The 72089-nt window shown below is 44.4% G+C and overlaps 1 protein-coding gene and 2 pseudogenes across 1 annotated transcript; all 3 read right to left on the minus strand.

Annotated features, from left to right (window-relative positions):
* Nucleotides 1-15352: 15352 nt before the first annotated feature.
* On the minus strand, nucleotides 15353-16336 carry LOC136505777 (NDR1/HIN1-like protein 10). The gene has a single exon (XM_066500924.1). It carries the CDS (start codon nucleotides 16187-16189, stop codon nucleotides 15557-15559), a length of 633 nt encoding a protein of 210 aa, XP_066357021.1. The 5' UTR covers nucleotides 16190-16336; the 3' UTR covers nucleotides 15353-15556.
* A 3348-nt stretch (nucleotides 16337-19684) lies between these two features.
* LOC136505808 (uncharacterized) lies at nucleotides 19685-46576 on the minus strand (annotated as a pseudogene).
* Nucleotides 46577-49493: 2917 nt separating this feature from the next.
* On the minus strand, nucleotides 49494-50799 carry LOC136504987 (uncharacterized; annotated as a pseudogene).
* Between the last annotated feature and the right edge of the window lie 21290 nt (nucleotides 50800-72089).

Genomic DNA, 72089 nt, shown 5'->3' on the forward strand with positions numbered 1-72089 from the left:
TAGAGGAGATATGGGAACTAGACTATGCATCTCATTTTAAGGTACCTTTGTTCAAGTGCCAATGGGTAAAGACGACTGGAGGCGGCGTAGCAGTCGACAACCAGTATGGAATGACAATAGTGGACCTCAACAATATTGGGTACAAAGGCGAACCGTTTGTCCTTGCGAAGGATGTGACTCAGGTGTTCTATGTCAAGGACATGTCTACAAAACCGAAGAGAGGGAAAAACGACAACCACCCAATCAATGATGAGCCAAAGCGCCACATAGTTCTTTTAGGAAAAAGAAACATCGTTGGAATCGAAGACAAGTCAGACATGTTAGAAGATTATGAAAAGGATGACCGAATTTCACCCTTCATAGTGAACAAAGACCCTAGCATCCAGCTAAACGATGAGGACACTCTATGGTTACGGCGCGATCATAACCAAGGGACATACATCAAGAAGTTCATTACTATGCCCGCTTGATATATATATTGATGTTCAATAGTGTGTATTAGAGATATTATGTAATAATTGTGAATTTATGTTTGATGTTGAATTATGTCACATTGAAATGATGTGAAAATAAATTTATGTTTGATGCTGGGATTATGTCATGTTGAAATGATGTGAAAACAAATTTATGTTTGATGGTGGGATTATGTCACGTTCAAATGATATGAAAACAAATTTCCAGTTGAAACACAAGAGTTTTTCTGAATTTAATTAAACACTATATTTTTGCATTATCAAAATAGTAATTTAAACACTATATTGTGTTTTAAAACTTGTTAAAAAATTAAAACTTTAGGTCACATAATTTTCCTGTGTGCAATAAAGCAAAATAGAATCTATATTTTTTAAAAATATTTTTATGTCTTTTATTTAATTTTCTGTGCAATTAACTATCCTTTTATCATTTGTGTAAAAAGAAATATATTAAAATCCTAATGAATTGACGGGCAGCGAAACTGCAGTTTGGCTGCCCACCAAAAACCTTTAGTCTCGGGCGCCACCACCAACCGGGACTAAAGGTTACCTTTAGTCCCAGGCGCCACCACCAGCTGGGACTAAAGGTGTGACCTTTAGTCCCGGGCATTAACAGGGCACGGCACTAAAGGTCCTCTCCCTTATATAGCCTCTGCGCCTGCCTCGGCCCCTCTTCTTCCTCCTCCCCACTGCCGAGCAAAGCCCTAACAGACTCACCGCCGCTCGTCCTATCCGCCGCCGACACCACACCTCGCGAGCGCCCGCACGCACACCGGTGCCCCACTGCCCTGACGTCGCACACCCTGAGTAAGCGCGCTCGCCAACGCGCTGCCCCCCGACCACCCCGGCCCAGCGCCCCGACGCCCCACCGCCCTGACGCTCGGCCCCGATGCCACACTATGGCCCGGCCTGACGCCACGCCGCCCCTGACGACGTGCCATGCCGCTGACGCCGCCCCTGACGCCCGACGCCATGCCACCCCTGATGCCACGCCACCCCTAGCGCCCGACGCCACACCGCCACTGACGCCGCACGCGCGGCCCTGACGACTCCACCCCGGCCCAGCAGGCCACGACGCTCGCACCGCCACCGACGCCACTCGGCCCAACCACCAACACCGCCCTCGTCATCCCCGCCTCTGGACGCCCATCACCGCCGACCCCTACGTATGTCGATCGTCACCGCTGACCCCTACGTACGACAATATGTGTTTGTTTGTGATATATGCAGAGGAATGCCTCGTTGTGTTGTATGCGAAGCAACGCCGTCGTTGTGTTGTATGCGGAGCAACGCTGCTTCATTGTGTTGTATGCGGAGCAACGCCGCCTCGTTGTGTTGTATGCGGAGCAACGCCGCCTCATTGTGTTGTATGCAGAGCAACGTCGCCCCGTTGTTGTATATGCGGAGCAACGCCGCCCCGTTGTTGTATATGCGGAGCAACACCGCCCTGTTGTTGTATACCCTAGCGAGAATGACGATTCGCCCTAGCGAGAATGACGAATTCGCCCTAGCGAGAACGACGATTCGCCCTAGAGAGAACCATGATTCGCCCTAGCGAGAACGATGAATTCGCCCTAGCGAGAATGATGAATTCGCCCTGTCGTTCTCCCTATCGTTCTCGCTAGAGCGAATCGTCGTTCTCGCTAGGGCGAATTCGTCGTTCTCGCTAGGGCAAATTCGTCGTTTATATGACTTGTTTACATATATGACTTGTCTATATATGACTTGTTTATATGACTTGTTTACATATATGACTTGTTTACATATATGACTTGTTGACATATATGATTGTTGACATATATGAATTGTTTATATATATGACTTGTTTATATGACTTGTTTATATATGTGACTTAGATTTATTTTGTATATGACTTATTGTACATATATGACTTGTTTACATATATGAATTATTTATATATATGACTTGTTTATATGACTTGTTTATATATGTGACTTAGATTTATTTTGTTTATGACTTATTGTACATATATGACTTGTTTACATATATGACTTGTTTATATATATGTGACTTAGATAAATTTGTATATGACTTATTGTATATATATGACTTGTTTATATATGTGACTTAAATTTTGTTAAATTTGTTAGATATGGCTGCCCCGGGAGACAACATGGAGGAAGAAATGATGAATATTATTGCCAATGCTGGTGAGCATGATGTTGATGACGGAAGTCAATACCTAGCTCTTGAAAATGAGCAAGAAAATGTTTTGAAAGAAAATACAGGCGAGGTATATATACTAAATATATATTATATGTGAATATTGTATATATTTTTGTGTACAAAAGATATTTATTTATTATTTTTTTTATATGCAGCCCTCTGGATCGGCGACCACAACGGCGAAGAGCAAAAATGTTCGAGGACCGAAGAAACCACTGGAGGGCCAGTACATAATATCGGAATCAACATCGAGACAAGCGAACCACTTAGTCCACATAAAAGGAAATTTGTGGAACACTGTGGGTACCTTGTAAGGGACAGAATTCCGATCATTATTCATGAATGGAAGAAAAAGATCAACGAGCCTGATGTTAGTTGTCTCTGATGTTGACAATAATTTGCTCTAGAATGATATCCTTGCCCATTTCACGTTGCAAGCGGATGATTATGATTATATCAATGATGATGAATTGAAGGAGCTAGTTCGATCGTGGGCTATGAAGAAGATGGCCACACAATTCTAGACTTGGAAGAAACACCTATACAACACATACGTCAAGAAGAACGAAACGTTGAATTTCAATACTGCTACGGGCACGATCTCAAAACAGAGGCCCTATTGGAATGATTTCATAGAGTACAAGACATCAATAGAGGGTGAGGCACGGGTGAGAAGGAACCAAGAGAATGCCCAAAAAAAGGTATACCACAATGACATGGGATCAGGTGGCTACGATACTGCCATTCCAAAGTGGCAAAAAATGGAAGCGGATATTATTGCCAAGGGGATAGAACCAGAATTAGCCAAGTGGCCCCCACGCTCGAAGAATTGGTTTTTCGGTCATGGGGGAAGACTCGACCCACAGACCGGTCTGGCAGTGTATGGGCAAAAACTTGAAATAGCTGCATGCCGATTGGCTTTTTCTATAGAAGCTAAAGAGATTGGTGTGTTCAAGCCCAATAGAGAGAAGGATGAGCTAATGTATGCCATCGGGACTGCTGAACACACTGGCCGAACTAGAGGCTTAGGACGCAACACTCCATGGGTTCATGGTTTCCCTAATGACAAGGAAACCTATCGAAGCCACTAGAGAAGCAAGGAGGAGCAAGCAGCGCGGGTGACAATGTTGGAGGAAACGGTGCTTGAAGCAAAGGAGCGAGAAAAAGCAATGGAAGCAAGAATGCAGGAAGAAATCAGAAAGCAAGTGCAGATAGCAATGAGTGCCTAGAGGCAGGCATCAGAGCCAGGAATGAATGTTAATATTAGCCCTCCTGGTCAGTTGAAAAATAGTTGCACTTCCACTGAGCTGCCAAAGCAAGATGACGCAGCGCTGCGCTTCCCCGTGGATGATGTCACTACTCCAATAACATCAATTGAGCTACATGTTCCAAGGGGGAATGACACAATCAAGGTCGCTGTTAGTGTTTTTACTCCTCCAGACCCTACCAAGACACCAAGAATCCATAGGGCACCAATACAACCTGGATATGCTAGGATCACAGTGGATAAAGTGAGCAAAGGTTATGAGGATCTAACTCTTGACATTCCTGGAGATGATGGAGAGAAGACTCTAGGAGAAGCAGAGAAGGCATATATACTATGGCGCAAGCGCTACATCATTATCCCTGGGGCGTCTGCTCCACCACCAGCAGACATTAGGTGCGGACAAAAGTTAACAAAACAATTTTTTGATAATTTTCTATGGGCATGACTAATAATAAGCATTTACTTATATCTCATTTTTTTTGTACTCACAAAGCAGGGCCTCCGCCAACCAAAGTCCAGTTGTTGCTTCTCCCGACCATCATAGTGCTCAGGGCAATGATGACGCCTTCGAAGGCACTGCTGCATCCCCATCATCTCCAACTCCTCCGACGCCTCCAAGGAAGTCCACAACTCCTCCGCCGTGGTCTCTAACGCCTCTGTCGCCTCCAAAGTCTACACTGCCTCCAAGGCGGTCTCCAATGCCTCCCCCGCCTCCAAGGAAGCCAGACTCTAAGAGGCCCGCACCGCAAACGAAGCCGTTGCCCTGCCCACCGACAAAGAAGTAGAAAGCAAATACTCATCCAGTTATTCCCCAAAAACTATCTTATGAGAAAAGTGAATAGAAATTAAAGGATGCAGTACAAAAAGAAGTGACAGATTTCTTTGAAGGTGCAAAATAGGCATGATGAGCGAGGGAGAACCCAAAGCCATCATACTTCTTCCTACCTCCAGATGAGCTAAGAAAGAAGTTGGAACAAAAAAACGGGTTTCTCTTAAGTGCCGTGAAACAACCGATATCGAACTATGACCGCTCTCTCACCAAGTCATATGAGGCGACACAAAAAAAGAAGAGAGTAGGGAAAGGTGTTGCACAACTCGGACAACAATCGCAACAATCAATCCCCCTTGTTGTTCCTAACGAATATGGTTTAAACTTAAACTTAGTGGAGGAGGTAGGCGGCTATAAGTCGTTTCTTCGGTTTTATGAGGACACTGGTTTGAACCTTGCCGAAGTGCTCGCTGAAGGACCATCTGCTCCGGAAGTGGATCCTTACAAGAAATTTGTACCAGACCAGAGTCTATACAACCCAGAGAAATTAGGTGAACTGGGTACGCAAATGTACCTGCTAAACGGGTGGTACATGTCGGCATCTGATGCGGGACAAATCTATCTTTCTGTCAGAATTAGAAACCACCATTACTTCCATGGCAATGACATTATCTATGTCGAGCTTCCAGAATTACACCAACTATGCCACTTGGACTCTCTCGACAAAAGTCTCATTAGCTGCTATTGTCTATAAGTGTGATTATTTTCTACTATATTCATAATTTCTTTATTATATATTCACAATATATATATTCACAATTTTCATGTATGCAGATATGAGATGACAAAACTTAGAAAGAGAAAGGATAATGATGTTGGGTTCGTTGATCCGTATGTCGTATACAAACACCCTAACCCCCCGAAGGATTATAAGCCTCAACCTAAGAGAAATCTCATGAATTTCTTCATGAACCAACGCGACAAGAAGGAGATACTCTTCCCCTACAACTTCAAGTGAGTGTTATTATAAATAATTAATGTCGATCATATATATGGGGCATCAATATTTCCTTACTAGCTAGTTACCTCACACAGACACACACACACACACACACACACACACACACACACATATATATATATATATATATATATATATATATATATATATATATATATATATATATATATATATATATATATATATATATGTTTATGCAGCAATCACTGGATATTGATGGTCATCGATATGGCCAATAGTAGATTGAAAATCTTAGACTCGTTGAGAAAACCGCAAACGGAGTATTAGGACATAATAGATATTATACAAGGGTAATTAATTTAGTTTCTCTATAACAACATATATATATATATAATGGCGCCGATCTCTCAACAATTATTAAAGGTTAAATTATTTTTTTATTTTATTGGGAGCAGGGTTTGGAAAAGATTCATTGAGGAACAAAAAATAAAATATTGCAAAGCGCCACTGGGTGTAATCGCACACAAAGTAAGTACTATAACTACACATTTATATTCAATTAACACCATATGATGATTTCAATTCACCCTAATTGATTTTTTTGTCGTAAAAGTGGGTTCTAAGGCAGGAGCAGGGTAACAACTACTACGGATACTATGTTTGTGAGTTCATCATGGCGTACTCAAAGAGAACTCCTGATGAGCAACTCAAAATACGTATATAAATACTTTTTCCTTTATATTATTTTGATCGTATATTTACAATTTCTTTATTGCTCTCATTTGTATAAGTAATTACATGAGCAATACACATACATATATATATATATATACATATATATATATATATTAATACTTTTTCCTTTAACTTTTATTGAAGACCGAATGGTTGAGGGAAAGAGTCATACGACTTGACCAACTTAAAGCAATTCAAGAGACTATAACAGGATTTCTAAATGACTAGGTCATCAACCCCAACGACGAGTTCTACAATGATGACCCGAACGAAACGTGGATGCCAAATCTGGAGGAGTGAATTGCTAAGGACATAAACAATTCATATATCAAACCTTTGTATATATATATATATCCACGAAAAAATAGCGCGCTATTTCGACGCTATAGCGGCCCACAGGAATTGGCGCGACGCAATTGCTCATTTTTGCGCTATGCGCGCTATTGCCGCTATTGCGCGCTAAAGCACCGCTAAGTGCGTTTAGCGCCATAGCACCACTAACCAGCCGTTATTGTTGTGGATGTGGAATGCAAAGTGTGTACTTCATGAGTTTACGGCTTTATGCATTTAAACTTTAAAGTTTAATCCCTTTATGATTGTTTGGCTTTCCATGTATTAACCTCATGTGGTTATGTAGCCTGTTTGGCTATCTGCTACTTTGCTCTTATGATTATTATGGTGGATGTTATCAGTTATCACTTATGACTTATAAGTTATGAGTTATTAGATTGAGATATTGAGTGATTGACATATTTTTATGTTTTCTAGAATTGTAAACAAATAGCGCGCTACAGCGTGCAAATAGCAGCGCTATAGCGTGAGCAGTCAGTTGACGCTACTGCATTTAGCTGTCGCTATAGCGGAGACATAGCGCCGCTATAGCATTCTCTATAGCGCCAATAGCGCCCAGGACAGCCTCACGCTAAAATTGATAGCTCGCGATTTAAAACGTAGATATATATGTATGCACATATTATATGCACATAAAATAACGTGTGTATATATATATGATCATCATATATATATGCATGTACGCGTATATTCGTTTATTATTTATGTACAAAGTTCGAACGAAAACTTACGCGTGCGAAGTACACATATATATTACTATTAGCAGCGTATTCGAAAATGTATTTTAATATCAAAACTAATCATTAAATGAAAAAAGAAACCAAAAATAAAAACCAGAAAAAGGAAAAAAAGAGGGACATTTAGTCCCGGTTGGTAACACCAACCGGGACTCAATGTCCTGCCCCGTGGCGGTCCCTGACCAGGCCTGGAGGCCCCCTTTACTCCTGGTTGGTGTTTCCAACCGGGACTAAAGGTCCCCCTTTAATCTCGAACGTCAAGCCAGTACTAAAGGAGGGTACCTTTAGTCCCAGATTGATGCTCCCGGTTGGGAAACCGGGACTAAAGGGGTTTCCTAACCAGGAGCAAAAAGCCTTGCTGCACCAGTGCATCATTGTTTTCCTAATAACCCTTAATGCAATTTAATTAATGTGCATGTGTCTTGATTATCACTAAGGATTTCCTAGCTTTGTACTCGTACCTTGACACCTATGGGATTATTGCATTGGGTAGTGATGCTAGTGCTCAATTAAAGACCATGATATTGTAACTTGGTTAGTTAATGGATTATGCACTAAACATTAAAAGATGATTTTTAGCAATAGAAAACTAAGGGGGCTAGGGCATAGTTTTTGTGATGCTCTAAATTTCTCTCCTTAAGGATTTATCTATAAGCGATCATCCTGGACTTACAGCACAACCGTGATGGCTACATGGCTCTGGCTTTAGTTCAGTATAAAGATCTTTTCTAGCTTTTTAGTGGTTACCTGAAAGGGCGCAAAAGGGGATTGCCAAGCTAAGTATAGTGTGGCCTCTATCCCTATGTGTATAGCCTACGCGAAATATGTCATTCGAAAGGGGGCTCTATATCCCCTTACCAATTGGAAACCTAGCGGCCCTAACTTGTCAGACAAACTTCTAAAAGACTTTATAGTGAACCCTGCCGACCTTCCTTGCTAGTGGGTCAAGAGGCTCGCGACCTCGGGCAAAAGGGTAAATCACGACTCACGGTGAAAGTGTACAACCTCTGTAGAGTGTAAAACTGGTATATCAGTCATGCTCACGGTCATGAGCGGCCTTGGACTCTTATAGAATAGATGATCATTAATGACAATTATGTTTATGCTATTCATTATTTATGTTTACGTGATCATGTGTTTATATGGGTTTATGATAAATTTGTTGCTACTTAATTGCTTAAAATTATGACTCACTAAAGCTAATCCAGTAAACCAGTGTCAACCTTTTAAGCCTCATGAACCCCATGTTATATTTGCTGAGTACGACATGTGCTCACCCTTGCTATTTCCTCCACACCCCAGTCTCTAGTAGAAGCTACTCGAAGATTTAAGAAGACATGGAGAAGTTCCTAGAAGATTAACGGAAGTGCTAGACGTATGTTACTTCAGTCAGCCGTCCCTGTGAAGAATGAAGAATAAAGAGAAGATTAATATTCGTTCCGCTATACTCCGATTAGATGTAAGTGTTGATATTTATATATGTACGTTACTAATAACATTGTTTCTGATACTTTTCACATGCTGTTGTTGTATATGTGGACTTCCTAGGCACACATATGACGAATCTAGTTTTGTCTTTAAAACTGTGTGTTACACATGGCAACAACTCATACAATAGCATATATAATAGGGATTCATAGTATAAAGTTTTAGCTTATGAGGTGATTATTTCACCTTCCTCTTTTTTACTTCACATCACAAAATCTTCTATTGCATTACATGAGACATGTAACAATTTATTTGCACTTATTTATATATCGTCAGTCCGGCACACGTGCATATATGCTGATGGATTCTACTCGATGTTCTATCAATAGATTAACGTTAACCTCTATCTGATTTTTTTATTAATAGATAACCAACTGCGAATGGCCACTGCGGATTTGATTTACTGTATCAAACAGTAAATGTGATGAGCAGGCCCGATCTGATATATATTTTATATATTAGTTAATAACTGTGAACGACGTCGGTACAATCTATCAAGACTTTTTTTTTCGTAGGGCTAAAATTGTTTTTTACCGGACATTGAGATTTCTTTTTTATCTATAACAGCAGAGTTAGATATTTATTTAGAAAACTAAATAGATGCAATGTTGGGTTGATATAACCTATTCGAAGATTTATTAATAGATAGATTAACCTCTATTTGATTTTTTTTAATAAATGGATAACCAACTGGGAATGGGCACTGTCGATCGGATTTTTTTAATATATTAACAAACCGTAAATGCGATGAGCAGCCCGGTCAGATATTTTATTAGTTATAAATAATTGTGAACGTCGTACAGCCTATCAAGTTTTTTTTTGCCCTAGGGAAATCTTGCCGTAGGGCCGAAGTTGGCTTTTTCGCCGGACATTGAGATTTTAAGATGTTTTTTATCCATAGAACTTTTTTACAATGGTCGGGGAGGCGTCAGGAAGTGTTAGTTGTATCAATGATTGATGGGTCCATATGAGGGAAGGCGTTGAGAGGCGTCAATGAGCAAGGCGTCGGGAGGCGTTGGATGTGTCTATGGTCGGTGGGCCCATATACGCCATAACGCCTCCAAAGTTGAGAGAATTAGGACTTAAATAAAAGAGTGACAATTTCTTTTTCGTAGTTATTTATTTTAATCAAGGATAAAACAGTAAATCCATAATTGTAAAAATAATGTTTCGAGTGGATGAATGGGTGCTGCCGCCCGGAAGCCAGACAAGAGTTCTGCCGAATGTCGATGGTGTAGCGTTGGTGCTTCTCGTCCAAGCTCGGGCTGAAAACGCTAGCACGCAGCAGCGTCACGCCCTAGCGCGTCGCCATGTCGCCACACTGTGGCCATCGTCGACTTGTACGCGCCGAGGACGCTCCGTTGTAGGGGATCTACGAGGGATGTGGCCGTCCGCCGGCACCCATTAGATACGGCTTCGATTTCCACTGTGTACAGACGAAAGGCATGTGAAGCTTAATCAATAGGGAGCCGGGAGAAATATATGGTTGCTGCTAGCTTGATCTCCATTGGTTGCACAGGAACAGGACGAACATAGGAGTTCTGCCGAATGCAAACGTAAGCGAACTCACCCTGGCAGGCGGGGCCACCGGCGCGACACCGTACGAGGGCAGCGGCACCGGCTTGAGCGAGGGAGAGAGTAGGGCGGTGGCAGCGGCCTAGGGTGAGTGAGAGAGCAAGGTGCGTGCGGTTTGGGGGAAGGGGATTCGCAATGACCGTATTGCCCTTGATGAATAAAAATCAACAAAAACAACTATTTTGGGTAGGCATCAGGAAGCGTTAGGAAGCATTTTCAACCATTGTAAAAGGGCTCTTATCTATATAACTGTGGGGTTGATATTTATTTAGAAATCAAAATAAGATCCAAGGGTTATGAATAGTTAGTCTTTCGATTAATGGCTAGATGTTTCTGATTAACATGAGAATTTCTAGCATTTATCTTTTTTTCTAGCGCATCTGGTGAGGATGAACGTGGAGGCTCCGTTGAGGCATCTAATTAGTAATAGCCCTCACCGAGTCGACGACGGCTGAATTCCTACAGCGCTACTGTAGTGTTTTGTTTTTATTTGGCAATAATTGTCCAATCGTTGACTAATTAGGCTCAAAACGTTCGTCTCGCAAAGTACAACCAAACTGTGCAATTGGTTTTTTATTTCGTTAACATTTAGTACTCCATGCATGTACCATAAGTTTAATGTGACGGGAAATCTTCTTTTTGCATAGTATCAAAGTTTGGAATTTGGGTGAACTAAACACCCCCATAGTAAGATAAGATAACAAATATACATCACATGTAATTTTATTTTCATGTATCAGTATCACAAACACAAATACTTATTTAATTATACGATCGTTATGGATCAAGTATACATCAAACAGAGCATTTATATACATCAAAAATTTCAACTCCTATGTTGTATAGTCTTGAAATTCAGTAATAATCATCTTCATTCAGATCTAGCCTTGCAAAATTAACAAGGTCTCTGTATTCTAAGAGCACGTATTCTAAATGTGCTAACTCCGGAGGCTCAGGTTCTGATCAATATAATTGAATTAAAGAACATTAATGCCTATGTTATGCAAAGATGATATCAATCAATTTTCTTTGGCGACGGCTACCAGGCACAACACGGCGATCTCGCAGTAGACCCTTCTTCGTTTCGTTTTCGTGTAGTCACGGTTTTCATGTTTTTCGGTGGTGCACGAGCCTGGATTTTCCTTTTCCCGACCTGTTGCAGTTCTGTCAATTGCCGGTCGTATTTTCTTCATTTTAGCTGTCACGCCAATCTAAATAGTGAGTTGTAATTGCTCGTTTTTTTTTCTTCGTCTAATAAAATTCGCTGTAAAGCTTTTGTCCTTTCGAAAAAATTAATCGCTAGTACTAGTACTCTGTAGTAATCAAGTTTAATGGCAAGTGAAGTAGGAGTTCAGAGAGGGAAACGAGGACGAGTTGGATCTCGCGTCTAGATGTGAGTCGGTGGGCACGGAGCAGGCCGCCCATTTGGACGAGTATGGTTCTTGTTGCAGCCGGCGGAGAAGGTGGGGATGATGGTGCGACGATGCGCCGGAGCTCGACAAACTCGTCGAGGCGCCGGACCTGGGCAGCGTCACGCGGTGAGCTCAGGCACGCAGGAAGCCGGATGGAGTCCATGGAGAGGCGCCTGTGCATATGTTCTTTTGACGACGACTGCCGAATCAATTTGGCCATCGATTTTGGGGCCTGGGGGCTCATTCTTCGATTTGGCATGTGAATCAAAACCAAAAGTGTCTGTATCTCCTCCTGTTTCCGTGGAGAGGAACTCATCGACATATATACCGGCATGATGCATGGAAAAACATTGTAATTAAGCTGCAGTGTCGCATTGTAGACTGCTGTGCGGCACCTGGGCTCGGCTCAGCGGAAAGTGCGGAGGCTTATCACGCGGGTACGGGGCTTCCGCGAGATGCTTATCCAGGCCGTGTCGCACGGCAGTCTACAATGCGACAGTGCCGCGTACAATATTTTTTCCATGATGCATGCCTGGGAACAGCGGCAGTTCGATCTCTTCTTCAAGGCCGCATATATAACGCTGCAATATAAAATGGGCCGGGCCAGCAGCTTGGTTCAAGGCTTCAAGCCCAATGCAAGCTGGGTCTCGTTGCGCTCTTCTCCAAAGTTGGCCTAGTCAGAGCCCGTGCAGCCGAAACAGAAACACCGACACACCCTGATCGATTGGCATCGCTTTCGGTCCTAGTCCTACGGTGGCAATGCGGGCTCAGGCCACCGAGGGCTTCGGCCTTTGGGCGCTATACCAGGGGCCTAGCTTCCACAAGGGCCAGCAAGCCCGCAAAGCCATCCTGTCTTGTGCCATCTCAAATGACAAATGGGACAGCAAGCAGCTATCAATCACGTGGAAAAGAAGGATACCACTGATCAACACCCTGATCGATTATCCCGAAATTTGACTTATGTTAATGCTTATGCTAAAATATTATAAGAGAAAAACACTGTTTTATGGCTAAAAAGTAGCTCAAGCGAACATGGTGCAAGCTTTGGCACAGTCATCAACAGCTAGCAGCAATGCAATGAGTAGCACACAACAAATGGCAAATGGAGGTTACCGAGGCTTTGCTGAAAAGCCATGGCTGAAAGTACTGTTCGCTGATTTGTTGTTAGAGAAAAAATATTATTCGTTCGCTGAAATAGTATGGCCCATCGCACGCTTCACAACGCCGTGCTCCCATCCGCCCATCCCACCCACATTCGCCGCAGCGGCCATCTCCCCCGCGCGCCCTCATCCTGCGCTGCTCGCTCCTGCTTGTCGCACACCTCACCCGCGCGCTCTCGCTCCTTGCTCCCGCGGTCCAACCCGCGTCGTCGGGCATGCCGCCCACCTCTACTAGTGCTAGTGGTGCTGTCGCGTGCCTCGGGTCGGTCCCCACCGAGCCAAGGGTACCCGCGAGCATGGGCCGTGCTGGTGGTGCTCGCGCGCGGCTGCTTGGCGTTGGCTCCCACTCTGAGGCTGGAATCAACTGGCCCTGACCTCTCTCTCCCCCTATGTTGTAAATGTATGTTTCAAGTGTTTCAGATGTTATCAGAGGTATGTTGCAAGTTTTCATATGGACGTTGCAAAGTATATCGGGATGTTGCATATGTTGCAAGCGTTTCAGAGGCATGTTACAAGCGTTTGTTCAAAATGTTTCATATGTTTCAGACGTATGTTGCAAGCATTTTTAATATAGACGTAGCACATGTTTCACACAATGTTGCAAGAGTATGTTCGAAATGTTTTACCTATTTTAGTCTTATGTTGCAATAAGTGTTTTCCTGTTGCAAGTGTTTTATCTGAATGTTGCATATGTTTTACACACATGTTGCAAGTGTATGTTCCACATATTTCATCTACTTTCAGATGTATGTTGCATTTAAGTGCTTTATGTTTCAAGAGGTATGTTCAGAGAGTCATAGGGGCATGGCCTGGGCGCCGAGAGCTGGCGAATGGGGTGTGCGGCGCGCTTGGGTTCTGCGGATGGGGCGTGCTCATCCTCATCCCGGCTCCGGGGTCCCGCCCACGCGGAGAGAGAGAGGAGGGGGTCAGGGGGAAGGAGCAGCGGCGTGGGGCGGGGCGAGGCATACGGGGCGGGACGAGGCGGACGGGGAAGGACGCGCGTGTGCAGCAGCGAACGGCGCATCGGCAGGCGCGGGCGGACGAGCTGGCGACCGAAGCCGAGGTTGCACGATGGCATTTTCTAATGGGCCGCCGTCCGACGGAATCCTATCCCATCGGGCGTCTGGGCGCCAGCAAATCCTATTGGTTTTGTGTAGACCTGATCATACGCCGAGTAGATCGGGTTTGGGTAGGTCCGAAAAAAATGTCATGCCAAATTCTTTATCTTTATCTTATCTTTACCACAAAAAGGCCATCAATATCAATATGTGATTTCCCGGATTCAAACTTGATATCTCAATTTTCATATTTGCCTCAAACGCGTGCACCTACCAACTGAGCTACATAACAGATTGGGCTATATATAGTTGACTCCATTCTTTTAACTATGTTAACTGCAAACTTATAAATCTTGTCGAGTACTACAACTTTGATGTTAACTTTGTCTCCATTTTACGTTGTTAATCATATCAAATCTGATCTGATAACTTATATTAAATATTTCAACTTGTAAACTCATATCTAATTTCATACTGAAAGAAAGAGGAAAAATGATAAAAAAAAAACTTAAGTACATAGCTCTTTAGAAACAGCTGAACTCTGCACACTTTCCTACTATTCATGTATCTACGCTCATATGTTTTTTTATGTTAACATGTTCAATTTCTCTGTTTCATTAGTAGCAACGGTGCGACGGTTCTTATATCCTGTTTGGTTGACGTTGGGTCCGTTTGGCACAAATTCACCTGGGGAGCTCCTCCAGAACAGCTACCGCGCCGCGCGCGTTCAAATCCAGAACAGCTCATCGCCGTCATTTGCAAGAAAGCACACGCGGGGACGCATATGCATATGTACGACCGGTCAGGCTGGCCCTGAAGTGCGCACTCGTGTCGTGTGTGGCCTTGCCAGCCTGGCATTGTCGTTGTCGACGTCTCGTGGCTTGGCAACAACAGGAACCGAGCACAGTCCGGCCCGTTGACTAGAGAAATTTCACGTCAACGGCCGCACAAACTGTGGCCTAGCCGAGGAAGAAACCGAGTGAGCTGCATTTGCTGGTCTGGATGAACCAACTACTAATACTAATCGCAAGGCTAAACGCCTGGCTGCTGAGACCTAAGCCTCCAATCAATGCAAATGCAAGAGGAGGCCCCAGTTGCGGGCTGTAAGAAGCTGACAGTAGAAGTAGCCATGTTCAGGCTGGAATTGCAGACCAGACACTTGTTGATGTGATTTTTATTTATAACCACTCACAAATGAATAATGCAATAGCACAATCAGCTTTCAACTACTCTTCTTACAATACACACCAACAATTAACCCAAAACAATACTGTATCAATCAATCTCTGAACAATAAATCAGACAAAAACCGGCCACTGAACAATCCACCATAACAATTAACAAGCGAACCCAACCCAATCATCACCGGTACTTGACCCAGCACCAGTCGCCGGAGCCAAGAATACCCATGCCGCCCGCCGTCGACGGCATCGCGATGCTGAGCGCGCACCAGACCGTCGGCTTCTGCCGTATCTTGATGCTCCCGAACACGTACCTCACCCGCGCGTCGACGTGGAGCTCCAGGTCCAGCTTCACGCCGGCCTTCACCTCGCGCTCCAGCTGCTTCCCGACGTCGTCGCCGGGGACGGCGACGCCCTTCCCGTCGAACACGAGGCTCACCACCTGCTCGGCCTTCCGGCGCTGGTAGAATTCGGCGGGGGACGCAGCCGAGGTCGCGGTCGCGGCCGGGCTCAGGACGGCGCCGCGGTACCGGAGCTCGGCGTCCAGGGTGTCGTAGTAGATGTTGACGCGCTTGCTGGGGTTGTACAGGCTCAGGTTCACGGCGACGTGGTAGGACACCGCGACAGCGGCGGCGGCGGAGGAGGAGTTGGAGACGGTGAGGTTGGAGAGCTCGGCGTAGTCCACCCTGGCGCGTATCTGGTGCGGCTGGAAGATGGCCCAGTAGATGAGCACGACGACGCCTAGGGAGACGAGCAGCGTGCAGCATCTGCCGCAGCAGGTCTTCTCGCGGCTGCGGCTGCCGCTGCCGGACATGGTGGCTGCAGCAGGAGGAGCCGGGGAGCCTGCGGCTGCCTCGGCGTCGCCGGCTGGTCTTGGTCAACGGTACGATGCCAAGGAGTGGGAGGGAGGGAGGTGAGCTCGTGTGAGACTGAGCTGTGATTTGGGTTTGGCCTGTTGAGATGGGAGTACTTTTATGCAGTACTCTGCCTAATGCTTTGGACATGGGCCTATATACGGTCGTTCGCTGGTTGATTTCTGGACTAATAAGCTCGATTGGTGTTGGTTTATTGTAAAAGGAAAACATGGTTGACTGACTGATAAGCTCTGGCTAAAACCAACAAACGAACAGGCTGATAATAGATTATTTCTTAATTATAGGTGTATGATTTTTTATGGTTTCATCAAACGATTCAGATGTAAAGCTAGCCAATTCAAAGTTTAGTAAAAGCGTGTCCACGTTGTCGACTGAGCCTATCTCAGTTGGTTAGGTTTCTTGTGGTGAAACCTACCCACTCGGATTCAAGTACTCGACTCGGCACGGGTGTTCGTATTTTTCTGGATTTATTCTAGGATTTAATGACGTTGTGCTTTCAGTGGTAGGCGACGTCCCCATCGACAGCGAGGCGCCTATGGTGACTTCGTCAACCTCGAGATACGCGGCACAGTCTTTCGAAGGTGCTCATAGGGGTTAGGTTTGCGTAAGTGTGTTTATATGAGTGAGTGTGCGTACGTGTTGAGTGTCTACGTCTGTACTTATGTAAATCGTAAAAGTGTGTCCATGTTTTAATGTCGAAAGGGGTAATTACTATAAATTTATATTTCTTTTAACAAAAGTTTTAAAGAAAAATACAATGAGTAGGCAAGCTCAGTGGGGGCCAAAGATCGTAGGGCACGTTTGGACTTTGCTCGGCACTGTTTGGCCTTGCCAATCAAGGTTCAAGGATTGGGTGAGTTCAGATGTTTGGTTCTTTGCCCGGCGTGCCTCGGAGCCTTAGCAAGCGAGATCTGGCTTGCTCGTGCGAGAGAGTGAAATTGGTTTGCTGGGCTGGGTGAGCACCTCGTTGTCTGTGTTAGCCAGGTGAGGCGAGGCGTTGCTAGAACCAAATGTGCCTTAAACTCAGGCGTTTAGTTCGTGAAATTTGCAAATTTGGCTACTGTAGCATTTTCATTTTTATTTGGCAATTAGTGTTCAATCATGGACTAATTAGGCTCAAAACGTTCGTCTCGCGATTTCCAACCAAACTGTGCAATTAGTTTTTTTTCGTCTACATTTAATGCTACATGCACGTATCGCAAGATTCAATGTGATGGCTACTGTAGCACTTTTTGGGAAACCTTTTGGGAACTAAACACAGCCTCATGGTAGATAGACATCTATTGAGTAATACTCCCTCCGTCCCACAAAGAATGTCATTCTCGCTTCCTGTGAAGTCAGACATTTTCGACTTTGACAGAATATATATAAGAAAATATTAATATTTATAGTGCATAATTAGTATCATTAGATAAATTATAAAATATATTTGAAGATACAAATGTTACTAGTATTTTCTATAAATTCAATCAAACTTAAGAAAGTTTGATAGGCACACACCCCGTAATGTCATTGTTTCCGGGACGGAGGAAGTAGTTAATAAGAAAATAAGTGTATCCACCTACTAGCAGTCTGCTATGTAATTGACGCTCCTCGCACTAACTCTATTTCTTTCCTTATTATTTTAAGCCAATGACAACTATCTTTCAAAAAAATGAGTGAGCAAGCTTACACATTCTTTGTTCTGAAATATAGTGCGTTATGACTTCTAAAATTTATACTAAAATATATTCTATGTGATGCCCATGTTGATTTTTGACAAAGTTTATTAAAAAGAAAACCATAATTTGAGGAGAAAACTACTTAGGGCCCATTCAGTTAGCTCGTCCCGGACCGTTTCAAGCCTGGAATCGTTCCGCTGCTATAAATCAACGAAGGAACGGAGCGTCTGGGAATTCCCACATAACCGAACAGGCCCTTAATTGGGTTTAATCCATGGATACGCACATTATTTGAGTGTTCACTTAAGTTGTTTTAAAATTTTTAGAATGCATTTGCCTCGCAGGACAACTTTGGTTGCAACGCTGGGGACGGAGGAGTTGTCTGAATGGGAAACTATTATATATATATACTTTTTTTGAGGTATATTATATATATACTTATGATGTGCATGGACCTTTAGTATAGATGGTAATGGAGACCAAATGAATAGTCATTGTTTGGGTTCAAGCGACTTGCCAAATCTATAGTCTTATCTAAAAGGTATTGTTCACTGATTTGTTATGAGAGAAAAACACTGTACCATGGTTAATAAGCCAGGCTGATAAGTTCAAGCGAACAGTCAAATAGTTTTCAAGAGTAACACATGACTATAGCAATTAATTTGAGTGTTGTCTATTGCTAGGACGGTCCAGCTACGGCTGTTTTAGGTCAATCTCTTCGGCGCTCGAAAAACGCGTTGTCTGTATGTTTAAACTCTGCTGATTAATACAATGCGTATCCAGGGAAAAAAAACTATAGCAATTAATAGAAGACTAATACTAATTCAACAGAAAAACGCATTTTCAAAGACGCAAAACCGTTGGAGGTTGGACTTGGGACTTCTAGGCTTCACTTTTTCGATAGACTAGCTTGTCCGCGGAGGAAAAGAAACATTTTTAGCATGAAAGCTGTGTTCATTTTAGCAACCAGAAAGAGGAGGGTGTGATTCAGATATGAATCTAGCTAGCACTGTTTTAGCTGAAACTCTGCTTACACAAATTTGGGTCCATGACAGAATTATCAATTGACCTTGACCTTGCTTGGCACATGATGACAAACAAACAACCGCGTCGCAGCAACCACCCAACCGCTTCCACCACTACACTGGTCGCTTTTGTCTCCGCTTTCGCATTAGAGAAGAGAACTGGGAAGGATCCACGCGACCACGTCAACCTGATGGTACCCTGCCGCCGTTCCGCGTGCGTAACCGCAGCCGCGGCCGATACGCGCTAGGCGCTACGCGGCAGAGGCGGAACCCAAACGCGTCGGACAAATGCTCCGAGTGAACTCAAGCTATGGTTTTAACCCACCCCAGCCATTGGAGTAGATGACCGAAAGCTGACCTAACTCAGAAAAAACCCAGCATACCACAGGAAGAAAAAGAAACCAACCCAACACCCCGGATAGGTTTGGGCCAAAATTTCAGGAGCCCATGGCAGATTTATACCAACAAAATTCGCTGTCTCGGCCATACTGGCCTATTTTTCACAAGGTTCAACGACAACTAGTTTGTCTATGTGCATGTTGAGTTAGAGTCTCTCAACGAAGCAAACCTTATCTCTAGTGTGTCCTCTTCTCTCTCTTGCTCAAAATTGATTGCTCAAATTAGATAAAGTGCAAGTGTATTTGTATTTATTAGGGAAGCCATATATGACACAAACATATAAAAATAGAAAACATTTGTCACTACATATATATATGCTCCTGCTTCCTTCTCCTGCCTTTAATCGATCCTAGTTATGCCTTCCATCGGTACTTGTATCAGACATGATGTCATCAAGAAGATATGAATCATGACAACATCCAAGTTCCAACATATCACTGGGAAGCACAATAAGATCATTGGTTGAGACACTGGCTGGCAAAGGTGTCGGGTCTTCTTCCATCATTACGTCTTTCCAAAACTCCATCATCATGGAATCGCTGGCCATTTCAATTTCATCCCAATTTATATTGTTGTCATCTGCCCCCACATTAGTAGTAGTAACAACTTCTGCATCTAGCTCTCCATGCGCAACATTCATATGATTGACAATAGTGGTTTCATCTCCCATATGTTTTTGTTCACCATCATCGACATTGAAAGTAGCTTCAGGATTAATGCCATGTGTGGAATTTCCGATATGTGTAACATCCAGTTTGGTATGATTCAATTCAGCGATATCAGTATATATAGGTCAAACAATACTATCCATTGTTGAAGAGGATGATAATTGAAAAGGCTTTAGAGGAACATGAGGGAAATGGAATGCCATGTCACCATCTTGAGCAACAAAATTACTAGTGCTAGCACTACCAACACAATATGTATCAGTAGAAGCAATGGTACTCATATAGCAGTTATTTGGAATATTGGGTAGTGGTTCTGTAGCACCCCTGATGTTACGAGTTTGCTTAGCACCGAGATTTAGGTCCGAGAAGGATTAGCCTATCAAGTTTCCGGGTGTTAAAAATTTATAACGCACGTGAGGCGAAAAACAATTTCTAGGAACAAGGATCAAACATAACTTATATTTAGTACTTAAATAAAAATTGAAGTACAAGTTTAGCAGATGAAAATGCAACTTTAACTTTTGGAAAAATAAATGTTGTTAACTAGTGTTTTGGGAGCTCAAAAATCAAATTTGACGTTAAGATAAGCTCTTTTCGTTAAGTCGGCAAACACTTGAACTATTGTTAAAATATCATTTTTGGCGAATTATATTGAGCAAAATAGTTAAATGGTGCTTAAATATTTTGCTCCTACGGGTTAGTATAAGGTATGGACTATTACATGAAGTATTTATTGGTTGAAGTTAACAAGGTTTAGATCTATTAAAAATTGCGACAAAAGAGTTAATGGTTACTTAGCCTCAATTGAAATCCTTAACTTTCCTACTTATGCAAAAGTAGTAAGACAATGCTATTTTGATATTTAATTTCTAACAAAAATGTTTAAACACTAGGTCCATGTTTTTGTATTGTTGATTGCATCAAAGTGAGTACTTGAGCATGGCATAGGTGGTTGTTGTGTTGGGTGTCACGTTGCTCTCGTAAAAATTCCCTAACTTCGTTGGAACGCACGGTAAACCATGTGTTGGCGCTCTGTCCGTGAACTGGCATTCAGCGTGACGAGCTCATATTGGCATCCATCTATCTCCTTCCCTGGGTGCTCTCCGGTCATGGCGATGGCGTTGCTAGGTTGTTGGCAATGTGGACCCTACGATAGGGGAGTAAGTTGAACCTCAACTGTGATAGTTAGTAACTTTTGCTTCGCTTTAAAATTCGTCCTCGACCACACCTCGGGCTGGCTGGTCCGGTGTGCGCGGTCACCGTGCTCGGGAGTGCGGCATCGCGCGGGGGTGCACGCGCTGTTGCACGCGCGCATCGCGCGTGACCTTGCCGGCGGTTGTCTCATCGTCGCCCGTGCTGTGCGTTGGGCCGAGCAGGTCGCGGCCACCTCGTGTCGGTCCGGTCGAGCCGTGCCTTGGTTCACGTGCTCACGAGTGCTGCGCCACACCACTGCGCTGTGCCGGTGTGCTGCCACTGCGCTACGCTGGTGTAGCCGCTGCACGGCCGCGCTATGAGGCGCCATCACGGTGCGGTTATCACGTGTGCCGCTGTCACCGCGTGCGTGCGCCACAGTGTCTGCTGAGCCACGCGCGGGGTCGAGCCAAGGTCATGGCCATTGTCGCCGTGTCGGCATGGAAGTCGCCCTGCCCTATGTCTCACCTACAACGAGCCTGTGCCATCGCTCGCCGCGTCTAGGTCAACCGACCCTAGTCACAGGGTGACGACGACACCTCTCTACTCGTCCTGCCTCACTAGCCCCCGCTAGCTAACGCCAGTGAGACCTACTCGGGTCTGGCCGCTCCAATTCATGCGTGTCGCTCCAAGCCGCCTGGTCTTGTCACCTGTGTGCACGAGCTCGCTCTGCCACCGTTGACCGGAGCCCTGTTTTAACACACCCTACCGCTCGAGCTCATCCGCACGCTTTTCTCCATGACATGTCCACAACGGGTGCACTGCGCGCTCTGCCTCTCGATTCGTTTAGAGTGGAGCATCGCAGTTCAATTCCTTGCACCAACAAGTGGCCTAGGGGGTCGACTAGCCAGGCGACCCCTATCGAGGCTTTGCTGCGCCTCGGCACGGACGAAATTGGTGTTTCCACGGCCGCTGGTCATCACACCTCTGAAATAGAGCATGACTTGGGGGTAAGGCCCTACCCCTTGGTAGGGGTTCAACTAGTTGTTCCTATGAGCTCACCTTGATCCCCTCGTCCTATTGCACACCTTCGTTTGATTAGGAATGACGCGAGTGAGGACCTGATGCATCGGTGTCAACCTTGGAGTGTCGCCGCCCTGCTTGGTCGCACGTCGCCAGACCGTTGCAGTGCTCCCCTGCTTCAACCGTCAGTGGGGCATGCACCATGGTGTGCTACTGATGCTCCTCAGTCATCTCTACCTTTTCATGAGGGCGTAGGGTCACCGGAACAGTCGCGCCACCACCGTGGATAGCCGCTCGCCACTGCAGCCCGCGACAGTGCGCCTCCGAGTCCCTAACCGCCACCCATCCTTGCACGTTTAGCTGTAGATGATGGTCGGCCCTTTACTTCCATTGTAGAATGCTTAGGTTGCCCACTGTAACCGTCTTATGCCGTCGGCCGCCGCGCCGGCACGCGTGGGGATTCCCAGGGACCTCCCCATGGTAAAGGCAACACATTCCAAGGTCTTTAATGCAAAGCGTGAGTCTGTAGTAATAGTGTTCCGTTGCTCTGCGTGATTATTCAAAAACCCGAGCCCTCTTTTGTAAAAACGCGAGCACGTGCGGGCACCGCCGGCCTTGGGCCATGCTAGGCCACTGCGACGCGCTCACAGTTGCACCGCTCTAGGCTGCTGGGCTGAATGGTCGCCACCGACCCTTTTCCTTTTCTATGCATTTTCTAATTTAGTTTCTAAGGTAAACTTATAAATTCAGTATAACATTGTGTAGTTAACCAAAAATTACAAAACCAATTTTATTAGGTTCCTAAAATCATGATCTATCTGGTAGTATATTTTATTCACATAGTTTTATAATATTCTTAGAAGTTATATAATTAAATTGAGATACTTAATATTGTCAAAATATAAACTTGTAGGAATTGTTGTGATAAATTGGTGATAATGTTGGCTCTAAAACTTTTACAATAAATTCCTAACATTATTAGGTGTTCACTGTAATTTTTGTAGCTCCATAATAATTAGTTTGCTAAGGTAACTAAATGAGCCCTAGTTCAAAAATATATGTTTAAGCAATAAAATGCCGAAACACCTTGAGAGTTTAGAACTAAAACACTTGTTTGGGAACAACATCTTATTTGACAACATGGATATATAGCCTAGCACGTTAGTTATTAGAGCTATCTCGTTAGTTTGTGAGGCGTAATCGTATTTCTAAGAGTTTCAGTTTCCATTGATTATTTACGTCTCTGCGTTGCATCAATGTATATCATAATAGGGACAACGATGGATCGTGGAAATGATCAGAGTAGTGGAAAAGATGGTGCCTTGATGATCGTGTCACCAATGGAATGCTAATCCTTGGTTATATCTTGCCCAGGCAAGCCCCGATGCATAACCCCTATTATTCTGCACTTTATCTTATGCTTGTGCATTAAGTTTTAAGGAGTTGAATGAAAACCACTTGCATATATATATCCTTATTCTATGAGTCCTACTAGTATGTCAGGATCGTGTAGATTACTATGCTATAGGATCCGATAGAAGTCGAGTGATTACTTGTCACTCACGAGAGATAGGAAATATATTATTGTTCCTATATTACTATCACATGGAATATATATGGATGATAATTGGAGACCGGGCAGAATGGTACTTTGGATCTGGTCTTGGTTAGGTATTCGAGTGAGGCTCAGATTGCACTTGTTCCGCCTGTGTCGATTGAGGACCGTTTGTTGCTGTGGATGGTAGTCAGGTCACAGACTTATTATCCTAAGCACATACTTGCTTATGGGAGCGGGAAGGCTCATTGCGCTCTTATCGTGGGTTCCGGCTCTTTTTAGACCGACTGATTGGAGGCGGAGAAAGGTGGAGGTCTAAGCACCATACTGAGACCGGGCTCAAGTGTGGGGGCTTGGAGTCCAAGTTTGGACGGGGACCTGGACCCTGTGATAGGAGTGGAATGGGTTGGTCTTGTTTGTGCCTGGGGTACAAGCGAGGCGTGTGTTTCGGGGTACCTAGCTGGGATACTTTGATTCGTGAATCGCCATTTCTGTGAGACGGTATGACTTGGCTATGGTCTAGCACCGTAGTAAGAACTAGAACTTGAAAGGTGATAAAATGGCTCTGATTGCTTACCACCTGCTTGAAAGTAGCATAGGTGCTTATATAGAATGGTTAGTTAATGAACTAATGATGACTGCTAATAAAATTGAATATAAGGATGCATGTTTAGTAATGCTTCCGCTGCAATAATCCACAAGCCAGATAGCCTTGCATATCCTTGGAATCTTTTATTTTCCTCCTATCGGGTAAGTCTTGCTGAGTACAATCGAGTACTTAGGGTTTTATTCCGCTATTGCAGGTGATCGGAGGATACTTAGAGCTAACTCTTGTGTGTGGAAACCTCCTGGTGGGCCCAGAGAGAATTTCTTTCATGCTACGATCATAGTGTTTATTTATAACCCTCAGGAAAGCTTTTTATAAGAAAAGATGTAAAATCTGCTAGCATCTCTTGTATAAAAATGTCCACTATGTTAATGCTCCACCATGTCATTAAATTAATCATGCTTCCTCTGTAACTCTGATAACATTGTTATATTCCGTTGTTATAATAAGTTGAGGTAATATTCTGGTACTGTAATAAAGTGATGTAAGAAATGACTTAAGAATGTTGTAAGCTTTATTCTCTCATTTTTAATCCTGATGGAAAAATGTGGATTTCTGAGTTCTCCCTTGGGGTGTGCTTGATGGAACTACGTAGTTTAGTGTCCTCTCTTGGGTACTTAGTGTCTAATGGAAGATAAGTACTCCTGGGAGGTATTAGATTAGGCGGTTCTGTCATAGGTTCAAGAAGTAACTGTTGAGGAGTCATAACATCTAAAGTAGCATCATTGTTGTTAATGCATTTCCTGAAGAACCGTAGATCCTTGGTTATGTATGTCATAGCTGGGAATGATCCACTCACAATTGGTGTAGGTGTTATTGGGGTCGCCATTATGGGGCATGCTCTTTATGGTGGAAATGGCAAGGGTAAATGCATTGGATTAGCATTAGTTGGTGGCAAATGTGGAGGAATGCAAAGAAAGGGATTATATCTAGTAGATTGAGAAATAATTTGTGTCATTTGGTACTGATCAGATGGAGGATGGAGGGATGTTGATGACTAATCTATAAACCTATTGTGATGAGGATTCTTAGTAGATTGTAGACAAGGATCAGACTTGTACTTTTCAAGATGTGTGCATAGAACACCATTTAGAAAATCATAGGACTCAATGGAGGCAATTGCCTCAGCAATATCTGAAAGGTACTAATGGCTAGAGGGGGGTGAATAGCCTATTAAAAATTTTTACAACAACACTTAGCAAACCGGTTTGACAAATATGAGGCGAAGCGAGTGTTGCGCTAGCCTACTAAAAATGCAAGCCACCTACCACAATTCTAGTTTATATAGTCTCTATCCACACAATGGCTATGTCACTATACTAAGCTAGTGTGCTCTCAAAAGCTAACTAAAGAGCCACACTAACCAAACTAACAAGTTCTCACAACTAGCTACACTAAAGAGCTTGACAACTAGTTTGCGGTAATGTAAAAAGAAAGTGAGCAAGATGGTTATACCGCTGAGTCGAGAAATGAACCAATCAATCACAAAAATGAATACCAATGTAGACCAACCACCTCAGAATCAAATGATGACACAATAATTTTTTTACTGAGGTTCACTTGCTTGCCGGCAAGCTAGTCTTCGTTGTGGCGATTCACTCACTTGGAGGTTCACGCGCTAATTGGCATCACACGCCAAACCCTTAATAATGTGCCGCACAACCAACACAAGATGAGGATCACACAAGCCACGAGCAATTTACTAGAGTACCTTTTGGCTCTCCGCCGGGGAAAGGTCAAGAACCCCTCATAATCACCATGATCAGAGCCGGAGACAATCACCAACCTCCACTCGATGATCCTCTCTGCTCCAAGCCATCTAGGTGGTGGCAACCACCAAGAGTAACAAGCGAATCCCATAGCGAAACACAAACACCAATTGCCTCTAGATGCAAACACTCAAGCAATGCACTTGGATTCTCTTCCAATCTCACAAAGATGTTGAATCAATGATGGAGATGAGTGGGAGGGCTTTGGCTAAGCTCACAAAGTTGCTTTGTCAATGCAAATGGCTAAGAGAGTAAGCTTGAACCGGCCATGGGGCTTAAATAGAGAGCCCCCATGAATAGAGCCATTGGCTCAATTATTGGGTTGACTGCGGGATGACCGGACGCACCGGTCATGTGCATCGGATGCGTCCAGCCGCTGCCTGACCGCCACGTGTCCCATTCAAACGAAGTAGCCATTGCTGCCATGAGTACCACACTCAACTGCAACCGGACGTGTCTGGTGTGGACGACCGGACGCAGGACGGGTAGCGTCCGGTCGAGTCTAGAGAGTTCTTAGAGCTGCTCTGGGCCAATCGGACGCGTCCGATCACATTGGACCGGACGCTCCCAGAGTCTGATCAATTATAGCGCTGAAACCCGAGAGTTGTTGGTTCACACCAGACATGTCCGGTGTGGCGACCGGACACGTCCGGTCGCTTCTCTGCAAACCTAAACTGAGCTAACTCACATTGACCGAATGCTGAACAGTAACTCCTTAGCGTCCGATCACTCCACTGTGCTAGAGTTTGGTCATTAATACCGGACGCGTCCAGTCGCCATACCGGACGTGTCTGGTCACTCTGTGACCAGCGTGACTAACTCCTTTTCAACTCTATCTTCTTCACCCTTGCTCAAATGTGCCAACCACCAAGTGTATCACCTTGTGCACATGTGTTAGCATTTTTTCACAAATATTTTCAAGGGTGTTAGCACTCCACTAGATCCTAAATGCAAATGCAATGAGTTAGAGCATCTAGTGGCACTTTGATAACCGCATTTCGATACGAGTTTCACCCCTCTTAATAGTACGGCTATCGAACCTAAATGTGATCACACTTGCTAAGTGTCTTGATCACCGAAACGAAAAGGCTCCTACCACTTATAACTTTGTCTTGAGCCTTTTGTTTTTTTACTTCTTTTCCAAGTCCAAGCATTTGATCATCACCATGGCAACACCATCATCATGTCATGATCTTCATTTGTTTCACCACTTGGAGTAGTGCTACCTATCTCATAATCACTTTGATAAACTAGGTTAGCACTTAGGGTTTCATCAATTCACCAAAACCAAACTAGAGCTTTCAATCCCCCCTTTTTGGTAATTGATGATAACCCTTACACAAAGATATGAATTGAAATTTAATTAAATCCATGTTGCTTGCCTAAGCATATTTACCATGTGTAAAAGGATATGGACAAGTTTCATGAACCCCGTATGGTAGCAATTGCTCCCCCTACATATGTGCTAAGAGTTTGGATTGTAGCTTGCACATATACTTAGATAGGAAATATAGGAGACAATGTCTACCAAATGATGCTAACATATAAAAGATGGACCTTTGAAGCGTGATACCAATAGGAGTGCACCAATATACCATCCTTAGCACCATTAGTAACTAGACATATACAAAAACTAGAATACCCCATGAGATCAACATTAGAAGTAAGGGTATAGTTTTCATAATGTGAGCATGAGTCTAGTTACTTAACCTATGCATGCTACTTTTTCATTTCATCATTTAAACCTACAACTAGCATACACCACACAAGCATGGATATTGAAATTTAATGCCATGCAAGCAAACATATGAAATGCACATTCAAATGCACCATACAAGTTCATGAGCTTGCCCCCCTAGTTGTGTGCTCAAAATTTTAATTGATCCCTTTCCTTTGCCAATATCTCTCCCCCTATGTCAAATTCTCCCCCTTGTTGTCTTTTCACTATCTTAGTACACTATTTCTCCCCTTAACACTTATATCTTTGTTTTTCTCCCCCTTTGTCATCAATGACCATAAAGGTTAAAAAATGGAGATAGGTTGAGATTATCAATGTCAATCAATGGGGTGAGGATCATTTTCCCAAATTTGGTCCAATCTAGATCATTTACCAAAGATATTTAACTTGGTTTGATCCAAGGACAAGCTTCTTCACACCTCCAAATAAGAGTTATCTTGTACCATGTTGAGTTGAACACTTAGAGCTCATTTTCTAGATCAAACACTAGGTTTACAAGGCCACAAACATGTCATATGCTACCACTAGATCAAATCAAGCATAGAAGCAATAGTGGTACCATACAACCATCAAAATAATTTGATTTTCATGAATAAGCCTATTTAAGGTAAGAGATGACTAGATGCACTAAACATGTCATTAGCAAGGATGTATGCCATGGCAATCAACTTTTACCTTGGATTGCTCGAAGGAGAGGCATGTCAAATGAGTGGGGGGGGGGGGTGCATCAACACATATTTGAGGAATCCAATATGTTCAACTCATTCCTTAGCTTGCAAAACCTTTTCTCATCTAGTGGCTTGGTGAATATATCAGCAAGTTGATCTTCGGTGCCTACACTCTCTATACAAATGTCCCCTTTTTGTTGATGATCTCTTATGAAATGGTGGTGGACATCAATGTGCTTTGTTCTTGCATGTTGAACTGGATTATTGGTCAACTTGATTGCACTCTCATTGTCACATAGCAATGGCACTTTCTTGAACTTTATTCCAAAGTCACTCAAAGTGGCCTTCATCCAAAGTATTTGTGCACAACAACTACCGGTGGATATGTATTCAGCTTCGGTGGTTGATAATGCAACATTATTTTGCTTCTTTGATGACCATAAAACAAATGATCTTCCCAACAATTGACATGTGCCTGAGGTGCTCTTCCTTTCAACCTTGCATCCCGCATAATCCGAGTCGGAGTAACCAACTAGCTCAAACTTTGCTCCTTTGGGATACCACAAACCAACAATTTGTGTATGCTTCAAGTACCTCAATATTCTCTTTGTAGCCTTCAAATGACTTTCTCTTGGCGAGGCTTAAAATCTTGCACACATGCATACACTAAACATGACATCCGGTCTTGATGCGGTCACATAGAGTAGGCTTCCAATCATAGACCGATACAATTTTTTATCCACCATATTACCACTTGCATCACTATCCAAGTTGCCATTTGTTCCCATTGGTGTACTAATGGCTTTGCTATCACTCATGCCAAACTTATTGATCATGTCCTTGATATACTTGCTTTGACTCATAAATGTACCATTCTTCAATTACTTAATTTGAAGACCAAGGAAGTAACTTAACTCTCCAATCATGGACATCTCAAACTCATTAGCCATCATCTTTCCAAACTCTTCACAAAAATCTTGATTGGTTGATCCAAATATGATGTCATCAACATAGATTTACAACACAAATAAATCTTTTCCAATCTTCTTGATAAAAAGAGTGGTGTCAACCTTACCCATCATGAACCCTTTAGAGAGTAAGAAGTCCCTCAATCTCTCATACCATGCTCTAGGTTCTTCCTTGAAGCCATACAATGCCTTCTTCAACTTGTAAACATGGTGGGGCTTCTTGTCATCTTCAAAACCGGGAGGTTGCTCAACATATACTTCTTCATTTATGTAACCATTGAGAAATGCACTCTTGGCATCCATTTGATAGAGCTTGATGTTGTGGGCACAAGCATAGGCCAGCAAGATTCTAATTGCTTCCAATCTAGCAACCGGGGCATTTGTTTCTTTAAAGTCAAGACCTTCAACTTGTGTCTATTCTTGTGCTACCAATCTTGCTTTGTTCCTTACTACTATTCCATCTTGATCTTGCTTGTTTCTAAAGACTCATTTGGTTTCAATCACAATGTGTCCCTTTGGTCTCTCTACTAATTCCCATACTTGATTTCTTGTGAAATTATTCAATTCTTCATGCATAACATTCACCCAATCAACATCCTTCAATGCTTCATATATCTTCTTTGGTTCAATGGATAACACAAATGAGAAATGCTCACAAAATGAAGCCAATCTTGATCTTGTTTGTACACCTCTAGAAATATCTCCAATTATAGTGTCCAATGGATGATCCCTTGCAATATTGGTTGGTTGGAGGATTTGAACTTGATTGCTTGCACTTGCTTGATCATTGGGTTGAGATGATGCACTAGACACTTGATCTTGTTCATTATCATGAGAGCCACTTATACTAGCTTGAATTGTATCATCTTGCACATTTGAGTTAGAGAGCACTTGTACTTGATCATCTTTATCACCATTCACGTGTCTAGGCCTCAATTCACCAACATCCATGTTCTTCATGGCATTTGAAAGTTGAATGCCTCTAACATCTTCCAAATTTCCATTCTCTTCTTGTGAACCCTTGGTTTCATCAAATTTAACATCATGAACTTCCTCAAGAGTACCACTATTCAAATTCCAAACTCTATATGCTTTGCTAGTAGTGGAATAACCAAGTAGGAATCCTTCATCACATTTTTTTGTCAAACTTGCCCAATCTAGTGCCTTTCTTCAAGATATAGCATTTGCAACCAAAGACCTAAAAATATGCAACGTTGGGCTTTCTTCCATTCAAGAGCTCATATGGTGTCTTCTCTTTCAATGGGTGACAATAGAGACGGTTACTATAATAGCAAGCCGTGTTGATAGCTTTGGTCCAAAAGGATTGACTCACTAAGCATAGACCTTGCCATATCAATGAGTGTTCTATTCTTCCTCTCAACAAGGCCATTTGATTGTGGAGTGTACTTGGCCAAGAATTGATGTCTAATTCCAAATTCATCACACAACTCATCTATTCTAGTGTTCTTGAACTCACTACCATTGTCACTTCTAACTCTCTTCATGGTTGTTTCAAACTCATTGTGAATGCCCTTGACAAATGATTTGAATATTGCAAACACATCACTTTTGTCCACTAGAAAGAATACCCATGTGTATCTAGTATAATCATCCACTATCATAAAGCCATATTTGTTACCACCAATGCTAGTGTATTGAGTTGGCCCAAACAAATCCATATGCAATAACTCAAATGCTTTACTAGTGCTCATCATGCTTTTTTTGGGATGGGTGTTTCCACCTTGTTTTCTGGCTTGACAAGAGCTACAAAGCTTATCCTTTTCAAACACAATATCTTTCAAGCCTCTAACCAAGTCATGCTTAACCAATCTATTCAATTATTTCATTCCAACATGACCAAGCCTTCTATGCCATAACCAACCCATGCTAGACTTAGTGAACAAACATGTAGATAATTTAGCTTCACTAGCATTGAAATCAACCAAGTATAGATTCTCATATCTAAAGCCTTTGAAGATCAAATTAGAACCATCTACACTTATGATCTCTACATCATCTACCCCAAATATGCATTTGAATCCAAGATCACACAATTGAGCCACGGATAGCAAATTAAAATTTAAGCTCTCTACTAGCAACACATTGAAAATGCTCATGTCATTGGATATTGCAATCTTACCAAGCCCCTTGACCTTGCCTTTGCCATTGTCACCAAATGTGATACTATCATATCCAACATTGCCATTGGTGTTGATTGAGTTGAACATTCTTGCATCACCGGTCATGTGTTGAGTGCACCCACTATCAAGAACCCAATGCCTTCCTTCAGCTTTGTAATTGACCTATAAAAGAAGATCAATTCTTTTTAGGTACCCAAACTTGCTTGGGTCTTTGAAGGTTAGTGACCAAGCTCTTTAGCATCCAAATGGCTTTCTTCTTTGAGCCCATCCATGGTTTACCAATGAACTTAACCTTTACACCATTTGCACCCTTGGTAAGCATATAGAAAGAATCAAGCTTAATGGAGGATACATCAACATTCTTGCTCTTGTTTTTGCACTCATGCTCTTTATGACCAACTTGCTTGCAACTAGTGCAAAACCGATCATTGTTGTTCACAAAACTAGTCTTGTGTGGAGCAAAGGTCGCCTTGCCTTTCTTGAGGATATAGCCCAATCCCTCTTTATAGAGAGAAGCTCTTTGGCTATCCAAGCATATAAGCAAGCGGTCCTCACCACCATAGGCCTTAGCCAAGGTGTGAGTGAGCTTATTGACCTCCTTCTTGAGGGTCTCATTCTCAACCATTAGTGAGGCATCACAAGTGAAACCATCACTACTAGATGAGGTGGAAGTAGAAGTGCTACAAGAAGGGTTAGTGGGAGCAATAATGATAGGCATAGATAATGATTCATCAATTAGGTCACAAGTTAAGCCTACATTACAAGTCTTAACATGCTTCTTCTTATTTTGTTCATTAAGCAACGAAGAGTGAGCTTTTCAAGCTTCTTGTGAGCTTTGCCAAGCTTCTCATGGGTGTGGCAGAACCGCCCAATATAGCACACTTACAGAGGCGCTCGTCTTCCACCAGACACTAAGCACCCCGAAAGCAAGCTACAGCAGGCGGTATCCGTCGGGCACACCCCGAGGTAGAACCCAAAAGATCCACATTTTCCCAAGGATCCAATAATGAGAATGAGTTACAATACTTATCCATTTCATACATTAGAGTTTCTTAAAAGTACATTATTACAATACCAAATATCAGAGTGCGGAATGATACACAGCGGAATTTAAAAATAAACATCTAGCGATAGGGACGAGGATCCATCTGAGCCCACCAGAAGAATCCTCCACACAAGGTACTTCTCATGCATCACCTACAACAGGGGTAAATAAACCCTGAGTACACAATGTACTCGCAAGACTTATCCGACTAGTGGGAATAATTTCCCGACTCCAAGGAATATGATAAGCTATATGGCTTGCTGGTTTCTTTTGGCAGAAAGCAATACTAATAGTGAGTCCTTAGTTATGTATTATTATTATCAGCTCTAGAGATAGATCATGAATTTAGGAATCTAACAAAATTTATTAAATAAATAAATTCAAATGAGCTCTAGAGATGAAGAAAATGATATTATTAGAGGAGGCCAATAAGCTTGATTAACCAACTGATCTATTCGCACCTTTGCGTGTTCTTAGAAATGGTAGAACACAAAGCGGTGAATTGGATGTGAGATGCTGGTTACTTGATTAGAGAGAAGTGAATGATCAGTGGAGCGGAACAGCTCAGCGGCTCGGCGTGCCCCTTTTAAAGGCAGGAGACGCGAGAGTGGAGGTGGAGCTAGCATTTGGCTATCTAGTCATGTGAATTGGATTTCACGTGATGGACTTGGAGTGGGTCTTTGGTCATGAGTGAATTAATTCAAAATATGGACTTTGAGTGGTCTTTGGACTTAACGAGCACATCAGAACTGGAGTGGGCTTTGGGCTGAACGTGCTTGGCGGTGGGGTGCTGGTTCATTCCTATAGGTCAAGGAATCAATAGAGGAGGAGACCACAGGTCAAAAGCAGCTGCATGCTCTCGCTCTCGCTCAGCTGTTGAAGCATCTACAGTGTTCTAGTCCTCACTCTACCAGCCTAAACATACCACCGCACACAGCACGGCAGGCTCGTTTCATCTGCCGGTACTTGTACTGCAGGCTATGGTAGAACTAGCTTGCTTAAGGGTAAAAAGAGTGATGCCGATGCAAGACGTGTTGCTTCAGATGGACAGTGATTTCCGCAAGTGAACAGTGATTTCTATGGGTGAACAGTATCTTCTGCACTGCTACAGTACCAACATGTGGAAAAGGGGTGTCTGCCCTTCGCTTGCAAAGCAACTGAGCAGCATGCAAGCGGAGTGCTTAGCGGGCCGAGCTTGCGAGTGATATTAATGCGTAGCGTGTGCGACACACTATGGCAGCGGCAGCGCGTCATGCACTGATAATTTTGCAAGGTGATTAGCAAGCGAAGTAAAGGCGGAGTAATTAGAACAACGAGAGATGACAGTGGCGCGTCGCGAGATTGATGGAGATATAAATCTTGCCAAGTGGTATGCTAATAATTAGTGAATGATAATAATTTGTCATTGTGCGCGTGCTGCGTGGGCTAAGCAGAGCATGTGCCTTGTGCGTGCTACCGGGGTTATGAAGAAGGTGAATAATGAGAGGCGGAGCTGGATTAGGATTACAATAGTGAGTCGAGCTGTGCTGAGGCGTGCTCCGGGGATCAAGAAGGAGACGAAATAGCGAGAGATGGAGTTGGATCAGGATGACAATAGTGAGTCAAGCTATGCTGGAGAGTATTTGGACAAGGAATAAATTAGAGATCAATTTGAGAATTAGTGCAATAAAATTTAATTTCTCATTTTACCACATGCAATAATACATAAACATGATGCTCATGATATGGTTTAGTTTTTTAATTAAGGCGTAACACCAAGGGTGTTACAAATCTATCCCCCTAAAACAAAATCTCGACCTGAGATTTCATGTGCCTAGTGAGAAAAAGGTAGGAAATACATTTCGACGCAGCAACTAACTATCAGAACCATTGAGGAGATGGGGGTAATGCTTCAATAGGTAACTCTCTTGTTCCCTCGTGGCTTCAGCCTCAGAATGATTTTGCCACTGCACCTTGTAGAATTTTACCACGCTGTTCCTGGTCACTCTCTCCTTCTCATCCAAGATTTTGATAGGGTGCTCCACATAAGTTAAATCTGGCTGGAGGGGAAGTCCTTCCATTTCCACCGCTTCATCAGGAACTCACAAACACTTCTTCAGTTGTGATACATGGAACACATTGTGTACTGCAGATAGAATATCTGGAAGTTGTAGACGGTAAGCCACTGGACCACATCTCTCCAACACCTGATATGGACCCACATATCGAGGGGCTAGCTTGCCATGAATGCCAAACTGATGCACCCCTCTCATCGGAGACACCTTGAGATATACATGATCTCCAGCTGCAAACTCCAAAGGCCTTCTCCGCTTATCAGCATAAGTTTTCTATTAGCTTTGAGCTGCCTTCAAGTGACTTCGAATAATGCTTACTTTCTCTCGAGCCTCTTTTATGAATTCAGGCCCAAAATATCCGTGGTCCCCCACTTCAACCCAGTTGAGTGGTGTCCTACACTTTCTTCCGTATAGAGCTTCAAATGGTGCCATGCGGATGCTTTCCTGATAGCTATTATTGTAAGAGAATTCAGCTAACTTTAGGCAGTCATCCCACTTCTCAGGAAAAGAAATGGTACAAGCTTGCAACATGTCTTCGAGCACCTGGTTCACCATTTCTGTTTGACCATCAGTCTGGGGGTGATAAGCTGAACTGCGGAGGAGACTTGTCCCAAGGCACTCCTGGAGTCGCTCCCAGAAACGAGACATAAAAACCGATCCCCTATCAGAGATGATAGTCAGGGGAACTCCATGTAGGGTCACAATCCGATCAAAGTATATCTCCGCATACTTCCTGGTAGTATGTGATGTCTTCACCGGAATAAAATGAGCCGACTTGGTGAGGCGGTCCATAATGACCTAGATAGAGTTATAACCATTGGTTGTGCGAGGTAAACCCACAATGAAATCCATGGAAATATCCTCCCATTTCCAAACCAGAATGGGCAAGGGCTACAAATATCCTGGGGTACGCATATGATCTGCTTTAACCCTGCCACAAGTGTCGCACTCCGTGATGTGTCGGGTGATGTCCTGCTTCATGTTTGACCACCAGTACAAGTGGCGCATATCATGATACATCTTGTTACTGCCAGGATGAATATACAACTTTGAATGGTGAGCTTCATTCAAAATTTTTCTTTTCAGCTCTTCATTGGATGGAACCACCAGTCTATCCTTATATCTCACCACTCCATGTTCATCAACACTAAAGTGAGGGCCACGCCCTTCAGCCATCAACTTCCTGATATGAGGAATCTCTTCGGGGTCTTCCTTTTGCTCCCGAATAATCTGCTCCAGCAATTCTGAGGTCAATGCAATATGAGCTAGCACCTCTGTGTGGTTGAGAGACAAAGGTATTTCCTCAACCTGATGTGACTTATGGCTCAAAGCATCTGCTACAACATTGGCCTTTCCTGGGTGATAACAAACTTCCAAATTATAATCCTTTATTAACTCTAACCATCTTCTTTGCCTCATGTTCAGCTCAGACTGAGTGAAAATATACTTGAGGCTCTTGTGGTCTGTAAAGATATGCACTTTGTTGCCCATTAGATAGCGCCTCCAAATCTTTATAGCATGGACCACAGCGGCCAGCTCTAAGTCATGGGTGGGGTAGTTCACCTCGTGCTTCTTCAGTTGGCGCAAAGCATAAGTTATCACACGCCCATCTTGCATAAGCACACACCCCAACCCCATCTTCGAGGCATCACAGTATACATAAAAGGGCCTATCAATATCTGGTTAGGCCAACACAGGAGCAGTGGTCAGAAAAGTCTTCAGAGATTGGAAAGCTTCCTCACAAGCTAGGCTCCAATCAAACTTAGCTTCTTTCTAGAGCAGCTTGGTCATGGGCTGGGCTATCTTGGAGAAATCAGGAATGAAACGCCGATAGTATCCAGCTAGACCAAGGAACTAACGAATCTGGTGCACAGACTTGGGAGACTTCCAATCCAATACATCTTGCACCTTGCTGGGATCTATAGAAACGCCTTTAGGTGTCAGCACATGCCCCAAAAATTGCACTCTATCTAACCAAAACTCGCACTTGCTGAATTTAGCATACAGCTTGTGCTCCCTTAGTCGAGTTAATACTATCCGAAGATGTCGGGCATGCTCTTCGTCATTCTTGGAATAGATCAAAATGTCATCAATGAAAACCACCATAAACTTATCCAGCTCTGGCATGAAAACTGAATTCATCAGGTACATGAAGAAGGCAGGAGCATTGGTGAGACCAAAAGACATCACTAGGTACTCATACAGCCCATACCTAGTAGAGAAAGCGATCTTTGGTATATCATGTGGCCTGATCTTGATCTGATGATAGCCTGATCGGAGATCAATCTTCGAGAACACCTTGGCACCAGCTAATTGGTCGAACAAAGTATCTATGCGGGGCAAAGGATACTTGTTCTTAACTATTACCGCATTAAGAGGGCGGTAATCCACACACATCCGCAGAGTACCATCCTTCTTCTTCACGAAAATAGCTGGGCAACCCCATGGTGAAGCACTAGGACGGATGAAACCTTTGTCCATTAATTCTTCCAGCTGCTTCTTCATTTCAGCTAGTTCTCTTGGAGCCATGCGGTACGGGCGTCTAGAGATAGGAGCAGTACTAGGCTCAAGCTCAATGGAGAATTCTACCTCACGGTCCAGTGGCAACCCAGGAAGATCTTCAGGGAAAACATCCGGAAACTCACAAACCATAGGGATAGAGGTAAGATCAGGAGAGGCTTCAGCATGGGCAGCAACAGGTAAGACCGGTTTTGAGGGTATAATAAGAGACATCCTATCCTCAGAAGAAGGAAGCCGTAACTCCACACTTCTCCTCTTCATATCCAATACTACCCCATACACCCGCAACCAGTTTATTCCAAGAATAGCATCAATGCCTTGCCTAGGCATTACCATGAACTATAGGTGGTAAGTGTGGGTGGCTAATACCAAACTTACTGTATACGTGCGGGTATTGATGAACAATTGTGAACCCATAGTACGGATCTTATAGGCATACGGTATAGCCATAAGTGGTAAGTTGTGCCGCTCTACAAACTCCATGCTCATAAAGGAATGTGATGCATCAGAATCGAACAACACCAAAGCTGGATGGGAGTCGATAGTAAACATACTAGCCATAACTGTCTTCTGCTGCACAACCTGCTGAGCATCCGTGAAGTGCACCTGACCAGACCTGCTAGGCACTTTCTTCTTGATGATGGTCCTCTTGATAAGCCTAGAGTTTGATGATGGTTGAGCGGACTGAGCTGGCTGATGCTGGGGACACTCCCTGGCATAGTGGCCATCTTTGCCACACTTGAAGCAAGCACCAGGCTTGTTCCCAAACCCCTGACGAGGTGGAATCTATTGTCCCTGATGTTGCTGGGCAGCACCTGCTGAGGAGGTGCATGGTACTGTGTGGAGAAAGTCTGCGAAGTCTGCTGGGGCTACCGGAACGAAGGCCCGCCTGATGACTGATAGGGCCCCCGTCAGACAACCTGAACCTTCTAAGTGTGAGGGTGGCTAGAAGACCCTGCGGCCACCCGCTTCCTCTTCCAATTAGCCTGAGACTCTCGCTGAAAACCCTCCATGGCAATGGCGGCGTTCATCAGTGCTCCAAAGGTCTGATAGTTCGTCGTGTACAGCTTCTCTTAAAGGATGGGACCAAGACCGCGAAAGAAGCGGTCCTTCTTCTTGTCATCAGAGTCCACATGGATGCCAGCATACTGAGCCAAGTGATTGAACTTGTTTACATATTCCATCACTGTCCTGTTCCCCTAGTGCAGCTCTAGGAACTCGGTCACCTTCTGGTTGATGACACCAGCAGGGATAAAGAACTCTCAGAAAGCGGTGGAGAACTCCCGCCATGTTGCCGGATGATCTGGCTGCTCCATGGCCTGAAAAGTTTCCCACCAGGCACCTGCGGACCCCAAAAGTTGCTGCACCGCAAAGTACACCTTCTGCTCGTCGGTCACTCCGAGCAGCCGAAATTTCTGCTCCAGAGTACAAAGCCAGTGCTCCGCCTCTAGGGGCTCGTTAGACGGTGTGAACATGGGTGGGTGAGTCTTGAGGAAGTCCTGGTAAGAGGACTGTCCCTCAGGGCGGAGGGCACCACCCCCATTCCCACCGTTGCCCCCGTGGCCTCCGTGGGCGAGGCCTGCGATAGCCTGTGCCATAATGTTCATAGCACGAGCTGTCTCCTGGCGAGCAGCAGCTGACTCCCGACGAGCAGCCAATAGCTCTTCCATTATCTCTGTGGGAGTCATCGGCGGAGGCGGTGGTGGAGGAGGAGCTAGAAGTGGAGCCCCATGGCTCTCCCCGTTGGGCTCATGGGCCCGGCCACTCTCGCCTTGGCCCTTGCCAAGACCGTGAGCTGCCCCCACACTAGTGCTCCCACGTCCTGACCTTAGATTTATCTGTAAGAGATATGAACCATCCATTAGAGCACCCTCCCGATCAGAATCAAGGGATTAGAGAAATGACAGCACATTTATTAAAGCATTCCGTTAGTTAGTCCTATAAATTTACTAATTCAATTATACATGAAGGGGGATTTCAGTTGAAGTAAGATGCTATTATCATGATGCATGCTTCGACCTAAACGTTCACTCAAGCTGAAATATAGCGGCATTCGGAAAACTTTTTGGCACATCGCACACTCACTTTCCATATACTAAGTGATTTCTTACGCAACGTAAGTCAGTGTACCTGCAGAAAACTGATTAGATAAAACCAGTGCCGCTATCCTAGATATACCATATTGCTAGGGCTTATATTTATTTACCTAATATAATCGCATCCTACTTTTCGCAAAACTTTTGTTGGTCAAATTTTTAAGTTTTGAAAAAGAATAATGGAACTCGTAACCATTATTGGCTCTGGTACCAACTGTGGCAGAACCGCCCAAAATAGCACACTTACGGAGGCGCTCGTCTTCCACCAGACACTAAGCACCCCGAAAGCAAGCTACAGCGGGCGGTATCCGTCGGGCACACCCCGAGGGAGAACCCAAAAGATCCACATTTTTCTCAAGGATCCAATAATGAGAACGAGTTCCAATACTTATCCATTTCATACATCAGAGTTTCTTAAAAGTACATTATTACAATACCAAATATCAGAGTGCAGAATGATAAATAGCGGAATTTAAAAATAAACATCTAGCGATAGGGACGAGGATCCGTCTGAGCCCACTAGAAGAATCCTCCACACAAGGTACTTCTCATGCATCACCTGCAACAGGGGTAAATAAACCCTGAGTACACAATGTACTCGCAAGACTTATCCGACTAGTAGGAATAATTTCCCGACTCCAAGGAATATGATAAAGCTATATGTCTTGCTGGTTTCTTTTGGCAGAAAGCAATACTAATAGTGAGTCCTTAGTTATGTATTATTATTATCAGCCGTATTAAGTTATCATCTAGCCAGTCTATATAAGCACCTATTCTACTTTCAAGCAAGAGTTGAGCAATCAGTTCCATTTCTTCTCCTTTCACTTTCAGTTCTTACTATGGTGCTAAATATGAGACAAGCCGTACCGGATCGCTCGGCGATTCGTGAATCAATGTGCCTAGCTGGGTGCCCCAAAGACACACGCCTTGCTTGTACCCTAGGCACAAGCAGGACTAACCCATCACTCTCCTGTCCTGGGTGTCTAGGTCCTCGTCCAAACTTGGACTCCAAGCCCCCACATCCTGAGTCCCGGACTCAGTGTGGTGCAAGGACCTCCACCACCTCCTCTTCCCATCAGTCGGTCCGGAAAGAGCCGGATCCGCGACAAGAGAGCAACAAGTCTTCCCTGCGCCCATACCCAAGTATGTGCTCAGGACAATAAATCTGTGACTTGCCCACGATGCCTTATGCAATGACTGGTCCTTAATCGACACGGACAGGGAAAAAGTGTAACCGAGCTATGCCCTATTGGCCGCAGGACACAACCCTTTACACCCACCAAAACCCAACCATATCCCTGCCCGGTCACCATTTTCCTTTCCACCATTTTATCATGAGTGATCATATTTATCACCTATTTGCGAGTAACGGCAGGTTACTCACGCTACCGATATCCTGAGCATAGCAGCTACTCGACCTGTACTAGTATGACTCTTAGGTAGATATATTTATGCATGTAGTTTCCATAAAATGCCTGTAACGTAAATGCACATCGTAGATATATATTCAGTTATTATTCAAAATAAGGGTTATGTACCGGGGCTTGCCTTCAGCGGGCACGGTGTCAGCAAAGTCAGTGACGGGCGGCTCTGGAATGTCCTCCTACACAAGGATCTCCTCCTCGTACTCTTCGACGACTTCGTCATACTCCTGCTCGCCGAAGGTCATGATCTCCAGTGGCGCGTTCTCTATATGCATGCAGTGATGATGATGCAATGCTTAGTAATACAGCAACAACAACTCTTAAAATAAGAATACATCTACCAAGCTACTAAGCTAACTCTAATGACTAATACGCAAAGTTACCTATTATTCCCACTAAACAGGTATGAAACATTTCATGTATTATCTTAGCAACTAAAGGCATCCTTATTGTTAATATCAATTTACTATATAATAAAACAAGGTGCACTAGCTACCATGCATCACAAAAATTCATTTTCTAAATAACCATAATAATAATAAGCATTTCAAAATAATAAAATAACCCTAAAGGTATCACTGAACTATACGAACTAACTACACTAATAGATAGATCATGAATTTAGGAATCTAACAAAATTTATTTCACAATAAATAAATAAATTCAAATGAGCTCTAGAGATGAAGAAAATGATATTATTAGAGGAGGCCAATAAGCTTGATTAACCAACTGATCTATTCGCACCTTTGCGTGTTCTTGGAAATGGTAGAACACAAAGCGGTGAATTGGATGTGAGATGCTGGTTACTTGATTAGAGAGAAGTGAATGATCAGTGGAGCGGAACAGCTCAGTGGCTCGGCGTGCCCCTTTTAAAGGCAGGAGACGCGACACTGGAGGTAGAGCTGGCATTTGGCTTTCTGGTCATGTGAATTGGATTTCACGTGATGGACTTGGAGTGGGTCTTTGGTCATGAGTGAATTAATTCAAAAGATGGACTTTGAGTGGTCTTTGGACTTAACGAGCACATTAGAATTGAAGTGGGCTTTGGGCTGAACGTGCTTGGCGGTGGGGTGCTGGCTCATTCCTGCAGGTAAAGGAATCAATGGAGGAGGAGACCACAGGTCAAAAGCAGCTGCATGCTCTCGCTCTCGCTCAGCTGTTGAAGCATCTACAGTGTTCTAGTCCTCACTCTGCCAGCCTAAACATACCACCGCACACGGCACGACAGGCTCGTTTCATCTGCCGGTACTTGTACTGCAGGCTATGGCAGAACTAGCTTGCTTAAGGGTAAAAAAAGTGATGCCGATGCAAGACGCGGTGCTTCAGATGGGCAGTGATTCCATGGCAAATAGTGATTTCCGTGAGTGAACAGTGATCTTTGCGGGTGAACAGTACTTCCTGTGCTGCTACAGTACCATCATGTGGAAGAGGGGTGTCTGTCCTTCACTTGCAAAGCAACTGAGCAGCGTGCAAACGGAGTGCTTAGCGGGCCGAGCTTGTGAGTGATATTAATGTGTAGCGTGTGCGACACACTATGGCAGCGGCAGCGCGTCATGCACTGATAATTTTGCAAGGTGATTAGCAAGCGAAGTAATGGCGGAGTAATTAGAACAACGAGAGATGACAGTGGCGCGTTGCGAGATTGATGGAGATATAAAACTTGCCAAGTGGTATGCTAATAATTAGTGAATGATAATAATTTGTCATTGTGCGCGTGCTGCGTGGGCTAAGCAGAGCATGTGCCTTGTGCGTGCTACCGGGGTTATGAAGAAGGTGAATAACGAGAGACGGAGCTGGATTAGTATGACAATAGTGAGTCGAGCTGTGCTGAGGTGTGCTCCGAGGATCAAGAAGGAGACGAAATAGCGAGAGATAGAGTTGGATCAGGATGACAATAGTGAGTCGAGCTGTGCTAGAGAGTATTTGGACAAGGAATAAATTAGAGCTCAATTTGAGAATTAGTGCAATAAAATTTATTTTCTCATTTTACCACATGCAATAATACATAAACATGATGTTCATGACATGGTTTAGTGTTTTTATTAAGGCGTAACACCAAGGGTGTTACAATGGGCTTCCTCTAGCCTCTCAAGAGTTACTTTGAGCTCATCAAGAGCTTGCTTAAGGGCTTTTACTTCCTTATTCAAGCTCTTGTATTTCCTTCTCTTAATGTCAAAGTGTTCTTTAGCATCTTCTAGCATGTCAAATAATTCATCTTTAGTGGGTTCATCATCATCACTATCACTATCATTTTCATTATCATATTCCTCATCACTTCCATCATCATAAGTTTGTACCTTACTGGCCTTAGCCATGAAGTATGATGGAGTGTCGAAGAGAGAAGGCTTCTCATTGATAGCAATGCTTGCAAGTGCCTTCTTCTTGGTGGTCTTGTCATTGTCACTATCATCATCATCACTTGAGGAAGCATCACTATCCCAAGTGACCACATATGAACCACACTTCTTCTTCTTGAAGGTCATCTTGTCCTTCTTCTCTTTCTTTTCCTACTTTGTCCTTCTTCTTGTTATCATCTTTGTCACTATTGTATGGGCATTGAGCAACAAGATAATCCTTGCTTCCACAATTGAAGCACCTTCTTGACTCTTCCTTATTCTTGGATGAAGATTTCTTTCTTCTAGCATGGTAGCCTTTCTTCACCATTAACTTGCCAAATCTCTTGACAAAGAGAGCCATCTTCTCATCATCATCATCATCCCATGAACTATCATCTTCACTTGATGTGTCTTGCTTTGCCTTGCCCTTGGATGATGTGTCCTTGAATGCCACACTCTTCTTCTTGTCATCCTTCTTCTCATCTTTCTTCTCCTTTCTTTTCTTCCTTCTCATTATCATCTCTATATGTGTCATCGATCATTATATCTCTCAACACTTGGTTTGGTGTCATGGTGTCCAAACCACTCCTTACTAGAATAGTGACCAATGTGCCAAATCTTGAAGGTAAGCATCTCAAGAACTTGTGGGAGAAGTCCTTGTCCTCAACCTCTTCTCCAAGTGTTTTGAGATCATTGACAAGCACTTGAAGCCTATGAAACATCTCCGGCACACTCTCATCCTCCTTTATCTTGAAGCTTGCAAACTTCTCCTTGAGAATGTATGCCTTTGCACCCTTCACAGCTTGAGTGCCCTCAAATGATTCCTCCAATTTCTTCCATGCCTCATGAGCTCTCTCAATGTTCTTGATTTGCTCAAATGTTCTCTCATCCAAAGCATCATGGATGGCACTAAGAGCAATGTCATTATTTTGGAGTAGCATTTCTTCGGCGGTGGTGGGAGCCTCTTCATCATCAATCTCAATCTTGGTCTCCACCACCTTCCAAACCTTCCTATTGATTGACTTGATATAAGTTGTCATCTTAGCCTTCCAATAGGGATAGTTTGAGCCATCAAATTGGGGTGGCTTCTTGGTGTTGTTGATTTGAGCCATTTTTACACCGAAGGTTGTTAAGCCTCAAATCACGGTGACCTCGGCTCCGATACCACTTGAAAGGTCCTAATGGCTAGGGGGTGAATAGTCTATTAAAAAATTTCTACAACAACACTTAGCAAACCGGTTAGACAAATATGAGGCGAAGCGAGTGTTGCGCTAGCCTACTAAAAATGCAAGCCACCTACCACAATTCTAGTTTATGTAGTCTCTATCCATACAATGGCTATGTCACTATACTAAGTTAGTGTGCTCTCAAAAGCTAACTAAAGAGCCACACTAATCAAACTAACAAGCTCTCATGACTAGCTACACTAAAGAGCTTGACAACTAGTTTGCGGTAATGTAAAAAGAGAGTGAGCAAGATGGTTATACCGCCGAGTCGAGGAATGAACCAATCAATCACAAGAATGAATATCAATGTAGACCAATCACCTCGGAATCAAATGATGACACAATGATTTTTTACCGAGGTTCACTTGCTTGCCGGCAAGCTAGTCTTCGTTGTGGCGATTCACTCACTTGGAGGTTCACGCGCTAATTGGCATCACACGCCAAACCCTTAATAATGTGCCACACAACCAACACAAGATGAGGATCACACAAGCCACGAGCAATTTACTAGAGTACATTTTCGCTCTCCGCCGGGAAAGGTCAAGAACCCCTCATAATCACCATGATCAGAGCTGGAGATAATCACCAACCTCCGCTCGATGATCCTCTCTGCTCCAAGCTACTAGGTGGAGGCAACCACCAAGAGTAACAAGCGAATCCCACAGCGAAACACGAACACCAAGTGCCTCTAGATGCAAACACTCAAGCAATGCACTTGGATTCTCTCACAATCTCATAAAGATGACGAATCAATGATGGAGATGAGTGGGAGGGCTTTGGCTAAGCTCACAAAGTTGCTATGTCAATGCAAATGACTAAGAGAGTGAGCTTGAACCAGGCATGAGACTTAAATAGAGAGCCCCATGAATATAGCCATTGGCTCAATTATTGGGCTGACTACGGGATGACCGGACGTGACTAGTCAGGCACCGGACGCTTGCGTCCAGTCGATGCCTGACCGCCACATGTCCCATTCAGACAAAGTAGCCATTGTTGCCATGAGTACCACACTCAACTGCAACCGGACACGTCCGGCGTGGACGATTGGACGCAGGACGGGCAGCGTCCGGTTGAGTCCAGAGAGCACCCAGAGCCGGTGTGGGCCGATCAGACGCTTTCGGTCACACCAGACTGGACACAGGAGACTTAGCGTCTGGTCGAGTCCAAAGAGCTCCTAGAGCTACTCTAGGCCGACCGGACGCGTCCGATCACACTAGACCGAACGCTCCCAGAGTCCGATCAATTATAGTGCTGAAACCCGAGAGTTGCTGGTTCACACCGGACGTGTCCGGTGTGGTGACCGGACGCATCCAGTCGCTTCTCTACAAACCTAAACCGAGCTAACTCACATTGACCAGACACTAAATAGTAACTCCTCAGCGTTCGGTCACTCCACTGAGCCAGAGTCCGGTCATTAATACCGGACGTGTCCGGTCGCCATACCGGATGCGTCCGGTCACTCTGTGACTAGCGCGACTAACTCCTTTTCAACTCTATCTTCTTCACCCTTGCTTAAATGTGCCAACCACCAAGTGTATCACCTTGTGCACATGTGTTAGCATTTTTTCACAAACATTTTCAAGGGTGTTAGCACTCCACATTGATCCTAAATGCAAATGCAATGAGTTAGAGCATCTTGTGGCACTTTGATAACCACATTTCGATATGAGTTTCACCCCTCTTAATAGTACGGCTATCGAACCTAAATGTGATCACACTCGCTAAGTGTCTTGATCACTGAAACGAAAAGGCTCCTACCACTTATACCTTTGTCTTGAGCCTTTTGTTTTTTACTTCTTTTCCAAGTCCAAGCACTTGATCATCACCATGGCAACACCATCATCATGTCATGATCTTCATTTGCTTCACCACTTAGAGTAGTGCTACCTATCTCATAATTACTTTGATAAACTAGGTTAGCACTTAGAGTTTCATCAATTCACCAAAAAAAACTAGAGCTTTCAATATCAGAGTCCAATATGATGCTACGATTGTGGGAACACGCACACATCCAAGCACGGACTGAAAGTTCCTGCACAGATATCTCACATGCCTTTGTCATGAAGGTTGGGGTGTCAGATGTCATCATCATTTTACCCTTCTCAGCACAAATGACCTTTTTGAGACAGGTCACGGGGATTGTGCGCTCTCCAAAGTCCTCAATCGCCTCAATTTCTTCTTGTTTCTTCTTCCAAAATTCTTCTATCATTTGTTGCTTAGACATTGACAAGGGCGTCCTTGGTGATGTACTAATTTTAATTGGACGATCCATTTCTTTCTTGTTTGCGCTTGATAGATTCACCTGGATACATAAAGCACTCATATAGTTAATGATAAAATAAACTATTGATTCATCCAACAACTTATCTGTTCTATTCTCCTATCTTGCATAGCTTTGGAAAACAACATAGTTTCTCGAAGTACATATATACCTAGAAACAAATATTTATATGAACTACTTTCAAGAATTATAAGATAGATGCTATACCTTAATTGATAAGAGACTTTGAAAGCCAAAAGAACTAAAACTCCAAAAAGCACAATAGGTGATCGATGAGGATGGGCACCACATATAGTGGCTTTTATAGGAGAACTAAGGGTCACCTTTTTGTGGAAAATAAAATAGGATAAACTAATATATTAAAATGTTGTTACTTGTTGATAGATATATTTTTGTTTTTGCTATCCTTTGTAGCTATACACATCTTTTCCACAGTTTTATCAATACACTCACACATTAGTTAACACATGATGCTATCCATGCATCTTACCCTTGTATCCTTTAGCTATAATCGGTTTGTCATTTACCATCTTACATGCTTGCTTCTTAATGGTTTCTTTGTTAAAGAAATATCAAAAAACTTTCAGGTTATACTAGATATTACTTGTGTACTTATGTATGACAACTAAGATGATCAAGTGGGCATGGGTGTGCTACTAGTTGGATTCATGCTATATGAGAAATAAAGGTGCTTGTGTAATGCATGGTTCGAGATGAAGCCGAATTTCGTGCAAGCTATAAACACTCTCAAAAGGTTACCTTTTTTCTTGCATTGCCACTATTACATTAGATGCCAGTTTTTGTGTAAAGGTACACACTTCCTTTCATTTGCTTTACCTTTCTAGTCATTTGATGATAAAGGTTATCTTGTTATTTGGCTCTGTTACTGTGGATGTTTGCTTGCGGTGTAAAGGTGTCTTTATCTAGTCATTAGCTTTATCTTTCTAGTCATTAGGGGAAGAGTTTAACTTGTTATTTGGCTTTATTATAGTGGATGTTTGTTAGCAGGTGCGCTTTCTAGTTATTTGATTGCTTTATCTTTTGAGTCATTTTAGGTGAAAAGGTTACCTTATTATTTGGCTCTATTACTGTGGATGTTTGTCTGTGGTGTAAATGTGTGCTTTCTAGTCATTTGCTATTTGGCTCTATTATATGGATATCTATATTTATATCCACCGTACCATTATATATATATATATATATATATATATATATATATATATATATATATATATATATATATATATATATATATATATATATATATATATATAGATAGATAGATAGATATATCCTCTTTAATATAAGTATAGATATAGATATAAATATAGATATATTTAATTATTAAAATATTTATTATATATATTATTTTATGACCTTCGCTATTACAAGTGCTATATAATCATATTCTTTACATGTATAGTGATTTTGTTGTACTAAAACAAATGACAAGTAAATAGATATACCTTATCATCAAAATCTAGTAGATATCCGAATGCAAATTCTAATTCGAGATGTCTGTTTTGCATTTGTATTCAATAATATCCGTATTTGTATCTGAATTTGAATTAAAATGTAGTAAATAGTATTATCCGTATTTGATTCCATAATGATCCGATCTGAATCCATTGGTATTCGAGCTCCGCCTTCTAGGACAGCACAGGGAACTTCGTTGTAACCTACTACTATTACGCTCGGTATCAGTTTGACACCAACCACGTCACTCCGTTTTTCTCTGTTCATTCTGCGGCGGCGCGTGTGATTTGCCAATTCCTATCAGCCTTGCGGAATTGCAGCGACCCAACTACAAGATTACCCAACAATATCAGGTTCAGTGTCGACAACCTCTGCTCCAAGGTGGACAAGAAAGTGTTGCAACATGAGGCATCTATTCGCAGCAACAAGGAGTTCGACGTCGAGCACATTTACCTCACGAAGTCGGTCTCCGACCATCTAGCAACATCCCCCACCGAGGTGACTTCAGCGCCTAGTGGCCACCGTTCTACACATCATCTCTCCGGGGTGGTTAGCACCCTAGCACAGCCTCTGGTCACTGGTACCAAATATGGATGGAAGTCTCACCCCTGTTTCTCTGGTGTCATTAGCCAATGCAAGTAGTGGGATGACCCAGCTCTATAATTTTATTCATGCTATGCCCCTAACTTAATTTCCCCTAATTTGGTGGAAGTCACTGTCCTAAATTGTGGAAGAGTCATCATGAGTCCTACAAGCTCTATCAGATTCCTTCTATTGTCTGGACCAAACTAACCACTGTGCACTATACTTGTTCTTCTGCCTTTTTACTGCAATCTGTTGGTTTGGAAGTCCATTCTATTTCTAGGCATGATTTGGTAGCAGTTTTCTGTGATCGCTTTGAACGTGACCAACTGGATCCACTCTTATTCCAGTTCTTTCACATGAAACAAACTAGTCGAGTATCTGATTTGTGGCACAATTTGATGTCTTAGTAGTCCATCATTTAATAAAGGCTGGTGCATGATCCAACCATGAAGGAAGCTGTTATCACAAACAAATTTGTTAATCCCCTCTAGTGTGGAAGTACTATTTGTAGATCTATGTTCTCTTTGGAAGGCTTTGGTTTATCCTTACTAACATATATGTGGATTTGACTTCACTAAATTCAGCTTCAGATTACCAAACTAGAATTTTGCTGTCTTGGCCAACAACATCATTAGCTGGCCTATTTTTGCAAGGTTCAACAATAACTAGTTTATCTATGTCCACGGACCTCATCTCTCTCCCTAGCTCAAAATTGATTGCTCAAATTTGATAAAGTGCAAGTCTATTTGTATTTATTAGAGCAGCCATATGACACAGACATAAACAAAAACAAATATTTGTCACTACATATATATGTTCTTGTTTCCTTCTCCTGCCTTTAATCCATCTAGCTATGCCTTCCATCGTTACTTGTATCAGACATGATGTCATCAAGGAGATACGGATCATGACAACATCCCTCAAGTTCTAACATATCACTGGGAAGCAGAATAGTATCATTGATAAAGGTGTTGGGTCTTCTTTCACCACTACATCTTTCCAAAACTCCATCAGCATGGAATCGCTAGCCATGTCAATTTCATCCCAATTTATATTGTTGGCATCTGCACTGACATTAGTAGTAGTAACAACTTCTGCATCTAACTCTCCATGTACAACATTCATATGATTGGTAGCAATGGTTTCATCTCCCATATTTTGTTGTTGACCATATCATCAACATTGAAAGTAGCTTCAAGATTAATGCCATGTGTAGAATTTGCAATATGTGTAACCTCCAGTTTGGTATGATTCAGTTCAGCGATATCAGAATATATAGAACAACCACTATTATCCATTGGTAACAAGGATGATAAATGGAAAGGCTTTGTAGGAACAAAAGGAAAATGGAATGCCATGTCTCCATCTTCAGCAACAAAATTACTAGTGCTGGCACCAACACAATATGTATTAGTAGAACTAATGGTACTCACGTAGCAGTTATTTGGAATATTGGATAGTGCTTCAGGAAGTAACTGTGGAGGAGTCACAAGACCTAAAGCAGCAGCATTGTTGCTAATGATTTTCCCAAAGAATCCAAGATCTTTGGTCATGTATGCAATAGGTGGGAGTGGAAAGGGTAAATGCATGTGATTAGCATTAGTTGGTGGCAAAGGTGGGAGAATGCAAAGAAAGGGATTATATCTAGTAGATTGAGAAATAATTTGTGTCATTTGGTACTGATCAGATGGAGGTTGCAGGGATGTTGATGACTAATCTATAAACCTATTGTGATGAGGATTATTAGTAGATTGTAGACAAGGACCAGACTTGTACTTTTCAAGATGTGTGCATAGAACACCATTTAGAAAATCATAGGACTCAATGGAGGCAATTGCCTCAGCAATATCAGAGACCAATATGATGCTACGATTGTGGGAACACGCACACATCCAAGCACGGACAGAAAGTTCCTGCACAGATATCTCACATGCCTTTGTCATGAAGGTTGGGGTGTCAAGCATCATCATGATTTTACCCTTCTCAGCACAAATGACCTTTTTGAGTTAGGTCATGGGGATTGTGCGCTCTCCAAAGTCCTCAATCACCTCAATTTCTTCTTGTTTCTTCCTCCAAAATTCTTCTATCATTTGTTGCTCAGATAACGACAACGACGTCCTTGGTGATGTATGAATGTTAATTGGACGATCCATTTCTTTCTTGTTTGGGCTTGATAGATTCACCGAGAAAGAGAAAGCACTCATATAGTTATTGCTTACTCTTCATATTTGTAATAATGATAAAAATTGAACTATTGGTTGACGCAACAATTTATTAGTTCTATTCTCCTACCAAGCTTTGGAAAACAACATAGTTTCTCAAAGTACATATATACATAGAAACATGCCCGTATATAAACTAATTTCAAGAATTATAATGTAGAAGTTGTACCTTAATTGATTAGAACTCTGAAAGCACATAATAGCTAAAACTCCAAAAAGCGCAATTGGTGATTGATGAGGATGTGCACCATATACAATGGGTTTTATAGAAAACCTAGGGGTCACCTTTTCGTGGGAAATAAAATATGAAAAACTAATAAATTATAAGGTTGTTACTTGTTGATTGATATCTTGTTTTTCTATCCTTTGTAGCTATAAGCACCTTTTCCACCGTTTTATCAATGCTTTCATGCATGATGCATTCCTTGCACCTTTCCTTTTATCCTATAGCTATAGTTGGTTTGTCATTTTCCATGTTTCATGCTTATTTGTTGATCGTTTCTTTGTTAAAGTAATATCAAATAACTTTCTGGTTCTACTAGATATTACTTATCGACTTTTGTATGAGAACTAAGATGCTTGTGGAATGCTTGGATCGAGACGAAGCCGACTTTCATGCAACCTACTAGACACTCTCAAAAGCTTACCTTTTTTCTTGGCACTATTGCAATGGATGCATGTTTTTGTGTAAAGGTACACTTTCATGTCATTTTCTTTATCTTTCTAGTCATTTGAGGATAAATGTTACCTTGTTGTTTGGCTCTATTACTAAGGATGTTTGTTTGTGGTGTAAACGTGTGTGTTGTTGATGGTTCGTATGTGTGTATATAGGAAAGGGGATTCCGCAAGCGCACAGAACTATCATGTAGCACTTCGCTTGGTGAGAATCAAGTGTCGAATTTATATTTTTCCCAAAGGAAGGTGGATGGGCATGTTTGGAAACTGTGGTTAGGTAGGCTAGGTAGGTGTGTTTAGCAACACGGGGTTGATGGAGGTAGTATAGATGATGGACAAAAAAAGATAAAGGGGTATATCACAACAAGCAGCGGTAGCTAGAAGTGTAGTATAGCTGAGTGGAAGAGAAGAGCAATTAATCTTAAGCAACAAAGGTAAATTAATGATAGTGAGAATGTCCTTAGTATGAGGGGCATACCTGCCCTTGATTCAATTAGTCACAAAGCACAACAAGCCCTAAGTTTTAATAACTAGACCTAACATGGTGGAATATAGAGCAAGGACAGGGCTGTCGCCACCTGCCAACTACCACAATCTATCCAGGGATCTAGCCGTACCTATAGGCAAGATATAGCCTAAGCACCACGCTTAATCTATAAACTCGCTGCTTTGATCCGAGCTCCGATGAAATGACATCGAAGCACTCTAACCAGACGGTAGAACAAGTACTAACGATGAACGAACTAAACACTAAGATAACTATGATGCTAATGCCAAAGAACAAGCACCTAAGCTCACTAATGATGAACAAGAGCAAGATAGGACTTGAACTAAGCAAAGCTATATTACTGTAACAACCCAAAAATCCACACACCAAAAATCACAACTACAAATTTTTTCTTAAAACCCCATGTGATGATGAGTGACATTGTAGGAGCCAAACCTAAGTGTTGCATTAGAAGTAACCCAACTAGACAATTTCATGAGCATGGCATGTCATTTGTTATCATGTTTATTTAAGTACTGACAAATGAAACATAGCATACATTGTCAACTCAAATAAGTGATTTGGATTTTCATTTGTTTTATGTAATGTCTAACAACACCTTTAAAGGAATACACCATAAAGTAATTAATACTCAATCAAAGACTAAATACTTAAAGAGAAAACTAATTCTATTTTTGCATAACAAAACTCCACCTAATTTTTGTTATACAAAATAGCTAAATAAATTCCTAATACACACATATAAAAGAATGTTGTGGGCCTCACATCTAAAAACTCCAATGAATAAGGTGCACCAAATTGGAATTCAAATTTCAAAACCAAATTTGAATTCAAAACAAAGAAGAAGAAAAACAAAATGGAAAAAGATAAAGAAATAAAGTAGACCCATAGCAGGCTCGGCCTGCTCGGCCCGCCAGCGCACAGCAGCCGGCCAGCCCCGCCAGCGCGCAGCAGCAGGCCAGCCCACAAGCTCGCGTAGGCCCAGCAGCCAGCCTGCACGCCGCTCACGCCCACGCGCCTCCCCACCTTCGCTTGCTATCGCTGCCTACCGAGCCCCACCCGTCAGCTTTTCCCTGTTCATCTTCTCCATGCCATGCTCAACCGCCCGCGCGACCAAGGACCGACAGCGGTGGCAGGGGCGGGCCAGGGGGTCACGCCCGGGGCATGGCCTTGCTCCCCCATGCGCCGCGGTCACGCAACCTCGCGCCACTGTCGGATGCGCCCCACGCCTCTCCACCGCACGATACCAGACGCCATTAGAGGCATGGTGCTCGGCTATAAAGCCACGCCTGGCGCCTTAGCCCCTCCCTCAGCCACCGCCGCTGCTTGGTGGCTCAGTAGCCGCACCACACCATGAGTAGAGGGCCGAGAAGGAGTTCAGGAGAGGAGGATCGGAACCACCCGCGTGCTGCCGAAGTCGCCGGAGCCGAGGGCGACGCCGTCGTCATCATCACGGTCGTGGGTCAGCACTGCATGGCTTCCGGAGCTACACGGCCTCGAACCGCCACTGCATCGCCACCCTATCACCTTCGACACCAACGGTGAGCCCCCTCCCGGTCTCTCCCTGCTCACCGCCGGACCTTACCGTGTCGGCCATGGCGCTCCACACCGGGAGCGCGCAGGCCAGGGCCGTCTCCGGCCTCTGGGAACACACGCACCCACGCGCACACCCGCGGCCACGCCGTGACCACCCCACCGGAGCCCCGTAGTGCACCCGCGCGCCTCGCCGTCATCACCATGTCGCCGTGGCCATCGGGGAGCCCCTACCGGCCACCTGGAAACCCAAAGCCCCGCCTTGAGCCCTAGACGCCCTCGCCGCGTCCCCACGAATCCGTAGAAGCTTACACGCCCCACTAGGATGCTTCTCCGAGGCCGTAGCCACCTCACCAACGCCGCCATCGTGCCCAGAAGACCGCCGCCGTGGCTGGCACACCATGGGGTCCCGCACGCCGTGTTAACCCCACCAACGAAGACACCGAGGCTCGGCGGAGCTTCCACCCGCATCAATTGCGCACCAGCGCCGCTGTCAAGGCTCACCGGGTGCTCGCCGCTGGCTTGTAAGCCACCATGGAAGAAACAAAGGAGAAGGGTGAGTTGAGCAGCGCAGCCCTGCACTTGGTGCATGTGAGTCGAGCCGAGGGGAAAAGATGGTGGACTCGGTCCACCATGGACCCTGCCTTAGGTCCATGGACCGTGAACATGGGTCCACCATGAGCCACGCTCACGCCCACAGCCTGGAAACGAAGCCCAATAAAGGCCCAAGGTCGTGCTGTGGCAGTGCCACAGCATGCGACGTGGCGGGCCAAGCCCGGCCCAAATCCAGCCCTGTCCAGGCCCAGTTTGAACCCGGCCCGTATTGATCGTTGACCGGTCAATGTTGATCGTTGACCTAGCCCCACATGTCAGTGGCATGGACACTCTGGACCCACATGTCCGATGCTGACATCATGCTGATGTCACATGGGACCCACACGTCAGAAGCCAACACAGCTGGGGTGACGTCATGCTGACGTCACGATGACATCAGCTGCTGACATCAGCAGCCCAGGCCCCACATGTCGGTGACTCTGACCATTGACCGTTGACTCGCCCGTTGACTGACATTGACTTTGACCAGACGCACATGTCAGTGACCCAAGAGCCCCTAGACCCACCTGTCAGAACTGATGACGTTGCTCACGTCATGCTGACGTTAGCTGGACCCCCACCTGTCAGCTCAGAACCGAGATGCTGATGTCATGCTAACGTCAGCATGCCACGTAGACCAGTCACAGCGTGACACGTGTTAGCCCAGGATTAATTCAGCCTTTTTCCATTTTCAGAAATGATTTAAACTTCGGAAATTCATAACTAATTCATACGACCTCAGAAAAATAAGAAACCAGGACCAAAATTCATCTAAAATCAAGCTCTACGCAATGAACCCATGTTTGGGTGCATTTGGCTCTTTTGAATTTCCATTGCTTTTTTGTGTTATTCTATAGACGTCGCTAACGCGACTATAATGCGATCGATGCAGACTCGGAGGAGAACCAGACGGACAAGGATCGTGAGTACCGTGAGGAGTACGGAGACGACTACACTGAAGGTGCCACATCCCACCCAATCTCGTAGCACCTATTACTCATGGCTAATATAGAACTGCTATTGCTTAACTTTACTGTTATAATCGTACTATGATAGGACTTGCATGGTAGTATGCTTACTTGATGGCCTTTACCTTGACGCAACCTTACCCCTGCATACCCTGCTATTAGGCTAGACACACGCTCACTGCTATATTTCATTACTTGTACTTCTACTATGCTTATACTACATTAATACATGGCGTTATCTGAACTATGGGGAGTGTGCTGCGTGTGTGACTTGGGTGTGTGGAGGGTGAGGGTTGTGTTGACCAAGTTAGAGTATACGATGAGCCTGGGGCAAGTCTTGCCATAGGGTGCTACCTGGGCACCCCTAGAATGGATACCTGTGGTGGGTAAATGGCATATGAGGTGGACCTGGGTGTGAACCTGTGATGGGAGGAGCCCGGGATGGAGGTGCTATGGTGGCACGATAAATGGGAACCCTGATGGAGACATTCTGGCTTGGTCATCCCTAAGGACTTACTAGTACTCAGATTCACCGGGAAGCCTTACGTACCACTTGCCCTATATGGTGCGGGACGGCCGGACTACTTGGTAGGATATTGCCACTACTGCTAGGTTGATAGCGGATAGTGTAAGGAGGTACGGGGCACGGAGGATTTCCCCCACACCCTTCCGAGACTTCATGGAGACCTTGTGGACCCAGCTCATGACTCACAGTTTTAGCCACCCCAGACTAGACTTGGGGTGAACCAGGGCTGAATGGTAGAGTGGCATTATCCTAGGCTAGCAAGCGGCCGGAATTAGCCCAGTTGACGACGGTCAGCGAGGAAGGCGGATCTTGTGGTTATGTAAAACCTCTGCAGAGTGTATGCTTGATCGATCGATACATGTGCCGACTTGTTGGCTATGGACCTTTCCTGGGTTTCGCTTAAACTAGATAGTGAGATGAGTCATTCCTTTCTCCCCCTATGAGAGAGTGTCGGTCGTAGCCAGGGGCTACGGGCCTTAAGACAGTGCCGAGAGGGAGTTGGCCTATCGACTGAGCGATGGTATGGTTATGGTATGGTTATGGTATGATGATGGTGTGGTGATGGAGGTATATCGATCCTAGGATCGAAACCTAGCTCTGGAATGGAAATGGGGTGGAATGTGTGTGGGAATGGTGTTAAAACTTGACAAACTACTATTATATACTTGATATGCTAATGCATAGGAAACCCCAGCCTTATATGTTCCTTTTGACTATATCCAACTTGCATCCAATTTTCACAAAGCAATGCTCATAGGGTTGGGAGTGGCCAGTACAAATCGTACTGATAAATTTTGGCACATGGGTTCTGCTGAGGAGTATAGCTCTGAGGAGTTTGACGGTTGAGGGGTTCGTGCCTACGCTCAAGTTTGGCGATCTTATCTTCAAGCTGTTCCGAATGAATGCTACTTTTGATTCCGCCAATACGGCGATGTAATAATTTAAGTACTTCCGCACTATTTGTACTATGATATTATCGTTGTATGAATGTGATATTCGACTAGAATTTGGGTAATATGATCTATAACGGTCTTATTACACTTCGACGTTGTGGATTTCCCTTTGCGGAAATCAAGGTCGTTTCAGTTGGTATCAGAGCCATACTTGACCATAGGACAAAACCCTTAGAAATAGACGATAGAATAGGACGTGAACAACCCTTCTTTCGGTTATATACCAACCCTGCATTTTCTTTTATGCAAGGCTTATCTAATATTGACATGCTAACACCTATTCCTTAAAACATGCAGATGGCAACGAACGTCGACTGGCCGCCTCTAGGACCGCTACCTCTGGACCACGCCAAGCTTACCTTCGACCTGCGTGAGCTCGGGGGTTTTGCACAGACCCTCTACCAAGTTCTCATCACGTTAGGAGTCCCCAACGAGCTTATCAAGGTCACCTGCACCGGGAAGCCAGCTCAGGAAGGAGGAATCGAAGGACCGATTGTTGCCTCAGTCGAGTTCCCAGCTAGCACTACCTTACCTTCTGTCCTAGCTTTCACCGAGTTGACTATAGAGGACATAGTCGAGGAGGGACTGCAAGCTATCTCACACAAGGCACTTCATAGAGTGATGAGGGACCACTACGAGCACCTGAAGACAACAGAGTTCCATCTACTTCCCCAAGCCCTCGACCTCAGCCTTACCCCTAGTGAGCAGAGTTTCACAGCCGGCAGAGTTATCCTTGCCGAGGAGGACAGATGCCTTCGTGTCTCAGCTATCCACCTACTAGAGCAGGACAGGTACGTGACCTAGCTAGAGCAGAGGAGACGTCAGGACCAGGCCCTTCTATGGGAGTACTAGGAGCGAGACTCGCAGGGAGCATAGGAGCAAGCTAGTCTACTTGAGATAGTCGCCAAGCTATAGGACAAGCTCAACCATCATGAAGAAGTCCATAGAATCAAGGTCGCAGACTTACAGGACAAAGCCGCTGACCTAGGCAACAGGAACTGCTACCTCGACAGTAAGGTCTTGGAGTTGCAAAGAGAGTTGGATGACAAGAAGGCTGAGTTCAACCGCAGAGGAGACAGAGAGAGATCCAAGGGGATTGATATGCTAAAGATCCAATCTTGGAACAAGACCATGACTCAAGAGCTAGAGGAGTTCAGGAAGAAGACCGTTCGCAACCAGGGTCACCTGATCGAGGCACTTAGGTAGACCGAGTACCTATAGGACAAGTGTGAGAGGACATGGCAGGCTTGGTAGAAGTCTAACAGGAAGCGCCTTAGGGAGATGAAGGGTATGTGGGATCAGCTGCCCAAGGAGATTCGTAGCAAGACGAAGCCTAGGATCGAGGAGTTTGAGCTAGCCCCAACTCGCCTTAACCTAGACGCCTGCCCTACCCTACCTAGAGCCAAGCCTACTGAGGAGCTCGCCAAGGCCTTGAAGTACGTATCCTGACTTCACAAGTCTGACGAGGAGATTGAGATCGAGAACAGTCGTATCCCAGCTGTGGTGTACGAGTTAGAGTAGGATGACCCTGCGTGGTCATGAGTCATGTCAGTTGCTTCCATAAGTTGTACCCCATGATGTACCCCTTATGAGATGTATTATACATTATGCATAGTACGATTCTCGCACGTCTTCAAGTGTAGCTACTGGAGATGATGCTATGTAATAAAACCCATGTAATGAATGTTTCGGATCTTATTGCATCTTATGAATCTTATTGCTTCTTTGTAATGAGTGTTGGATAGTATAAATGTTTTTCTTTAAATCATCAAAATCATATAATCTTATTGAATTATAAGCACTTATGGCACAAGCACTAAATTCTCTATGACCCGTGTTGCAGATGCCAAGCTGCCGATCTAATCGCCTAATGAACCGTGGACGTGCGCCCACCCCTGAATTAGTCGAACCAAATGGGGGGCGTGGTGGCAACAACCGTGGTCGTGGTCGTGGCCATGGACGTGGAGGGATACCCTTCCACCTGGAGAATATCCTGCCGCCTGAGGAGAACATTCCACCACCACCACCAAACCTGGCAGAAGTGATGGCACAACAGACCCAGCTTCTTGCAGCTCTTGTTGAAGGGGCAAACCATCACCAGGGAGGTCAGCAGAATGACTTCCAAAGGAAGCTAGAGGGATTTCTGAAGCTAAGGCCACCTACCTATGATGGCACCGACTCTGACCCGCTTGTAGCCAATGATTGGCTCAAGGAGATGGAGAAGAAGCTTGACCTCACTACTTTCACCGATGATGAGTGTGTTGGAGCAGCCGCACACCAGCTCATAGGTGCAGCACGCGCCTGGTGGGATAGTTTTAGTGATTCCCATGAGGACCCTACCAACATCTCGTGGGATGAGTTCGCCGAAGCATTCACTGAGTATCACATTCCCAAGGGTGTCATGGAGGCCAAAGCTGAGGAGTTCCGCAACATCAAGATGGGAAAAGACAGGGTGACTGAGTACACTACTCATTTCACCAATCTTCTTCGCTATGCACCATCCTATGTTGTGAACTCTGAGAAGGAGAAGCTATACTATTACCGCAAGGGACTTAACCCGCACATCAAGCTGAAGTTTGGCGGTATTGAGAGTAACACGTTGCGTGCTCTGGTGGATCGCTGCATCCAGATTGAGAAAGACCATGCTGAAGCTGGAGAAGAGTACAGGGAGAGGAAGCATAAGCCTGAGGAGTCCTTCCGTGGACGTGATCGCAAGAGGTTCCGCAGAGATGCACCCTCTAGGGAACGCTCTCGCCACAACAGGGATGACAACCCTAGATCGGGTAGGGGTAGTGGAGGCTACACCGCCAAATACTCCCGCCCTGCTCAGGATCATTACACCTGGGACCATTATGCTCAGGACCGTTTCAACCATCCCCGCTCAGCGAATGAACGCCCAGCATAGAACCGCTCCGCACCAAGCACTGGAAACTAGAAGGCACCCACTCCAACCCCTACAGGCGGTACGCCTTTCACCTGCTTTGCTTATGGCCAACCAGGTCACAAAGCCACTGAGTGCCCTCAGAACTCAGCTGCTCAGAAGTCTCAGTTCAAGGGATCTACTACTCGTGGACGTCTCAACCATCTAGACACTGAGGAAGCACAGGCTGCCCCTGACGTTGTGTATGATATGTTTTTAGTTAATGGCAATACTACATCAGTTCTATTTGACTCTGGAACAACTTGTTCTTATATATCATCCAAGTTTGCACGAGAACATGACCTGCCTGTAACCCCATGTGAAAAGCCTATCATCACCAGCTCACCTTTAGGAGACCTAAAATGCACCCACATCTGTAAGGGAGTGAGTCTTACCATCGAGGGTCTTATCTTTAAAGCCAACCTAACCCTCCTACCTTCCACTAACCTAGATGTCATCTTAGGTATGGATTGGTTAACCATTCACAGAGGTATCATATCATGTTCACCTAGATATGTCCAAGCGACCCACCCATCAGGCCAAGTCATTAGATGTGAACCCCAGTCCGGAAAGTCCACCTCTATCCTGTGTGCCCTTAAAGCCAGTTTAGAATCATAGAAAGAGGAGAAGATAGTTCATGATGTGCCTGTGGTCAGAGACTATCCCGATGTATTCCCTGAAGAATTACTAGGTATGCCACCAGACCATGATGTAGAGTTCATTATTGATCTTTTGCCGGGAATAGGACCTATTGCCAAGAGACCCTATCGTATGTTCGTTGATGAACTGGCTGAGCTCAAGAAATAGCTTGATGAGCTCATCTCGAAGGGATATATCAGACCCAGTGCTTCACCCTAGGGATCCCCTGTTCTGTTTGTTAAGAAGAAGGATGGCTCAATGAGAATGTGCATTGATTACCGAAACTTGAACGCAGTCATCATCAAGAACAAGTACCCTCTACCGAGAATCGATGATCTGCTTGATCAGCTTCGAGGTGCCAAGTATTTCTCTAAGATTGATCTCAGATCCGGCTATCATTAGATGAAGATTCGAGAGAGTGACATCCCGAAGACAACTTTTGTGATGAGGTATGGGCAGTTTGAGTTCACCGTGGTGTCCTTTGGACTCACGAATGCTCTCACATACTTCATGAACATGATGAATAAGACTTTCATGGATGAACTGGATAAGTTCGTGGTAGTATTCATTGATGACATCCTTGTCTATTCATCCACCGCTGAAGAACACGAACATCATCTAAGAATGGTACTTGAGAAACTAGCCCAACATCAGCTCTATGCAAAGGTTAGCAAATGTGAATTTTGGCTACAGGAAGTTGCCTTCTTGGGCCATGTATTATCAGCTGAAGGTGTCGCAGTTGACCCGGCCAAGATTGAAGCTATGAAAGAGTGGGATCAGCCCCGTAATGTGATAGAAGTCAGAAGCTTCTTGGGATTGGCTGGATATTATCGCCGATTCATTGATAACTTCTCCAAGATAGCCCGTCCAATAATAAACCTTCTAAAGAAGACTAAGGAGTTTGAATGGACACCCAAGTGTGAGCAAAGCTTCCAGGAATTGAAACAGAAGCTTACCATAACTCCTATGCTAGCATTGCCTGATATCAGCAAAGATTTCGTGGTCTATTGTGATGCATCCCGTCAAGGACTTGGTTGTGTACTGATGCAAGATGGAAGAGTGATAGCTTATGCTTCTCGATAGTTGAAAGAACACGAGAACCGTTACCCTACTCATGATCTAGCAGCAGTTGTGCATGCCTTGAAGATCTGGAGACACTACTTGATAGGCAACAAGTGTGACATCTACACCGATCACAAGAGCTTGAAGTACTTTTTCACTCAAGAAGATTTGAATATGAGGCAACGCTAATGGCTTGAGTTGATCAAGGACTATGACCTAGAAATTCACAATCATCCGAGAAAAGCTAATGTAGTCGCAGATGCTCTCAGTCGCAAGAGTTACTGTCATGCTTTGATCACTGAATCCGTACCACCTGAGCTCAAGGAAGAGATTGATGATTTCCAACTAGAGATACTACCGCATGGCTTGTTGAATGAGCTCCGCATATAGTATGATCTCACAGATCGTATCCGTCAAGCTTAGAAAAGTTGTGAAGAGATCAAATATCTCCGTGGTCTGATGAAACTAGGCTACAAGACCAACCACCAGGAAGATGAACAAGGGACCATCTGGTTCAAGAACAGAATATGTGTTCCATCTGACCTAGTACTATGAGAGGAAATTCTGTTAGAAGCTTATGATTCCAAGTACTGTATTTACCCTGGAGGTTCAAAGATGTATCAAGACTTGAAGAAACACTTTTGGTGGAAAGGCATGAAGACAGACATTGCAGGACATATGGCACGTTGTGACACCTGCAATAGAGTCAAGGCTAAACATCAAAGGCCTACAGGTTTGCTAAAGCCTCTTGACGTTCCCGAGTGGAAATGGGAGAGCATATCCATGGATTTCATAGTTGGATTGCCCCGTTCGTAGGAAGGCCATGATTCCATCTGGGTGATTGTTGATCGTTTGACCAAGCTTGCTCACTTTGTACCAGTTAAGACCAAGACCAATGCCGAGAAATTAGCAGACCTATATGTTGAGCATATTCTCAGACTGCATGGAGCCCCCTCTAGTATTGTATCTGATCGTGGTCCTCAGTTTGTGTCCCGATTCTGGGAAGCCCTACACAAGTCCATTGGAACCAAACTTGATTTCAGTACCGATTACCACCCACAGATAGATGAACAGACATAATGAGTAAATTAGATCTTAGAAGACATGCTTCGCGCTAGTGTACTGAATCATGGCTCTGATTGGGAGAAATGCCTACCCTATGCAGAGTTCTCTTACAACAACAGCTACCAAGCTAGTATCAAGATGTCGCCATTTGAAGCTCTATATGGCAGACCTTGCAAGACGCCTTTGATGTGGTCCCAACCGGGAGAAAGGTCGTTCTTTGACTCCACTAAGATTCAAGATGCAGAAGAAGGAGTTGCGCAAGTAAAGGAGAATTTGAGAATTGCTCAAAGTCGATACAAGAGCTATGCTGACAAAAGGAGAAGAGAACTTGAGTTCAATATGGGAGATTTCGTCTACCTCAAGGTATCCCTGCTGCGTGGAACTATCAGATTCCATGTGAAAGGAAAGCTTGCCCCTAGATTTGTTGGCCCATACAAGATTTGCAAGAGGATTGGAAAGCTCGCCTACAAACTTGAGCTACCCGAGGAATTGATGGGTGTACATCCCGTATTCCATGTCTCACAGCTACGCAAGTGTTTGAGAGTGCCCGAAGAAGTAGTTCCAACTGGTACACTTGACATTCAAGATACACTTGAGTATAAAGAACATCCTATCAGAATTCTGGGCAGTGATACCAAAGAGACCTGAAGCAAGACCATTCCTATGTTCAAGATCCAATGGAGCAATCACACTGAGAGAGAAGCAACATGGGAGAAGGAGTCTGACCTCTGGCTACGATATCCTTACCTCTTTGAAGAGTATGTTACGCTTTAATCTCGGGGATGAGATTCTATTAAGGGGGTAGGACTGTAACAACCCAAAAATCCACACACCAAAAATCACAACTACAAATTTTTTCTTAAAACCCCATGTGATGATGAGTGACATTGTAGGAGCCAAACCTAAGTGTTGCATTAGAAGTAACCCAACTAGACAATTTCATGAGCATGGCATGTCATTTGTTATCATGTTTATTTAAGTACTGACAAATGAAACATAGCATACATTGTCAACTCAAATAAGTGATTTGGATTTTCATTTGTTTTATGTATTGTCTAACAACACCTTTAAAGGAATACACCATAAAGTAATTAATACTCAATCAAAGACTAAATGCTTAAAGAGAAAACTAATTCTATTTTTGCATAACAAAACTCCACCTAATTTTTGTTATACAAAATAGCTAAATAAATTCCTAATACACACATATAAAAGAATGTTGTGGGCCTCACATCTAAAAACTCCAATGAATAAGGTGCACCAAATTGGAATTCAAATTTCAAAACCAAATTTGAATTCAAAACAAAGAAGAAGAAAAACAAAATGGAAAAAGATAAAGAAATAAAGCAGCCGGCCAACCCCGCCAGCGCACAGCAGCAGGCCAGCCCACGAGCTCGCATAGGCCCAGCAGCCAGCCCGCACGCCGCTCACGCCCACGTGCCTCCCCGCCTTCGCTTGCTGTCGCTGCCTGCCGAGCCCCACCCGTTAGCTTTTCCCTGTTCATCTTCTCCATGCCACGCTCAACCGCCCGCGCGACCAAGGACCGACAGCGGTGGCAGGGACAGGCCAAGGGGTCACACCCGGGGCATGGCCTTGCTCCCCCATGCGCCGTGGTCACGCAACCTCGCGCCACCGTCGGATGCGCCCCACGCCTCTCCACCGCACAATACCAGACGCCATTGGAGGCATGGTGCTCAGCTATAAAGCCATGCCCGGTGCCTTAGCCTCTCCCTCAGCCACCGCCACCGCTTGGTGGCCCAGCAGCCGCACCGCACCGTGAGTAGAGGGCCGAGAAGGAGTTTGGGAGAGGAGGATTGGAACCACCCGCGTGCTGCCGAAGTCACCGGAGCCGAGGGTGACGCCGTCATCATCATCACGGTCGCGGGTCGGCACTGCATGGCTTTCGGAGCTACACGGCCTCGAATCGCCACTACATCACCACCCTATCGCCTTCGACACCAATAGTGAGCCCCCTCCCGGTCTCTCCCTGCTCGCCACTGGACCTTACCGTGTTGGCCATGGCGCTCCACACCGAGAGTGCGCAGGCTAGGGCTGTCTCCGTCCTCTAGGAACACACGCACCCATGTGCGCACCCGCAGCCATGCCATGACCACCCCACTAGAGCCCCGTAGTGCACCCGTGCGCCTCACCGTCATCACCATGTCGCCGTGGCCATCGGGGAGCCCCTACCAGCCACCTGGAAGCCCGAAGCCCCGCCTTGAGCCCTAGACGCCCTCGCCATGTCCCCATGAATCCATAGAAGCTTACACGCCCCACTAGGACGCTTCTCCGAGGCCGTAGCCACCTCACCGATGCCGCCGTCGTGCCCGGAAGACTGCCGCCATGGTCGGCACACCACGGGGTCCCGCACACCGTGTTAACCCCACCAACGAAGACGCTGAGGCTCGGTGGAGCTTCCACCCGCATCAATTGCGCACCAGCGCCGCTGTCAAGGCTCACTGGGTGCTCGCCATCGGCTTGTAAGCCGCCATGGAAGAAACAGAGGAGAAGGGGTGAGTTGAGCAGCGCAGCCCTACACTCGGTGCACGTGAGCCGAGCCGAGGGGAAAAGATGGTGGACTCGGTCCACCATGGACCCTACCTTAGGTCCATGGTCCGTGAACATGGGTCCACCGTGAGCCACGCTCACGCCCACAGCCTGGAAACGAAGCCTAGTAAAGGCCCAAGGCCGTGACGTGGCAGCGCCACAGCATGCCACGTGGCGGGCCAAGCCCGGCCCAAATCCAGCCCTGTCTAGGCCCAGTTTGAACCCGGCCCGTATTGACCGTTGACCGGTCAATGTTGACCATTGACCTGGCCCCACATGTTAGTGGCACGGACACTCTGGACCCACATGTCCGATGCTAACGTCACGCAGGACCCACACGTCAGAAGCCAACACAGCCGGGGTGACGTCATGCTGACGTCATGATGACATCAGCTGCTAACATCAGCAGCCCAGGCCCCACATGTCAGTGACTCTGACCGTTGACCGTTGACTCACCCATTGATTGACGTTGACTTTGACCGGACCCACATGTCAGTGACCTAAGAGCCCCTGGACCCACCTGTCAGAACTAATGACGTTGCTCACGTCATGCTGACGTCAGCTGGACATCAGCTCGGAACCGAGATGCTGATGTCATGCTAACGTCATGCTGATGTCAGCATGCCACATAGACCAGTCACAACATGACACGTGTCAGCCCAGGATTAATTCAGCCTTTTTCCATTTTCAGAAATGATTTAAACTTCGGAAATTCATAACTAATTCATACGACCTCAGAAAAATATGAAACTAGGACCAAAATTCATCTAAAATCAAGCTCTACGCAATGAACCCATGTTTGGGTGCATTTGGCTCTTTTGATTTTCCATTGCTTCTTTGTGCTATTCTATAGATGTCGCTAACGCGACTATAATACGATCGATGCAGACTCGGAGGAGAACCAGACGGACGAGGATCGTGAGTACCGTGAGGAGTATGGAGATGACTACACTGAAGGTGCCACATCCCACCCAATCTCGTAGCACCTATTACTCATGGCTAATATAGAACTGCTATTGCTTAACTTTACTGTTATAATCGTACTATGATAGGACTTGCATGGTAGTATGCTTACTTGATGGCCTTTACCTTGATGCAACCTTACCCCTACATACCCTGCTATTAGGCTAGACACACGCTCACTGCTATATTTCATTACTTGTACTTCTACTATGCTTATACTACATTAATGTGTCGTGTTATCTGAACTATGGGGAGTGTGCTGCGTGTGTGACTTGGGTGTGTGGAGGGTGAGGGTTGTGTTGACCAAGTTAGAGTATACGATGAGCCTGGGGCAAGTCTTGCCATAGGGTGCTACCTGGGCACCCCTGGAATGGATACCTGTGGTGGGTAAACGGCATATGAGGTGGACCTGGGTGTGAACTTGTGATGGGAGGAGCCCGGGATGGAGGTGCTGTGGTGGCAGGATAAATGGGAACCCTGATGGAGACATTCTGGCTTGGTCATCCCTAACGACTTACTAGTACTCCGATTCACTGGGAAGCCTTACGTACCACTCGCCCTATATGGTGCGGGACGGCCGGACTACTTGGTAGGATATTGCCACTACTGCTAGGTTGATAGCGGACAGTGTAAGGAGGTATGGGGCGCGGAGGATTTCCCCCACACCCTTCTGAGACTTCATGGAGAACTTGTGGACCCGGCTCATGACTCATAGTTTCAGCCACCCCAGACTAGACTTGGGGTGAACCAGGGCTGAATGGTAGAGTGGCATTATCCTAGGCTAGCAAGCGGCCGGAATCAGCCCAGTTGACGACGGTCAACGAGGAAGGCAGATCTTGTGGTTATGTAAAACTTCTGCAGAGTGTATGGTTGATTGATCGATACATGTGCCGACTTGTCGGCTATGGACCTTTCCTGGGTTTCGCTTAAACTAGATAGTGAGATGAGTCATTCCTTTCTCCCCCTGTGAGAGAGTGTCGGTCGTAGCTAGGGGCTACGGGCCTTGAGACAGTGCCGAGAGGGAGTTGGCCTGTCGACTGAGCGATGGTATGGTTATGGTATGGTTATGGTATGATGATGGTGTGGTGATGGAGGTATATCGATCCTAGGATCGAAACCTGGCTCTGGAATGGAAATGGGGTGGAATGTGTGTGGGAATGGTGTTAAAACTTGACAAACTACTATTATATACTTGATATGCTAATGCATAGGAAACCCCAGCCTTATAGGTTCCTTTTGACTATATCCAACTTGCATCCAATTTTCACAAAGCAATGCTCATAGGGTTGGGAGTGGCCAGTACAAATCGTACTGATAAATTTTGGCACACAGGTTCTGCTGAGGAGTATAGCTCCAAGGAGTTTGACGGTTGAGGGGTTCGTGCCTACGCTCGACTCTGGCGATCTTATCTTCAAGCTGTTCCGAATGAATGCTACTTTTGATTCCGCCAATACGGCGATGTAATAATTTAAGTACTTCCACACTATTTGTACTATGATATTATCATTGTATGGATGTGATATTCGACTGGAATTTGGGTAATATGATCTATAACAGTCTTATTACACTTCGACGTTGTGGATTTCCCTTCGCGGAAATCGGGGTCGTTTCAATTACTGAATAAAGTACTTGATAAAAGTAAAGTACTAAATAAAGTAAATGCTAAATAAAAGATTAAAAAGGAGCTATACCAGACTAGAAGAGTCTTCCAAACTCCGAGGCAAGCTTCGCTCTAACTCTATCACTACAAGCTAGCTACTACTTCTAAAGCTACTACTTGAGAGCTTCTTGGAGAGCTTGGAATGCTTGAGGGATGATCTTCACCGAGCACCACTGCCCCTTCATAGTGTGTAGAGGGTTGGGGGCTACTTGTAGGTAGCAATGAGGCAGTGGAGAGGCAAGGGGGCATCGGCCGACCGTCCCCTGCACTGCCTTTGCATCCAATGGCGATGGATGCCCTATAGATGGCGGTTGCATGTAGGTAGGTCAGTTGCTTTGGCAGGTAAGACGGTTTTTAGGTCAGTTTGGCCCCTCGAGTGTATGATAATGGATCCATGGATCCAAGGGAGCTCAACCTTCACCTTTGGATCACATCGGCATAGATCAATGTTGGAGAGGACTCCTAGGGGTGCTGCCTTGCAAGTCATGCGAATCAGTGACGTGGCAGGCCAAGTGAGGCGTTGGGCGATGCCATGTGGCGTCGACCGACCCCACCAAGTGGGCCCATGGCCACTTGCCTCCTATGCACCTTATTTGTCCATTTTTGTGAAAATTCCTGCATAAAAATAAATTTTTCAAGTACAAGTGAAACTAGGTGAATTATAAACATGTAATGGCACTGTGATGTTGTTTTACCTTGGTTTTGGGTGGAATGTTGATGGTCAAAATGGGTGTTAGTGACCATCAACAAGTGTATCTTGTCATTTTAGGGGAGAAGGTTAACTTGTTATTTGGCTCTATTACCATGGATGTTTGTTTGTGTTGTAAAGGTGTGCTTTCTAGTCACTTTCTTTATCTTTTTAGTCATTTGAGGACAAAAGGTTATCTTGTTATTTGGCTCTATTAATGTGGATGTTTGTTTGTGGTGTAAAGGTGCGCTTTCTCCTCATTTGCTTTATCTTTTTAGTCATTTGAGGAGAAAAGCTTATGTAACAGAACTGACCAAATCATAAGAACGTAAGTACAAAAACAATCACCGAAGCGATCAAATTCCTGTACTTAAGCTCCCATAATCCCGGTAGTCCGGAAATCATGAAGGATTTCAACCAACTCTTGACATACAAACTAAGACCGTAGTGATTCAACACAACACATCATTCGTTACACATTTCAAAAGTAGCATTCGGAGTACATCCATCAGAGTTCGAATAAAAATATTACAAACCAAGTTCAAATTTGCGGAAGCAACATAGTTTAGTACATAACTTCATAGTTTCAAATACATTGCCAGATCTGAGTCATGTCCCACAAAAGCATCTTCAGGTACGAGAACTAGGAGAGACCGCGCCCAACGGTCTAGTCTTCATCCCCAGCCGGGAGAAGGCAATACTTGCAGCAACCAAAGTAGAACTGGTCATCTGTAATAGGTGGGACATAAACCCTGAGTACGAGAAGGTACTCAGCTAGACTTACTCATCAAAACTAGAAATAAAAGACACCAAGGGTCATGCAAGGCTTATGAGGTGGGCTAGCTGGACACAGTTGCATAAAAGAGCTTATGAATATAGTAAACAATTTAAAACTTCGCATCAAGTTATCATCATTTACCTGTCCACTAGATTTGCACCTGTACTAGAGCACTCACTTATTAGGAGCAAACAATATTAACCATAGCAGGTATAATAAGGCTGTCATCATCATATCATCATTTCCGAACCATTAGGTTATTTAGTGTATCTACTTTGGAGATAAGCCCGTCAAGTTCTCACTAACCGGGAGAGACGGTGACTTGAATCGAATTACAACTCAGCTGAGGGGGTATTCCTAACTCTCACCCTAGCATACTTTGCAAGGGTAGCCGTTGGTCACCTTTGGGACAACTCAGGAACCAAATTCGCGGGTTTGATCAGCGCCAGCGCTCTCAAGGATTACCCTTCTGCCAGGACGATCAGGACTTTTAAATCACCTACCCTTGGACTCATGCCTACGGCTCCCTTCCGAGGCGTACTTTATACTTATCGACTCCCGGCCTGAGGTGAACTACTCGGCTTCATGGTCGGTCTCCAGACCCGGCCAACTAAGAGAGAGGCATGCGTTCAACATGAATAGGAAAGGCTCCAAGATTCAGTCCTTAAGCGACACAGACGGAGTCACTGCAAACCGGCAAGCCTCCGTCCGGTCTTCTTTTCAAATTAAGACTGGTTCTTTTCCACGATAGCAAATATAGCCAACTGTGCCATATGTATCTTCCTATATCTTGTAGGTGACAGGAAATCACCTGACTTCTACCGTGTTTAAGCAGGGCTAAGCACTACACGAGCCTAAGCTACATAGGATTCAGGGTATCAATATCTGGACAAGGATTGGATAACCAATGCAGCAAGTGTTTGCATCCAACACCGAAACTTAATGCAATAATATATATATATATAACAATAATACTGTAACTGCATTTCGGAAATTAGGAGGCTTAATATGCTCCGAGGCTTGCCTTTCACAAAGTTGCACGGACGGTGATCTGGGCACTCAACGGCGACCTCGTCTGGCACTTCTCCTGAAGGTTGCACCTCCTGAATCTCCGATGTTGGCTGCTGCTGCTCGCTCAGTTCCTCGAATTCCAGCAGGGTCACTCCTTCCAGTACACCTATTGCATGCCGATGCACAAGATAAATATCATGGATGCATAAGGAATGACATGATGCTCATGATGAATGAATCACAGTAAGTGTTTAACGCAAACATCACTAGACACTCGTTTACCGATTAAGAATAGCTCTATTCAAATCACTTTAAAACGTGTATCTAACTTAACTTGAAGAACGAGATCAACTTACCTAACTTGCATAACCTAAGATAAAGATGCTCATCTTCAGTTAAAGGCCTAACACCTAGGAACATTACCACAAACTTAGAAATAGTAAAGGCATACTTAAAACAATAGTTAAAGTTTCATATGCACACGGGTAGTTCCTTAATTCAATCATAACCAGAGTTCTATAAATTCAAATGACTTGCAAGAGGACATTCTGGAAACCTTATGAAATTCTCTACAAATTATTTGTAAACATCAAAGCATGATTCTTACGTTAACCAAATCGAATTCTAGTAAACCTAGAATCTGTCCAGAAATGACAGGGTTACTAAATTAAATATTTAGTGATGATGCGAAAGCAAAATTGGACCAAACCAAGTTTACCAACTTGTTGTGCATACCAGAAGAACATTAGAAAGTATAGTGCCAACTTCTAAATAAATTATTTAATATCCTTTTCTAATTTATTTAGTTAATTAGGTGATTAAAGCAATATATAGTAAAACTATTTAGAAAAATCTACAAAAATTACAGTAGCTATCTCATGCTTCACATAGACTATCATAAAAATTTCAAAGCCATTGGGCAAGCAGAACTTTCTGTATCCAAAATAACAGGTGGCATGTCTATTTTTAGCATAATTAGGAAACCCTATTGAAAAGTGTCAAGCAACAGATTTCTCATTTTTCCTAGCATCATTCTAGCATAAGAACAGCACTCACCAAATTTTACCCTTACTGGATCTATAGAAAAATTATGAAAATTCACACAAGATCCATCCATGCAAACAAGAGAATTTTATAACTCCTACATACAGTGTCCAAAATGTATGAAAATTTGTCTACAAGCTATACATGATATGAGCAGTACACCATAAAAATTTCATGCCATTTGAAGCTACATAGAAAAAGATATAATTATCCCTATTTCCTTCATGATTAAAAGAGATATTTAGCAACTCCATTTTTCATAACAGAACATGGTATAATTTATATTTTTAATATAAACTAGACATTATCATGAACTCAACAAAATTGGAACCACATCATTTGAATCTACCAACTAGGAGATACATATTTTTGAATATAAAGAATAAAACAAAAACGAATTTGAAACCCTACTTTACTGCTGGGCCAGCCCGATCAGACTCGGCGGCCCACAGTGCATGCGCAAGCGTAGCCTAGCCACGACGCGGCCCAGGCTGGCTCCCGCCTGAGAACGACGGCTGACGCGCGGGTCCCACGCGACAGAGAGACAGACAGGGGAAGGGAGAACGGACGGCGGCGCAACTCGTCGCCGGTGGCCTCTCCGGCGAGTCCAGCAGTGCTACGGTGTTCACCTCACCCATGCGCATCTAGTGGTGCCCTCAATTGAAGCTATTGCTGTGGCTAAAGGCAATGGCGACGACCATGGCAGCGCACGGCCACGGCATGGCCGGCTCCGGTGAGGCTACGGCGTCTCGGCCCTAATGGCCCACTCTACGAGCTTCAGCGTCACACACAGCAGCAAGCGCAAGGGAGAGAAAGGATGGAAAGGCCGCGGTGGCAGTTGGCCACGTGGAGCGCCAACTCTGGCGAGGTCCCGCCATGGCGGCGGTGGAAGAACTGGCGATTACGCCCTTACCCAGCCTCAATCGCCCCGGCTGAAAGGTGGAGGTGGTAGAGGAGATCACGGCGAGGCTAGGAACAAGATGGCTGGCGCGTTTTTGTAGTGGCGAGCGCGCAAGGCAACGGCGACGCTCGGTCAGAACTAGAGGAGCTACGGCGGCTCGGCGCTGCGCGCGGTGGAGGCGAAAGG

This window comes from Miscanthus floridulus, chromosome 14, assembly GCF_019320115.1.
Source record: "Miscanthus floridulus cultivar M001 chromosome 14, ASM1932011v1, whole genome shotgun sequence".
NCBI lineage: Eukaryota > Viridiplantae > Streptophyta > Magnoliopsida > Poales > Poaceae > Miscanthus > Miscanthus floridulus.

What these genes read in the sequence shown, in the direction of transcription:
- LOC136505777 (XM_066500924.1), bottom strand. Translation starts at nt 16,189, where the DNA reads ATGTCCGGCAGCGGCAGCCGCAGCCGCGAGAAGACCTGCTGCGGCAGA.